The sequence below is a fragment of the Sitophilus oryzae genome, unplaced genomic scaffold, assembly GCF_002938485.1.
Source record: "Sitophilus oryzae breed Bouriz unplaced genomic scaffold, Soryzae_2.0 scaffold_1409_pilon_pilon, whole genome shotgun sequence".
Lineage (NCBI taxonomy): Eukaryota > Metazoa > Arthropoda > Insecta > Coleoptera > Curculionidae > Sitophilus > Sitophilus oryzae.
The window spans coordinates 270,058-342,146 of NW_022146070.1; the positions used below are offsets into that span (position 1 = coordinate 270,058).

Genomic DNA, 72,089 nt, shown 5'->3' on the forward strand with positions numbered 1-72,089 from the left:
TAACATAATCTTTTGGACGGAAGAATCAATGGACGCTTTATTAGAATCTGGGTACACCTACTACTAGAGACACTATAGGAGAAGATAAATATACTTACTATACTATACTGGAGAGCAAGGAAAATTTGTCTCAAGGTAAACTAATTTAAATATACACAAGAATACCTACATATATTTAGTTAATTAATTATTTGTAGTATTATTTATAAAATAATTATTTGTAGTATTTATTAAATCAGTATCTTTTTCTATGATATTTTTATGCTTGTTTAGTGCCTAGGTGGCGTTGGACAAGTTGTACAGTTCTGGAAAAGTCTAGACGTATTTCAGGTGATCCTAGCTAGTTGTTAAAGATGATTAATTAATAGATCCGAATAATAGTTGAATGAGATAGAAGATATAGAACAATATGTATTAACGATTAGTATAATGAGAATGTCAGTGGCTAGGGGGCGAAGTACCCCCGGGTGAATTCTATTGAGTGTAGTAAAATAATTGAAGAAATAATAGTACATTATACCGAGTGCGTCTCGAAAGTGGCTCACCCATATAACTTTTTTATATTTTCAGATAAAAAACGAGATTTGGTATGTTAGTATATGACATAAATTAGGATTCATTGACGTATTCAATAATTGTTTTTAAATGGCACCCTCGGTATATTTCTAATTTATTCGATAGAAAATGACACTCTGAATAGAATGACATACCATATGTCAACTTTTGACATTTTCGTTTGAAAAAAAATCATATTTCAAATTTCAATCTAGAGTGCCATGGCTGTGTAAAAAAATAATTTTTAATCATCCATGGATTTCAATTATCAGGGACCGTCAACTTTTCCAAGGAGCCTTGGAAAAATAGTTTTGATAGTCTAAGGTTTTTCGTGCCTTGTCCTGATCGGTTAAAAGATGCCCAAATCGTATTTTTAATCATATCTCAATTTTTTCAAATGGAACAATGGTGGCTCGTTAGCATATTGAGAAAAATCATTTTTTTACGAATAATTTGGTACCACACACTTGGTATTTTGAATCAAATTGTCGTTATGAACTGCATGTTACAATTTCAAATAAACCATATGCGAAAATGTCAAAAGTTGACATATATGCCATTCTAACCAGAGTGAATAACGTAGAAATATACACAGGGTGCCATAAAAAAATATATCGAATAACGTAGAAATATACACAGGGTGCCATTTAAAAATAAAAAGTTGCAGTCATTTAAGGTGAAACAGGAAGTGACTAAAAAGAATTGAATAAGTCAATCAATCCTAATTTATGTTATATACTAATTATATAGGTACCAAATCTTGTCTTTTTATATGAAAAAAAAAGTAAAGGAATTTTTCCAATTTTGGTCCGCGGTTTTTTCCCCTATCCGCCACCTGGGGTCGCGTCCGATGGGAATTTGAAGTTCTCCACACGGATTTTCTACGTATGGACTAACTCTACGTGTATTTCTTCAACGGACTACGGAAACACGGAATATCTCAAAAACTGCGACTTTGACTGATTTTGATGTTATTACAAATTTTGTTGCAAATATTATTCCTAATCTTGAATTGAAAACCGCGTTTCGCTAGCTACTGTAATTTTGGAGTTACGATTTTTTAAAAATTTTAACCCCCTCCCATACGCCCTAACCAACCTCCCACCCCCACCAAAAACTAATGGCTAGATTTTCGGGTGCCACAGTATTTTTGTGCCAAATTTGGTTAAAATCGGTTTAGCGGTTTTTGAGTTATCGTGTTACAAACGGACAGACAGACAGACAGAGACCATGAAAATATTTTGTATTTAGGTCATTTATGACACTAACCAACTAACCAACCTTCCACCCCCACCAAAAACTAATGGCCAGATTGTCGGGTGCCACAGTGTTTTTGTGCCAAATTTGGTTAAAATCGGTTTAGCGGTTTTTGAGTTATCGTGTTACAAACGGACAGACAGACAGAGACCATGAAAATATTTTGTATTTAGGTCATTTATGACCCAAATAACTCATTTTGAGTGAAATTAAAAAAAAAAAAATTTGCCGATCTTAATAGCCTACCATACCTGTTGGTATGGTCGGCTAATAATAAAAGTTATAGAGGTGAGCCACTTTTGAGACGCACCTGGTATATTATGTGGTTGTAGTCAATATTTTTCTTCAATATTTCTTTAAATTTCTACCAGCTTACATTTATTTCTGATAAAAATTAACTGAATCAAAAAATATGAAAACGAGGTCCGGTCGAGCTGAAGCAGCATCTTTGAAATATTAAAAAAGGGAAATTGAAGGAAAAAATAAGAAAAAAGTCGAGAGACGGTAATTACATTTTTTCTGTACTTAAAAATATCCTCCACTGAATAATAAATTTTCATAAGTACTTCTTTTGAAAGAAAACAAATTAAAACAGACTACTTCGACTAATTTACTTTTTTCGATGGAGGCGAAATTTTACTGAGAGTGGACGAGAAAAAAATCATGCCAAAAATATGCAAAAACGCCTCAAGATTACAATTAAGTATTATCTCGGATGAAAGTAACGTCGTTAAACAGATAAGAACTTCGATGGTGAGGAAAATATATATTTTTATGTTTCGTTTTTGTTTAATACTATTGCAAATAAATATCACTCACCTAAAGATACACAGGGTCCGTCAATAGTGCGTCTGGCATCTGTAGCTCCTATAGAATAAAAAAAAATTGGAAATTTTGTTTAAGTGCAAACCTAAAGTATATACTAGGATGTATTTCAGGAAAATATTTTCACTTATATAGGGTGGCTCATAAAAGTGTGAGTGAATCGGGATGATTTTTTTTTAAATTTAACACCCTATGTATTATTGCATTTTTGGCTTCCTTTCAAAATCAAAACTATATCGTATTTACTTTAGATGGTTGGTACATACTTTGCTATAAATATAGTAACAGTAAATCATACAGGATGTTCAAAATTCTTTGAACAGGCAAACAAAACGCCAAACATTCAAAAATATAAAATAATGTTTCTAATTTTTTTTAATCTAACACCCTCTATATTATTTTTTCAATAGATGGAGAATTAAAAAATTAACATTTTTTGTATTTAGAGTATTTCAAAATTTTTAAAATATATATTTTTCATTTATTTATTAATATCTCTGAAATTATCGAAATATTTTTACTAATATCTTAGGATTATGTAACGTGATCTGAAAGGTAGCCAAAAATGCAATAATATACAGGGTGTTCCATTAAAACAAATCATCCCGTTCCACTCACACTCACCCATTCTCTCCTCTCTCTCTCTATAGAAGTTTTTTCCCTTTTCCTCCACCAGAACCCTAAAACAAAATATTTTCCTGAAATACATCCTAGTACATACTTTAGGTAGGTATATACTTAAACAAAATTCTCAAGTTTTTTTTTATCTAAAGAGCTACAACAGATGATCGACGCACTATTGCCGGACCCTATAGTGTATTTTCACAAAATGAAGCAAAGTGATATAAACAAGCGAACCGCGGTTCAACATGTGATATACGACTGTGATGCTTAAGTAAATATTACTCGTATACAGGGTGAGTTTCCTACGATGTTCTCTATGGGTATCTCGGAAACTACTGGAGATAGAGAGTCGGTTAAATAGGGAAAGAATTGCAGTTTTGCGGGGTCATAAATAAGCGTCTTTCAGATTTTTGAAAAAGTTCATGGCTTACTAGATATTTGGAAAAAAACAAATTTTGGCTATTTTAAAAATTGTCCCAAATTCCATTATAAGCTATTTTAGTTTTCGGATAAAGCCAAAAAGTTTTCAGAAAAAAGTTGTAGATAATCACATCCTTAATGAGATTGTGTCCTCCGTTTTTTACTAAAGCCTGCCATTTTTGACATATGACACAAATAAAAAAAATATGTTTTTTTAAATGAAAACCATAGTTGGCCGTGACTTCATAAAAAACGCCATTTTTTGAGATTTTTAGCGATATAAGCTATAATATGTCTAATTTGAAAAATTACTGAGTTATAGCCTATTTTTAAACAATTTCACTTAATTAGTCATGGAAACAAATTTAATCATCTTTGCTCTCAGAAATGTCAAGCTGTCACATCCAAATTTTGTAAATTAAAATAAACAAAAATTGTAAATATGAATTTTTCAAATGAAGAAAAGCGTGTAGGATTATCGGTTCAACTTTTTTTGACCATACATTTTCGAGGATACGTTGCCCGGTGAATGTTACGTTTTTTAGAGAACGATTTTTAAGACATGTTAGAAAAGTTAAATTTAGTTATAGCAAAATTCTTATCTTTCTTGACTAATTTCACTCAGATTGCATGGTATTCTTATTCTGTTATGATTTATAACTTATAAAAAGCCAGAATATATTATTAAACAGTTCTTTATAATTTACATTACATAAACTAAAACTTAAAACTTCATCACTTCATACACTTTCCGCCATTGTTTTGAGAGTTGCATCTTTTTAAAACTAAATTACTACCTATTCTCACAGAAAGATCGGTCGACTTGATTAAACATCTCTCGTACCGCCACTTCGAGTGCCTCTCTTAATTCATATTTTTTTTTTCGGAAAAGGCCAATATTCACTCTGAAATTCAGCACAGGATTAGTAGCGCCTCAAGAGCATTCTGGAAATTAAAAGACAGGGTTTTCTACAATCATGACTTGAGTACAAAAACAAAACTTGCAGAATACCGAGCAATTATAATCCCCACCATGTTATATGGGAGCGAAACCTGGTTGCCCTACCGCCGACACATGAACGCATTAAACAAGTTGCAACAGAGACACCTTAGACAACTCTTAAGAGTCCGGTGGTTCCATCGTGTCTCAAACGTATCGGTCCTTGAAAAAGCTAACTGCGAGAGTATTGAAGTCATGGTCACAAAATCCCGCTTAAGATGGACTGGTCACGTATGCAGAATGCAAGAAAACCACATACCAAAATCTCTGCTTTACGGTGAGCTTGTAGACGGTAAGAGGAGGCCGGGTGGACAACTGAAAAGATACAAGGACATTTTCCACGAAAATTTAAAGGGAATTAACATGCAGAATGAGTGGGAAAAAGCAGCTCACAATAGAACTCAATTGAGAAGGGTTGTAAACTCAGTTAACAGCGGCAACCAAAAAGTAAAGAGGCAACAAAGCAATGAGATTTTTGAATGTCCGGAGTGCGGTAGGCAGATAACATCACGTATCGGGCTTTTCAGTCACAGAAAAGCTCATGAAAGAAACCACCTTGCGTGACCATCTTCTTTATGTGTGTCGAATACTCGTCAGCGAGTAACGGCTGTATGTATGTATGTATTTTTTTTTGTAAACCTTATTGTTGTTAACCATACCGCATAAAAAAATTTAAAATGGATAGATCAGGTGATCGAGGAGGCCCATGCAATTGGTCCACCTCTTCCTATCCCTGAGTTCGCTATTATGATATAAATAATTTTTAACATTTCTTTCATTACGGGGGGGGGGGTATCTTCTTCTTTCCCCACTTAACCGACTCTCTAACTATTACAGTTATTATGGTTTACTTCCCTCCATGGCATGGATCAAATTAGAATGTTTCATCAAAATTGTACAAAAAATTCTATGTTCATGTTAAACAGGGTGTCCCAATATTTCATCCAAGTAGACATAGAACTATGTACTGTGCATTTTTGGAATCAAAATATGTTCATTGAACATAATTTACATACAAAAATGCTTCGTTTGTCCGTTAAAGGGCACCAAACTTTAAAAAATAAACACATTTTTTAAGATATTTTAAGTACCGATATTCCAATTTGAATGAGAGCTGGGGTGCCTATGTTTTGCTAAGTGCTTTATCATTTGACTTTCACAAAAATTAAGATGAAGTACGGATAGTATGAAATCTACCCTCATCGCTACATAAATTTTCGTAGAAATATTTTCCTACTCTACCGACCACTGATTTTTTTTGTAAAATGGTCCCCAGAGTATTGACTACATTTTTTGACTTTTGTAAAAAACGCCACATATCTCATAGTTTTTGAGAAAAAGTAGGGTGTTTGTAGTGTTATAAATTTAAGTGTAAATATTTTCCAACTCCACCGATGATTGATTTTTTTTACATGAAATGGTCCTTCTAGTATTTACTACATTTTTGTCTCTTGTAAAAATACACCACCGCGCATAATTTTTCTGGAAAAAAAATATTTTTCCAAATGTTTCTTGTCACATCAAGCCTATGTAAGCGCATAAAATATATTATACGCTAATATAATCTATTGACGAATATATGGAATTTTATGTTAGTATAATCACAAATGATATTTGACAAAGCTTCAGAAATTTTAAATTAATTATCGTTCAGGTTTATTTTTGATTGATGCCCTCTAAAGGAGAAACGAAGCCCTCTTGTATAGAAGTGAATTGAGGACAATTAACTTATTTTGATTAAAAAAAATGTAGTTTAACGTTGTTACGGTACGTTAAAGATCGCGCACACTATACCTACACGGAGAACTTACGACCGAGAAAAATCAAAGGTTTTCCTTGATTTAAGTAAAAACAATCTTCGGATTGTCACGGGGTTTCTAACAGGACACTGTCTCCTCAACGAACACCTCAGTAGGCTGAAAATGAGAAACAACGGCGAATGCAGATTTTATGTGGAAAATGGGGAAACACCAGAACACCTTATCACTGAGTGCGCCGAGACGACGACCATTCGTGCCATGAACCTTGGTACGTCTCATGTCGAGGATGGAGAGCTGGCTGTGGAGCCGTCTCAGATACTGGCTTTTGTTAAAGATCTGGGACTGTATGATGAGTTGTAACTCGCTATAACTCAAGAAAGGGGAACCCACAATAGATCTATAAGGTCGCGGTGATTAACTCCCCTCCTAAACATTCTACATTCTACATACCTACACGGACCGGCGGTGAAGGTGACCGTGTTATTTATTCGTGTAGCGCACTATACTCTGTTTTTTTTTCTCAGGTAAGATTTCGACAGACGATGACAGAAAAAAAGCAGATAACGTCCATACCAATCCATTTATTTAACTAAAAAAAGTTTCTAATATTTTTTGAGTTAACTATGGATGGGTTTATATATAAATCTGTCGTGCGTCGTCCCTTGTTGTTTTTAACCAGTTTTATTGGTTTATTTCAATAATGACAGATCATATTTTGAATATTATTGGATTGACGCAACGATTAACATTATACGTACGCATATGCGTGTGAACCTGACTTAAGATTTTTGACGCTTGTCAAACTCTTGCCAAATTATAGGTTATAATTTTGTGTCAAATTATGTCAAATACCGATATGCGAATTGCTTTTGCATTTTGGTTCGTGTTATTAGTTGTGTGTTTTGTGTTTTTTGAAGTTCAGTGGAGGAAAAATCGAGGGAAACTTAACTGTAGACCCAGAGCACAGTTTATAGTTAATATTCGGTGCTCAGACAGAGAGTTTTATACACAAATAAAGTTACCATCAGTAAAGTTTGTATACCATCTTGTATATGGTACTAAAAACTGGAATACCCGTAAAATAACAACACACAATAGGTCAATAATAGATTTTAGTACTGCAGAAACAATGTCAAAGGGTACTGGTTTAAAAAATTAAGATTAAAATTAATTGATCAGCTTTTAAAGTATAAAATTCAGTAAGTGTTATTAGTAATAAAATATTTTGTTTTATTTATGTTGTGTTTTATTTATTACTGTGCAATATTAATGTTTTTTTTTTATTTGCACATAAGTTATATTGATAAATATAATAATAAATGCAGGAAGTTTCTTGAAGCTTGAAAATAAAAAATAGTTCTTTTTTGTATTTTTTGGTATGTGGTGTTTTGTTTAAAATACATGCTTGTTTGTTTTGTACACATATATTTTGCTTGTACACATACCGTATTTTTTAAATTAAATAACTCGATTAGATTTTTTCAGTTTTATACAGTTTTTTTCACAATATTTTGAAGTAATCGCTTGTCACTCAAATTTTAAATATAGGTATTCAATTGTACCAACTTATTTCTTTGTAAAATAAAATAAACTACTTTGAAATTAAAACGACAGACACATCTATCAATGTCAAGGATTTTGTCGTTGGACAGACTATAGACCAGCACCAGCACGTACCGCCACAAGCCACGACCGTCATAACAGGTCGTGTCGGTCGAGGACAAATATGACCAGCAATATTTATGCCTGGTCGTGCTGGTCCGACTTATTGTGCGCACCGGCGAATTCATAGACTATTTGATCTTTCGAGTACGCTAGCTGGCTCAAGTCGCATATTGTAGGATAGATATCGTTATTTTTTTGGGTTCGAACCTTTAAATCGTTTTAGATACGAATGAAGAAAAGCTTATTTTACTGGTACAAAAGTATCTAGAGCTGTGGGATACCAGCCACGCATTTTATAGAGACTAAGAAAGAAAACATGCAATATGGGAGGAGATAGCAAAAAAATAACTTCAAAAATAAAACAGGAAAACATGTTATAATAATTGTTTCTGGTGGGTATTGTTAGTTTATGTAGACAACTTTGTTGTTTGTTGGACCTCCCTTTGTAGGATTGCAGGTTGCAAATTAGTGATAATAATACTTATTATCTATAATTTAATTAAATAAAAAATTATAAAAAATAAACGTAAATTGTAAAATCTAAAACCATTTATTTAGAATAATGACCACTTTTCTGAGTTTATATATTTCCATATAACTTATAGTGTAATTTAATTGTATTTTAAAGGCGGCATCGGCATCCTCTTCTTACCATGTCTATTTGCCAAGGTACCGCTCCATTTTCGGACATAAAATACTGTGCAAAATTGCATAGCTCTAGTAGTAGAATTTCCTCCAGTTCTATTAATGTTTTGTACATTCGGCATTAGCGGCGTAGTGATTTCCTCCTCCTCTGAAGTCCAATGAATGATGTATCAGTCCGCAAAAAATTGTGAAGGCAACATGTCGCAGCAACAACGATGTCCGGGTATTCTGAGAAAATTTGTAATTTTCTTTGATACAATCGAAACCTTTTGGCCAAAATACCAAAACAATTCTCTACGATCCTTCTAGCTCTGCTATGGCGATAATTATACACTTGTTTTACTAAGCTGGATTATACTTGCTTCCTAGGAAAAGGTCGCATAAGGTGCTCTTGGAGAGGAAATCCTTCATCTCCTCACAACCTAAACGAATAATATCCAAGAGCTCATAAAATTTGTTTTGTGACATTCGAAAATATTGGAAAAACTTTTCTTCGAATCTTTTTAATTCATGAAACAAATGATGAAATTCGCCATATTGCTTTCTCATTTGATTTATAGAGTGAATCCAAAATCTTCTTTTTTTCTTAGCTTCCTCCTCTTCCTCCTCTTCTTCACACAACATGGCTAAAATATTAATTTCTTCCTCCGAACTACTCATTTTCAATACTTCTATGTTGCACGCTCAACTACTACTCGACAACTGTACTTTTTTTCGAAACTCTCGCTTATTTTGCTGGTCTGTGGCAGTAAAGTGTGCGACGTCATGCAGGATGCAGGTTGTGTTGTGCTGGTCTGTGTAGGTATAGTTTGCGCGATCTTATTTTAGTGAGAATCGGGCTTTAAACGGTCACTACACTACTCGCGAAGTAAGCCGAAGTAGGTCAAAGTCGAAGAATGAAGGGGGTTGGTTATTTCGTGCTTTCATGTCTAATAAAAATAAGCCAAGACGAAACAAACTTAGGCGAGCAAATATGCAATAATCCTCTACACTATTAAAGTCTAACCTACTTCATCGTATCTTGCTAGTAGTGTAGAGCAATATATTTTCTGGCATTTTCTCTATGTCGTTTGTCAAAATCTTTTGATAGACTTTATATAACATAAATGCAAATCCATAATTGCCTCCATTCTTTTATCTTTGAGGATCGTTTATAAAACCATCTAAAAAATTTTGGAAAAATTTAATCCTCCCTAAAGATTTCACTTATTTATTATTCTGCTTATGAATATATTTACATAGTATTATTTCGAACGGCTTTTAGTCTAATGAAAAGCCGTTTTTAAATAAAGATAATACTCTTGTAATAGTAATAATAATAGGATATAATATGTTGCCCGTAATTTATTTTCCACGCTTCATAACTTTGAATATTCGAGAGCCTGAGCTACGGCAGCAGCACTGTGATCTATTAATCTAAAATATTAACATCTCGGCATCACGTTGAGTGCTTCCATCAATTTAACCAGACATTATCCCACACTGGCGCACTGTAACTAACAAGATATTCTATTAGTTAGCTATCACTCAACCTTTATTAAAAATTGTTTACGGTAGCGATCTATGACAAAAATGAGTAAAATATAAGGATAATAATATGACAGAGTGAAGTATTATTTATTCGTTCAGACTGTGTTTTGAAGGACAATTTTAATAAGGGACTGGAGTAGAAGACTCCATACATCCATAGCACAGATTAGGTATACTGTATGTATACAGATAAAAATCGTATCCCTAATTCGTGGTACGAAAATTGTTTTTTATGACGATGAGCAAACGAGTAAAATTTCCTGTGCGCAAAAATAAACTCGCGCAAATTAATAATAAACAGCGTAATAGAGAGATATCGGTAAACCGAATAGCGTGCATGGACGTTAATAAAGCCAGGTGTTATTTCCTTTACGTGAGGTGGTATTAACTCTGTTCATTTATAGTTATCGGATCGGAAAGAATTCTGTTCGCGTCGCGTCCGCTATTTAAACTTAACCTAACTTTGAATTTAAAACTTTGAAATTGTTTTGTTTACTAGGTATTTTAAAACTAAAGGGCTAAAGTGCTTATTTCTATTGCTTTATTGTTCAACGTCTGCCAGTGGGTTTAGGGCAACAAATTCTCTTAGAAGGGCTAAGTCGTCATCTGCTGTAAACCTAAGCCTCTTTTTAGGTTCTTTTATATTGGAAAAGGTGGAATCCATATTTTGGACCATATTTATTTAATTAAAAAACGCTTGGTGTAATTGATCCGCAAATTACGTCAGGCGGTAACGTTATTAGCGGGCGTTAAAAATTGACTCGCGCATATCGAAACTGTCAAAATAAGGTATACGCGTAAATACTGCATGGCGCTATTCGGTTTACCGATATCTCTCTAATAACTGGGCCGGTCGGGCGCTGTGCACAATTTTAGAGGCCATAAGTGGGCGTGCTATGTGCGCAAACTAGTAACCTAACTAGTGCCCGATTCCGAAACTTTGAACCACGAAAAACAATAAAGAAAAAACACAGTATATAATCTGTATAATCTGTGTCCATAGTCTCTACGTTGGTAAGTTGACTGTTTTGATTAGATACTTTTTTCTTGCATGTTTTTTTTATTTTGTATGTAATGGCAATTTTGTTCCTATTTTGGTTAGGCGCAGAATTCCAGTAAGGTTCCTGTAGACAAGAAGAGATGCAATGAGTATATCTTACATACATTCAAGTTCTGTTTTGTGACTTTTTATATTAACTTTTATAACAAATATTATAATTATAATAACACGTGTGTTTTATTAAATTTTATAGTTACTAACGCTTTGTGAATTTACAAAAGTATTGTAAATTCATTATAATAAAAAATGTTTTAATTTGTTGTTACTCTATAGTAATATTACAAGGAGTTTACAAATACATTTACAATGAATAAGTAAATTTACTATGAGATACACATTTTTTAAATAAATTCACAAAGAATAGAGGTGAATAAAAAGAGATATTATAAAATATTTACATACATGCCACACAAATTAGCCATACTGCGATTTTACGTAGGAGTTGTAAAACTAAAGAACCGATGGTAAATATACTACAATAATCTGTGGCAATAAATAACCCTCAATATTGTTATTAAATTCACAAATCAATGTTTTCAGTGTGGATCAAAATTAAAATGTATTTTCAAAATTCTATTAAAAAGTTCATGTTATACAGGGTATCTCAATATTCCGTGGACTATGTACTGTGTATTTTTGGAATAAAAATAAGTTCATTGAACACAATTTATCTCTATACAAGAATGCTTCGTTTTTCGATATTTTAAGAATCGATATTCCGATTTGAATGAGATTTGCGTTGACTTGCTAAGCGCTACAACATTTGACTTTCGTAAAACGGTCCTTTTAGTATTGACTACATTTTTTGACTCTTGTAAAAAACGCCACACTGCATAGTTTTTGAGAAAAATTAGGGAGTTTCGCCGACGTCCTATTCGACCACAAACTTTAAAAGAGCTATGGCTAGCATTAACGGAGGAATATTCGTTAATGCTAGCCTTAGTTCTTGTAAAGGGTTTTTTGATCTACCGAGTGCGTCTCAAAAAGTGGCTCACCCATATAACTTTTTTATTTTTTCAGATAAAAAAAAACGAGATTTGATGTTAGTATATGACATAAATTGGGATTGATTGACACATTCAATTGTTTTTGGTCACCTGTTTCACCGGAAATTACGACAACGTTTGATTTTTAAATGGTACCCTTGGTATATTTTTAATTTATTCGATAGAAAATGATATTCTGAATAGAATGACGTATCATATGTCAACTTTTGACATTCTCGCTAATAAAAAATTGTACTTTAAATTTAAATCTAGAGTGCCATGGCTGTGTTAAAAACACTAATTCTTAATCAAGGAGCGTTGGAAAAATATATTTGATCGTCTAATGTTTTTAGTGTCTTGTCCTGGCCGGTTAAAAAATGCCCTAATCGTATTTTTCATATCTCAATTTTTTCAAATGGAACGAGTGTGGCTCATTAGCATATTTGGAAAAAGCATTTTTTACGAATAATTTGATACCACATACTTGGTATTTCGAGTCAAATTTTCGTTACGAACCGCAAATTATAATTTCAAATAAACCATATGCGAAAATGTAAAAAGTTGACATAATATGACATGTCTGAATGTCCGTAACGTCACTGTTTCTGAAGCTAAAATTTGTAATAGGATTGCTAAAAAATTGCTAAAATTTGTTAGGATAGTTTTATAGTGACGAAGAAAAAGATATAGGTAAAGATATTTGAGTTACATGCTACAGTGTGTTCAACATATATTTATGAATTCCGACTATTTAAAATTAAATAATCTCAAATGTTTTAAATGAAACACCCTATGTATTATCATTTTTTTTAATAGAATTTACAATTTTTGCCTCACTGATACTTTTTATCGTACCGAAATCTAAACATTTCTTTAAACAAATTGAATTATTACAAAATCTATTGTTTTAGATATACAGGGTGGTCCGAACTGTATTTCGGAAACTTCGACAGCATATTCTGCAGATAAAAATAAGTAAAAAAGCTCGTATAAATATAAATGTCCTAAAATACTTAGTTTTGGAGAGACAGGGTGTAGAAGTTTCATTTTTATTTCGATTTTTTTCAAATTCTTTCGGTAGTAACGTCAATATTTGGATGAAAATTGTATCTGGGAGTTTTTTGATATGAGAAATTTAATTTTGATGTCAATATGACTCCTACTAGTAGAGGGCGCCACCTACATATTTTTTAACTGGTTTGAAGAGTAATAACTTTTCGTCCGTACCTGTATAAAACTACTGAGTAAAAAAATATACATTTACGATGTTTTTTTAAGTGAAAAAGGTCTCTTGGTAAAAATCACTACGAGTAATGGTTTTCGAGATATTTGGAATCGAAATTATCAATACCTGCCATCATTGACATAAATTATTAAGCATGTTACTAAATATTTAGTTATTAGACTGAAATCATAAATTTGAAATGTTTTTGTGCCAAAAGTTCAACAGAAACTGTTTTATCATCATTTTTTGCAGAAAAATTTATGATTAATTTAAAAAATTAAAAATTTCCCAAATTTAATATTTCAGTGAAATAACTATCTATGTATTCAACATGTTTATTTTTCTTCAATAATGACATGTATTGTCTATTTCCATTCTAAATATCTTAAGAACGGTTGCTCGTAGCGATTTTTACAAATAGAAATTTTTTACGTCAAAAGTCACAGAGATATATATTTTTTCTCTCGGTAGTTTTATACAGGTACGGACAAAAAGTTATTAGGCTTCAATTCAGTTAACACTACACGTGTTTTGGTGGCGCCCTCTACTAGTAGGAGTCATATTGTCACCAAAATCAAATTTCTAATGTCAAAAAACTCCCAGGCGCCAACTTTCATCCAAATATTGACCTTACTTCAGAAATTATTTAGAAAAAATCGAAATAAAAATGAAACTTCTAGACCCTGTATCTCTAAAAGTAAACATTTTAGGACATATATTTATACGATCTTTTTTACTTACTTTTATCTGCAGAATATGCTGCCAAAGTTTCCGGAATACAGTTCGGACCACCCTGTATAATAGATGCAAAAAAATTTACCGAATTGTACGTAGAATCTAATAATAAAATAAAAAAATAGGGTAAACCATTAAAACACACCTATATCCGTAACACTTTTTGAAGTACCCTAGTATACTGTACAGTAATTTGTAGTGTGTTTCAAATGTGTTTCTTAACCTTTCCTATAACTTTTCTATTTAACATTTTGTTCTAAAAAACGAATTTTGTAAAAGATGTCGTGTCTCGAAACAAATGAAGGCTAAAAGGGAAAAAAATCGACGATGAATAAAATACGACGACGACGAACCAAATATCATGTTAAGATACAAAAAATTATTACTTATGCGTTATTATTTGCTGCATCAGGTTTTTCATCGGACATGTTTACACAAACCGATCACCTTTCACTATGATCCAACTCGCTAGTCTAGTGGCAGGCTTGCGTCAAAAAACGGATAAAAAATGTCTTGTTCTCGTCTCGCTCTTGTCTTGCTCTTGTCTCGCGCTCAGCTCCTCAGGTCTGGACGCACCATAATAGGGAATCCAAGCATAGTGGTAGAGCAAATTTAACAGTTGTAATTTGACATACTTAAGAACTAATTGGAATATATAATCAAGCTGAATTTAATTCTCGAAATCCGATAATAATAGATCGAGAAGTTATGTTGGAGTTGTTTTTGGCAAGCTCACCGATGTCCGCGACACAGTGCCGTTTCTTTCTGTGATTTACAGCGCTAGTTTAGCGCCATCTCTCGGTCTAATTCGTTAATTTACGAGCTAAGCGGCGTCGGTTCACTCTTCTCGTTTTTTTTTCGTTCTGGTGTTGCTGCAAAATTAATATTGATGCTAGGGCCGTTAGGGCTGACCCAGTTCCGAATATCCGACGATGATAAAGTTTGAATTTATCGGAAAAATCGAAGTAACTGCGTTTGGAGGCGAAATTTGCATGCACGGAATGATTCCGCTGATGATTTATCGAATTTTTGCAAACGGCAGCCCTTTAAAGTTTACGGGGCAAGTGTAAAGTATAGTATTCTTATGGTTATCACAACACCTTTAAATTTTAAATATAAACTAGCTGATCCGGCAAACCTTGTTTTGCCATATAAATATTTTTATGGGACAACAGACATTTTTATTGACGGGGTTGAAAATTATTGAATTACTTTTAATGTCGCTATTAAAAAATAGGGGTTGATGGTAGAAGGGTAAAACTTTAGGGTTGTATGTATTTTTTAATGCCACATCACTGATAAAAATATAGTAAGTAATTTTACAAAGAAAGATATTGATACATCATAGTATTTTTAGTAAAAAACTTGTAAAAATAAGATATTTTTACATAGTTTCACAAAAAAATCTAATTTTGCAAAACAGTTTATTAATATTAAATGATTATTACAAAACGAAAGAAGTAGCAATTAAGAAGGGCGTCAGGCAGGGGTATGTATCATTCCCAGTCCTTTTCAACATCTACTCCGGGGCGGTATTCCGAGAGGCACTAGAGAGCATCGAGGATGTTATCAAAATCAATGGTACCCTGATCAACAATATTCGCTTCGCAGATGATACGGTCGTACTGGCTGGCAACATTCTACACCTTCAGAACATAATGGAATGCATCGTTGAACATAGCATGCAGTACGGATTACACATCAATGTTAACAAAACTAAACTTGTTATATTTTTCAAAACACCGGGAAAGAGTGTCCTCAGAATTAACAACAAGGTGGTAGAATAAGTATCGTCCATAAAGTATCTGAGAGCCTAGTTAACGACGCTTGAGACCCCAAAACTGAAATTTTAGCGAAGATCGAACAGGCCAGACGTATAGTGTGACCAACGGATCTGCAGCTACGGGGTATCGGCAGGGGAACGCAGTTGTAAACAAACCACGCCCAATTTCATTCATAAAATAAGCATGGGCGTACGGTATGTTTTATGAAAATAATGTGTATCATAAATATAATATTTAGATTAATAATTTTTTTCAAAAAACTTTATGCTGTTTGTATCGTTATTGTTGAGTTAGCAGATAAACACTAAAAGCTTTTATTAAAGCTCCCTTAAATATTTTGAATCACATTTTATTATTATGTGTTGTTAATAGATATAATCTATTAACAACACATAATCTATTAACAACACACATTATATATAGAAATAATTTCAGCTTGGGGTTGAAACCTTTGGTCTTACACAGCAAAATAAAACACTAAACCAGCACAATACACCAAAACACTTTTACTTTTACACTGGACGCACGTTTCGCTAACCGTGTTAGCATCATGGAGATAATCAAGACTGAGTCTTGAGGTATATTTATTTATATACTTGGAAAATTTATTATTCTTGAACCTTGTAATTAAATATTCTGTTTTTTTTTTAATTTTCTTGGGATTTAGGTTCGGGAAAACTCTGATTAAGCTTTCATTTGGGTTTTCATACTTTTATTTCATTTTTAAAGGAAATAACCAAACGTTTCGGCCAACATTACAGCCTTCATCAGTGTAGCTAGTGTCTATAACAAAATGCCAATTTCAAATTAACTTATCACAAAAATCTGTTAAATTTTTTAGAGAAACACATTATTTATACAAATCACGAATACATAGTTAAAATTAAGAGTCAAGTAGTTTATGTATAAAAAACCTTAAGTAGCTTAAAGGTTAGGTCATTGTCTACCCATGTTTCATCCAAATAGATATTTTCGAATTTCGCGTATATATTTATATCTCTCTCTGCAATATAATGGGCCGCTCCATTAATATTTATCTGTTATTTTGACATTTACGCCAAAAAATCCATTTGATTTTAATAACCCTCTAAGCGTTTCCCTGCCAAAGAAAAATTCGATTCTTCCTGCAATTTTTGCAAAAGCTTTTTAATTGTGCGGACGACTTTGAATTCGAGATAAAACCTATTTATCAAATACCTGACCACTTGGAAATCAAAGTTGTCGAGCTTTTCAACAGCAGTCTCACGTGGTCGTTTCTTTCCAGGGCTGGATATCATTTTATCGGGGTTAGTTTCCAGCCTTTTTTTTATCTTCTGTGTGATTTTTTTTATAGCCGATGCGTTAACTCCGGTATAAAGAGATATCCGCTCAAGTTTACGTTTAAGCGGCAACTTAAGCGAACTCTCTGTAGCTTCTTCGTCGCAAACCCTAGATGAACACAAGGAAATAAACCAAATGAGATTTTATCCACGTTTATTTATATTTATTTTAGTTTAGCTAAAATATTTAGGTAAAATGCGTGCTTTTCATTTTAGCCAATATTTAATTTTAATATTCTAATAATTACATATATTATTATTATTCTACTTAACTATATAAATTAGCTAATATTTCTCTTGTCTGGCTATGTAGCGTCTTACCCTTAACAAATTTATTCATTTTAAAACACAAATATACGATGAAACTTAATATTAATAATTAAAAAATACGAACGAAAAACAGTATAACAAGATAACAAAACAATAAAACACAACTTAACTATTAAATGTACGAAAAATATAGGAATAAAATTTAGGATAACCGGTATAAAATAATGAAAGAAAGTAATAATGATCAAAAGAATGACACCGCCACTGGATATTTCAATAGTATTCAATATTTCTACTCTTTTCAGAAGAGACCGTGAAGTTGGGGATAAAGATAGCGAATAGGAAAGGCGTAAAAGCCATGGCAACCGCGTGGTAACAAATCCTGTGACGTACTCTCGCCAATCATGTTCGATAAATAGGCGGCCATGCGCGGCGATGCCGGTTTGCTAATGATATCGTTGAAAAATTTTCACCTTCCATAATAAGCAGATTATACAGAATGAAAGAAAAAAGTTAATAAATAAAACATATCGAACAATATGAACTACGTTCAAATTCCTTAGTAATATACGTCAGGATATATGCTAAACACATTATATATAATAAAAATATATGAAATTTATAGTTCATGCCTGGCAATTTTGCAATTTTATAGATAAACGTGGCAATATCGATTTTTTTTCTCGCATTTCTTCCGTAGCTTCAGATCCGCTGGTCAAACAGTACTTTTGCTTCCATGAAAACCCTCTTCTCCAGCCGAGATCTAAGCCTCGAACAGCGCATACGTATGCTGCGTTGCTACAATATATCTTTCCAGTATTTCCCTACGGCTCTGAGAGTTGGACACTCAATCAGGCATTGGAAAACCGCATTAACGCTTTTGAGATGTACTTGTATCGTCGTATGCTGCGTATATCCTGAATAGATAGAGTGACAAATGAGGAGGTACTCAGGCGGATGGGCAAAAATAAAGAGCTCCTATCAACAGTGAAGGAAAGGAAGTTACAGTACGTCGGTCACATCATGAGGGGTGATCGATACAAGGTGCTCAGACTGGTCATCGAAGTCAAAATTGATGGCAGGAGATCAGTGGGAAGAAGGCAAAACTCCTGGCTTAAGGATCTGCGTTGTCGTTGGTTCGGAAGAACATCGATCGAAATTTTCAGAGGTGCTGTTTCACGCACCATCATAGCCAGTTGAATCGCCAAACTCCGAAGGGAGACGGCGGCCTAAGAAGAGAAGAAGAATAACAAAACGATATTGTGAGTTAACAAAAAAAATTAAGTCAGAAATACAATCTTGTAGTAAAATTGCATGTGTCAAGACATATTCACAAAACTTGTGTAAATTTACTTTTTTAGTAAAAAATAACGCCACATCAAGTGATTTCTTGTAAAGCTCATGCGCATTAAATAATCGGTTGAAAACGTAGTTAGGAAGAAAGAAAAAGGATATTTCAGGAGAAAGTCTCAGAGCGTGGGTTATTAGTGTTTTATAATTTAAGAGTAAGTATATTATATTAATTATGTTTCTATGTAGTTTCTGTAAATATAAAGCCAGCCCTCTTAGAAAACACAATCTCCATTTATTATAATTATTTGCATTTTATTTTTAGCGATTTTTTTATGTAAACATAATTGTTCCATGGTTTATATATATCAACATATCTCAAGTATTATTTATTCTTTCAGACTTTGTGTTTCAGAGGACAAATTTAGGAGGACCAGAGTAGAGGACTATATAACATCCATAGTCTTTTTTAGTTGCTAAGTTAACTGTTATGATTAGATACTTTTTTCTTGTATGTTTTTTATTTTGTATATAATTGCAATTTTGTTCCTATTTTGGTTAGGCTCAGAACTCCAATAAGGTTCTTCTAGACAAGAAGAGATGGCAATGGGTATCTTACATACATAAGTTCTATTTTGCGACTTTTTATTAATCTTTATAATAAATATTATAATTATAAACACGTGTTTTATTAAATTTATTAATATTTACTAACACTTCGTAAATTTACAAAAGTAATTATTGTAAATTCAGTGTAATAAAGTTTTTAATTTATTGTTACTCTGTAGTAACAGTAAAAGAAGATAGCGATTTTAAAAGATAAATTTACAATGAATAAGTAAATTTACTATGAGATACACATTTTTTATATAAATTCACAAAGAATATTGGTGAATATAAAGATATATTATAACATATTTACATGCATGCCACGAATTAGCCATACAGCGATTTTACAAACGAGTTGTAAAACTAAAGAAACGGATGGTAAATTTACTACAATAATCTGTGGCAAGAAATAGCCATCAATATTGTTATTAAATTCCCAAATTATTTTTTTCAGTTCATAATAAAAACAATAAAAATAAAAAATTTTGTCCAAAAAATATAAAAAAATTGGGCTGGACTAGAGCTATAAAAAATAGAGCATAACCTATTCTCAGGCCTACTGAATATACATATAAAATTTGAACCTAACCTAACTAAAACTGTGACACGAGAATTTTATATATTAGACCAAATTAGACAGATTTAAATATAAAATATTTTAAAAAACTATAAGAAAATATCCTATTGTACATTGAGTAGTAATACATTGCGGATTACAAAGCAACCCGTTTGAAGCATGCAGTAAAAACAATTTCGGGATAATGCATACAAGTGCTGCAGTTATCGAGAGGGCCGATGCCAAATCACCCACAGCAACGCTAAATCTATTTACCCTCGCCAATTTTCAAATATTGCCCTGAAAAAACCATTCGGGTGCAGTTGTAATTAAACAATCGAGGGTCTGGTTTGCAGCATGGTGTTGACATGTAAAGATTTGTACGGAAATTAGTCCGAACATAAATAATAAAATTTCAAAAAAGGTATCTATATACAAAGTAATGTAAAAATAAATGTAAATAAATTTGAGAACTAATATATGAACCTATTTTTACAATTTCAGTAAATCAGAAAAATTTACAGCCGTGCTCTTGTGTGAAGTGAAGCCTACAGAATGGAAGGCATCAGTTAAAGAGTAGCTAAAATCAACAACTTGCAATTTACAGACGTTTTACAACATTATTTGCGATCAGTGAATAAGAAATTACTAGTTTACTGTTGAGAGTACAATATGAGATTGCTGCGATGTCTAACAATCATCGGTCAAAAAATAAAATTAATGTTCGCCGACACAGGAAAAACACCACAAAGATTTTTTAGCTTCATAATATCGAAGTAGTTCATGAGTTTGTTTATCTCGAGTCATACATAAACGGCAAAGACAGATATAAACTGGATATTAGACCCAGAAGACAGTTAGCAAAAACTGCCATTTTTTAAGTTTTAAGTTTTTTTAAATTGCACCCTTAATTTTTCGGTACATAATTGGATTCAGGATAAAATTCTGTATAGTAGTACACTATTTTTATTTGACGCACTATGCAGTGTTGCCATTCTATTTCTTAATTACTAAAACTTTGGTTAAAAACACTATAGATATCCGAAAAAGTGGTTAAAAAGTGGAGCGAATTTAACTTTATTTATACTTATAGCCATATTTTCCTAAATACCCAAGGATAACAGAATAAACCCAGGAAGGTACTTTACATTATCTTATACAGGGTAAATTTTATGGTATCGCCAACAACACAATATTTAAAATGCTATATCTCATTTTTTTATTATATTAAATTTTTATCCATCTAATATAGCACACTTTAAATACAAAAAAACGGTTTAATACTTAAGTCTGCATCTAAAAGAGAAATAATATACAGGGTCTTGCATTTAAGAAAATAAAGATATAGCATTTTAAATATTCCGATTTTGGTGACGCTATAAAAAATACCCTGTATTCTAGGTGTTTATGAAAATATAGGAAATTATTAATAACGTTAAATTTACTCCAGTTTTTAACCATTTTTCGGACATAGTGTTTTTAACCCAAGTGTTAGTAAATATGAAATATATTGGCAACGCCGCACAGTGCTTCAAATACAAATAGTGTACTATATGAATAATTTTATGCCGAATCTAATTATCTACAGAAAAATGGAGGGTGCAATTTAAAATAAAACTTGAAAGTTTAAAATTATTTTAATTATTAAAAAATTATTAAAATTATTTGATTATTTTAAAAGCCATGAGTTAATTTGTTAGACAACACAAATTTAGGAAATCCATAGCGTTAGGGAGTAGAATGGGATATGAAAGTTTGCTGTACGAAAAATTTTTACTATAACCATCTCGAAGTATAAAACTTATACCAGGGTTTATTTAGTGTCATCAATAATATACACGAAATATTTCGTATTCAAATCATCTCTCTAGGGATAAAAAATAACCTATAAAGAGAGTATTAATATTCTTATAATTCTTATATTGACGTCTTTTATTGCATTTCAGATGAAAAATTAAAACAAAAATACATTTTTAAAGGGGTATATCAAGAAAATTGACAATTGAGAACTTTCATCTTAAATATGTTTGGTTTGGAAGAATTAGAAATTGTTATGTTTGGTTTGAAAGATTTTATAGAAATTGTTATATTAACGATTTTTATACATTTTAAGATAAAAATGTGTAAAAAATTTAAAAATAAAACAATTTTTTAAAGGTTATACCAAGGGATGTCTCACTTGGGCAAAAATGTACATGTACTAAATATAATTTTACTGTAAAGCGACTGCCAATGACTGTGAAAAAGACTGCCTATGACTGCCATGTAATTATAGGCAATTGCCATAAGACTGCCAATAGCTGCCAACGACTGCCAATAAAATGTACATGTAATTCCAATAGTGAGACATCCCTCGGATTATACAATATCCAGAAAATTGACAATTGAAAACTTTCATCTGATATAGCTATAAAACTACTAATTTTCGAAACATAATTTAAATAGTGCAATTATTAAGCTCACTAGCTGTATCCTTAAGAGGGTAAACTATTTAAAATATGTAGGTACATGAAAAAAAACAAGTGTACGCGAACGAAGTTGCGGGAAAAAGCTAGTATTTTTAGGATATACACCATTATAAACCCTGTAACATCTGTATAAAAATTTTTTTGGTATCTTCGACAACAACGACGATATTGAATTTCCTCGCACTAACGGGCCACCCTGTATATCCCTTTTTACTAGCACAATGCACTTGTTTCCTGAACTCCCACGATCTATTCCGAGTTTTGCCGTAGGCCTAACACACTATCAGCATAACTGACGAAAACACTGATCGAGAGATAATTATTTGCAGCCAACAAAGGGTCCACGCATACAATCGAACCGCTAATGTTGATTTGCCGTTATCGGTATCAAACGAGACCACAACCGTACTAACTATGATACGCCAATATCTAAAATAATCGGTTGCATAAATTGACGGGCAGTGTATGACAGGAAAAAATAAATTTGACTCGAAATACCAAGTGTGTGGTACCAAATTATTTGTAAAAAAATGCTTTTTCAAATATGCTAACGAGCCACCCTTGTTCCATTTGAAAAAAATTGAGATATGATTAAAAATTCGATTTGGGCCACTTTTAACCGGTCAGGAGAAAAAAACACGAAAAATATTAGACTATCAAATATATTTTTGTAAAACTCCTTCATTAAAAATTAGTGTTTTTAATATAGCCATTGTACTCTAGATTACAATGCATAAAGCAATGTCCCAATATATACTCTGTTTTTTTTGTTTCTCAGGTAAGATTTCGACAAACGATGACTGATAAAAAGCAGATGACGTCCATACGAATCAATTTATTCAACTAAAAAAAGTTTCTAATATTTTTTAAGTTAACTATGGATGCGTTTATATCTAAATCCGTCATGGTGTCATTTCTCGGTGTTTTAACCAGTTTTATTGGTTTATTTAAAAAATGACAGATCGTATTTCAATATTATTGGAGTGACGGAGCAATGAACGACGCACGGACGCAGATGCTTAAAGGTGCGTATTCATTATCCGAACGAACGAACGAACGAAGGAATGAAAGTGCGGTATATTTAGACAGGGACCGAACGCATGCGGTCGTTCGTTCGTTCGTTCGCTCGACCATCCGTTTCGAGTCGATACATCAAAGGCGTTCGCCAACAAATGCCTCCGGTCTTCTCGTGCGGTTCTATCGTACGGTCCCCGTCCATACCACTAGCGAACATTCGTTCGTTCGTTCGTGCGGATAATGAATACGCACCTTAAGGCAATTCATTATCCGCACGAACGAACGAACGAACTTAAGGTGCGTATTCATTATCCGCACGAACGAACGAACGAATGAAAGTGCGGTATATTTAGACGGGGACCGAACGCATGCGGCCGTTCGTTCATTCGCTCGCTCGACCATCCGTTTCGAGTCGGTACATCAAAGGCGTTTGCCTGCGTGCGCATTCAGATTTAGACGTGTTTAAAGTGAAGAAGCGTACGGTGACGCTTTTGTGGTCGATACAATGGAGTGGAAAAACGAAGACGCGATTTTGGGTTTGAACTCTTCTACCAGTTGAAATAAACTACTCAAAACAATTATCTATTTTCTAAAAAAATATTAATTTGAAAAACAAGACACTTTGAATTCCCTGACTTACAATTTTAAATAGTTTGGATACTGTGAAGGCTAATTCGAAACAATAAGTCTACGCGTTGTAATTTTTAGTCGGCCAACTATTTAATTGCAAAAGTGAAAAAAATACATACTTATGGAGCCGATCGGCCGACTATTTGATTGCATGTGAACGCGGCTCAATAGGAATATATTGGTTACAATTATGAAACTAAATAGTCGGCCGATTAAAAATCGCCTGTCAGCGTATAGCCTAATGCAATCAAAAATTGGGCCGATCGGCTCCATAAAAATGTATTGTTTTCACTTTTGCAACTACATAATCGGCCGAGTAAAAATTACATGTCAGTACCTACAAGAGAAAGAAGCAGAAAAATGCATGCTTCATTTAGAAATATGTAATAATTACTTTTATTCAAATATGCGATAATTGTTTTGAGTAGTGTATTTTCACTTATTTAAAAAGCACACTGTATAAACGCAACAACAAATTGACTTTCTCTTCTACCTTATTAAAAAAAGAATAGCTTGTTGACTAAAGGGCTATCGAACCAAACAAATCGAAATAAGACCAATTAGGATTTATGATATTCCCGCTCTTGAAGCCAATTTCTTTTTTTCCAAATTCGCTTTTTCTGGCCAACAAGTCGATTCCTTATCGCATCATAAAAAAATGAGGCTTCCAGTTAAACGGCTCTGGAATTGAATTGCAAAGCAGGTAAGATATTTATCTGGCTGAAGTCTCGGGTTCATCTGGACGAGTTGCAAATCAGCTGCGGATCTAAGTGGAATACGGGAAAGGAGTTCGGCGATGTTTAAATATTTATAAACATGAGAATTACTTCATATTCCATAAAAAAAATAAAACATAGCATATAAGTGTGACAAACTTTTGACATGGTGTTTATACCATACGATCGAAAAAAAGCAACATCAAAGACGGCTGGGAACGACAACTGATGACTATTTTGGCGAGGTCAAGCACTAAACATCATTTGCTTGGCCATTGTTCTCCGTTATTTTCTAATGGCGCTTGCTTCCAGTTGGCCTTAATAAGGTTGCACCGAGGGTTGCACTTTATTTTTATATTAAGTAAAATATTATTTTAATTGCTGTAGTTCTTCTTTTTAAGAATTTTTTTTCAAAACTTTTTTTGAAACTTTTTTTCGAACTGCCATCAAGGCCAAGCAGCAAGAGACGTGGCAACACTGGTAGATAGCAAAAAGACGAAACTACTACTAGAGCACAAAAAGAACCTAGTACGCATAATTATAGGTGTCATCACTGGAAACTGCCTCACGAGGGTAAACCTCGTGAGATGGAAGATTTCCAAAGCTGACACCTGCAGAGAATTCGGGGAGGAAGAAGAAACCATAGAGCATCTGCTGTGCCACTGTCCGGCAATGGAATACCGACGCTTTAAAACTTTAGTGCAAGGTTTTTTGGAGGGACTAGAGTAAGCAGCAAAAGCCAACATCAGCGACATTGGGAACTTTGCAAAGAGCTGGAAGTTCTTTAAGACAAGGAAAGAATTAGAAGAAGGTACATAAAACAGAGGTAATGCAATGGGCCCAAGGCCTCCGAGTGAGGGATCAAACAGGATCCCAAATTCCAGCAACCTAACCCAAGGAAACTACAGAACCAGACCAGAGTTGGATAAGGTAGAAAACATTTGTAGATACTCATATATTTTATGTTGGAAATTGAAAAATAATATAGGGTTGGTGCATTCTCCGCCGGTGCTGCCACCATCGGAGAATATCGTAAATATCAACTAGTATATACAATACATGGGTTTAAATAGCCAGTATAGGAAAAATTTGTTATATATTATTCTAAAAGTGTTGGTTGTAGGAAGTATAATTTGTGAAAATTACAAAAATAAAAAATTAAATATTTTGATATCTTCAGAAGATCTAACTTGTATTATAATTTATTATTAGACTATTGTTTACTATTCCTAAAGTTTTTAAATGAGTTCAACTACGGTAGCGAGCACAGTTTTACGTATCGATTTTGCTAGTGGGGTCATAATTGGGGCTATTTCAGTTATAAAGAAATTTTTAGGTACATAATTATAATTTTGGAAAATGTTCATTAAACATTTAGTTTATAGTTGATTAAAAAAACTATACCATTAATATTTCGAATTATATTTTCTCATAGTATAAGCCTATTTATTTTTTTGGTTATGTAATGAGCACTTTATTTACTCACATGTTTCGTCCAACTGCTTGAATCCATTTTTGCTTTTGATCAGATCAGTGTGAGAAATTGTGAAGCTATCAAATATTGTTTCGGAAGAATTGAATATCCGGGAAAGTTGAGTCATTCAATGATATTGCACCAAAAAACGCCCTAATTACGCCCTGCTCTACGCGATTACATTTTTTCGCCAATTTTATTAACATTTGCAATTGTATGAAATGGCGTTCGCAGGTTTAGGATCAGGAAATAAACAACCTTTTATTTAAAAAATTGCCGACGTTTGTACGTGTATTCTCGTCTTTATCAAGGCTATTTTTAGCAAGGTTCTTTTGTCAGTAATTAAGTAGCTTATCCTAATTAGTGATGGGAAAACCCGATTAATTTCAATAATCGAGTACTCAAGTTTCAAGCGACTTCAATAATCGAGCAATTGCTCGAGCGAAATATCGTTCGTATTTAAAAATACGGTTTTTCGCCCATCGCGTCGCTTGTTGTACTCGTAAAGCCAAGCAGTAAGTTGCGTGCGCAGAGCACAAATATTTTTTCGGTGATGAATGGCAAGTAGCAAGCAACGAGCGACGAATAATTCGCTTGATTTACTTTAATTCAATCCATTGTCAATGTAAGTCGTAAAATGTTGTCACTCGAATACGCAACGGATAACGTCGTATAAATTTGCTATCTGCAATGTATGTATAGAAAATTCGCTCGGCTTTTTATCGAGTATGTCACATTAAAATCGGCTTTCAATTTATTTCATTTTAGGATCGCTTGCGTTCGTCGCTCGTAACTCGTCCCTTGAATCGCTCGTTCATAATCGAGCAATGTCGGTTATTTAAATAATCGAGTACTCGAGCGAATTTTCGCTCAAGTTATCCCATCACTAATCCTAATTACTGACAAAAGAACTTTTTAGCTGAAAATAATCTTGATAAAGACGAAACATCGGCAATTTTTTAAATAAAAGGTTGTTTATTTCCTGGTCCTAAACATGAGAACGCCATTCCATACTTAACATAGGACGCAAATCTATCACATTTGCAATAATTGCCTCAACACAACACGACGCGACGCCTAGTTCGGGTTATTTTTCACTTATTTTTTACTATCCAAAACAGCGTTACATAACACTAACCCCGTACCTGAGTGTTTTATAGTTTCAATAACTGCACTAGTACAAAATCAAATCTATACGGGCAATAACTATATCAACTATATTGGGCAATTTCTTAACCACGATTCTGCTTAAACTGCTTAGTTGACGTAAAAAGCTTAATTTTGGCAAATGGATTTTTCGAAGGTCAAATTCCAACGAGATGAAATTACCCCTCAAATATTACCAAGTTATATAATAATATCGCCATATTGTTTTAACATTGAAAATGTTTCTGTTATCCTATATAAGGGAGCCCAAATCGAATTAAAATGCTACATTTGCCACACCATGACGTCATATATACAAGGGTATAGGAAATCTCGGCGCAGCGGCGGCAGTCGGCCAGCGCGCGCAAAAACCATTACATCGCTAATTGTTTATTGATATATCTTTATTAGTTTAAAAGCAAAAAAAATATGGGGTTTGCTTTGATACCTTGTCAAGACATAAGCGAAACTTTTAAATTGTTTCTTTTTTTCATTTAGGCCTTCGTTTTTCGTTAAATGAAAGTTATGTTAAAAAAATCTATTTTTAAACCAAATTTTCGCATGATTGAAATGATTATTCATGTTTAAAGTTTTTTTTGGTCATAAGCGCTAATGGAAATGTTTTTTCGTAAGTAATTATAAAGAATTACTCCCTACGAAGACTTTATTGTGTACTGGATCAAAAAATAAGTATTTGTTTTGTCTATACGGTGGTATTAATATATCGATTTTTGATGATAGTGCCCTTTTACCCGGTCTAATTTTGTACTACTTTCGGAATAAGGGTCCCCATATCATGTACTGTACTTCCATCCCTGAAAAATTCAGCTTGTGACACCGAAGTGAGAGGTAACGTCAAAATAAGCTTTAATCTACCTACATCATAGGTAGGTGTAGGTACTCTAGGTATATTCTACCTAGACAGTAGCTGAATTAGCTGACAGTAGCAGAGACAACTACGAGACGATCAAGCGCATATGGGAATTAGGCCTGCCGGATCTCTGGCCAGATCAAACTTCTTTGGAAAATTAGCATCTGTAGTGAGAGGGCGCTGTTTCGCAAATTTAAATGACGCGGTACATATTTTACTGCTTTTATTTCCGCATCCGTTTTAGTCCCCGCCTCCCGCTAGTCCCGCTCTACGCGACGCCGCGGCAGCCATTGCTCATATTCTCATATCAAATATCGATTGTCGATTTGATTTTTCGCTTGCGAATTTCCAAATTATTTGAGTTGTATTAGCAATATTATGTGTGTTTAAGTGATCACTAATATCCTATATATTGCGCGAATTACCCAGAGGTATCTATTAACCACAATAATTAGTGAATTTCAACGCAATTAGTTAATTTTTATTTGAAGACCAACATGGGAACAAGGCCTATATTTCGCTCAAGAAAAATGTTGTATTGATAGATCTATGGAGGAAATAACAAAGATGAGTCCAGAATTTAGCCAAAATGCATAATTTTCCAAAAATACTGAAAAGTAAGTACATATAAACATATGTTTAGTATTGCAATAAAACTGATAAAATTTTCTTCTCCCGGTGATGGGAGAAGCCATGACAAAAAAGTCAAAGATAATTCTACTACGAAAATACAATATTCTTTGCCTGAGGCTAGCCAGCTTAGCTTGTTTAAAAATGCTATATTAAAAACACATTTGTGAATTTTATTTGTAGATGGACATTTGCTGTTTATAAACTTTCGAGTCAGATATTAACTTTCTTTGAGGATCAGCTATATTTTAATAATTGAGGAGTAAGAAAATTAATAATGTTTTGTATTTGTAGACCAAAAATATGACAAGAATCTTTGAAAATATAACACAATGCCTTTTGTAATTATGTTGTTTTGTGATGATAGTAAAATTTGGTTGATATAAAACTGAAACATAACTATTCCTGCTCTATGAATGACTCTGTGATAACGTTACCCAGGATTTAACTAATTCAGGTGAGCAGTTAAGCCCTAGGCTCTAGTATATATTTTTTCAAGTTATTTAAAATACAGGGTTGTAAATTAGCTTCATATCTTTCTTCATATCTTCTTCTTTTTCAAGTGTTATATAGTTTCACTTCCATGTTTTTATAAAATATGCAGGGAATATTACACTAAATTTTAAAATAATATTTTATATGTCAAATAATACCAATGTTTTTTAAAATATGGCCATTTTTAAAGATTAACTTTTCTATACATTTAAAAATCACAAAATTGTAAATTCACATTTTCTTTTTAATTCAACGTATGTATAAAACTGTCCTCACATTTGATTTATACAAAGGTACTTTAATTTCAAAATATTTATTGATATTTTGCAGCTCCATCAGCACAATAAATCATGTTATGTAATTTTGTAGAGAAAAAATACAGTATTTTATTTTCTAATGGGACTAATAACAAAATTGAACATTGCAGCATAATCAGGTTTCGCTAGACAAGAGAAATATATGACCATGAAAGTGTATAGAAGATAGGCCTGAAAATAATAATATTCACTGTTAAAATAAAATAAAAGTGATTCAAGTTATAAAAGAACTAACCAGTGTAGAAAATTCACTTTCAAAAAGAAAACATAAAAATGGTTGTAAGTAAAGAAGCTTATATTCTATTATTTCTTTATATAAACTATTTTGTTTTATTTATAACATCCTAGTTTAAATAAAATATTTCCTATTACTACTTTGGTAAATAATTTTAAGTAATCGGGTCTAATCAATTTTAAAATAGTTAGAAAATAAATTTGTTATATTCGAACATATATTTTTTTATATTTTATATTTAATTTAATAGGTAATTGTTTATATTAACTTTTACACATGTATTTATAATCTCTTAGTTATAAGTATTTATAAAAAGATCGTGTTGCAGATAGAGGTGATAAGCAATATGTAAAATTTGTAGGTACAGTTAAAGTGGAATGAACTGATATTTTTATAGAAACAGAACAAAACTACTAAAGGGAAACGAGGTGAAGAGCTGTATGACAGATGAATCCGTCACTTGTCTTGTGGAAAACATGCTTTTCTTATGGTTAAGAAGTGGTATATCATCTTCATGTTCTTTCATAATTGAAGCACCATCATTGTGTATCATGTAGAAAAACTGCCGACATTCATAGGTAATCCCAAAGCGTAATATAAAATAATTTACATCCTATATTCCCTATATTTGTAGGAAATGTCAGTCACAAAATCTGAAATATAGGGTAAAGGAGCCTCACTGCAACTTCTGATAAGACTATCAGAGAGGATAATATACAATCAGAGAGGGTAAAACATAAAGAACGGACTATCTGGTAAACTATTTTTTTTTGTCTTCCAATATTGGTTTTCACATATTGGAAAAAATTCATTTATTAATTTACCTTTGTTTTAGTGATTTCAAGATAGTGAAAATTCACACAAGAATATCTATATACTTATTTACCTTATGAGTCTATACCCAACAGAAAAATAAAAGTGCTAGTAGATAGTGGGATAAATTTAAAGGATAATATAATATTAACTCAAAAATTAGGTAAGGAACTAACAGCGCTTTCAGATTAATACCATCGAAGGTGTAATCTTGCTATACAGGGTTATTCACCTCATTCGACACGGAGTATTGTAGCCAAAGATTTTGAATTTTTCCAAATTATAAAAGATTTGGGTTTGTTTAAGGACTATTAGAGCTACAATTTAAACGTACTTTTGTAAGATACAGATTGTTCCGAATAAATAAAAAATACCAATGTTGTATTTTTTTAAATGGAACACTCTCTATATTATGAAATTTTTAGTTTCTCCAATTAAAATAAAGATAACTTTGATTAAGGTTTATCTCACCTAAAAATGCAGTAACAATTTTAATGCTTTATTTCTCTAGGGGTATTTAAGTTTTTAAAACCAAATATTGTACTGAAGTTTTTCTGTTTTCTAAATTTTGTGTTGCAATAATAAAAATAATACTATCTTATACAGAGTGTCTAAAAATTTTATTTTATATTAAAATTTATTTTAAATAATTACTAGCTTTAAACGGCAATAACTTGTTTAATTTAAATGGAACACCCTGTATATTTTACGTGAATCAGATGCACAATTTAATTGTATTATATAACGTTTTACCTATATCTTCAAATTCTCATAGAAAATGCATTTTCTTATAATATTGACATTTTAGACTGTACCGATGCTAAAAACGATAATATTGCTAGCCCATTTGTTTACAAAGAGATAACTATTTAAATCTTTGCAAAAGAGTGTACCATTAATTAAATATACCACCATTATTTCCGCCCAAATATTAATTAATCACATTTAATTGTGTTAGTTAATAAATTATTATAAATAAATGTAGATTTGAATCAGAAATCAATATATTAAAAAGTTATGAATATGAACGTCTCTGTTATTATAAATAAGCATTTATCAAAAAATGACATAAAATTTAGGTGTTACTTTTACCACATTGTCTAATACACATACAAAATTCAGTTTTTTTTAGTACTGGAGCAATTATTAATCAACGCAAATAGTCAATTAATGTATGTAGTTCGAATACTGAGATCATATTAATTAGTCCTCTTTTACATCTACTTAACTAGTGTTTGATATTTTTATTTATTTGGGACACTGTAGTACTTGTTGCAAATAATTATAAATAGTCCTACAACAAATCCAAAACTTACAATTTGTAAAAATCTAATCGTTTGGCTACAGTACATTACTCCGTGTCTAATGAGCTGAATAACCGTGAATTAATTAAACCAACATTTATAAGAACGAACAATAAATTTTATAGAATTAATCTCAAATACTAAAATACCAAATAAATCTATTATATTTAGTATTGTAGAAAATGCTGATGTTCATACAACCATCTGTTCCAACGCACTATGATTCTCTGAAATAATGCTACAATCCAAAATTCGATATTTTTCATTGGACTTAGATTGGATGTAGGACGTAGATTATAATATTTTTTCAAGAAGTACTAATAGAAGTATTTAAGTATAAAAATATCCTTGGTGTAGCATATAAAATATCGGTATTCTTAATAGATGGTTATTTTCTTTTAATATGATATTTAGTCAACATTAACAACTATCAAACTAAAAATTTCAAATTTTCAATGTTTATGTTTGTTTATATATTAAACCAACAGGAATAAATTTTTAATTTGTCATGAAAACAGCTCACATTACAGAACACATTACAGATCAAAACATATCACAATTACATAAAAAAATGACATAACCAGTATTATATTTTCTAGGTGAACTATGTTCTAAAACAAATTGCAGCACCATCAGGGTTAACATAAACATATGTCATCAAACAAATATACACTCTTCAGTTTTTAGAGCAACATGACCAAGAAGCAATTGTAGGATAGTATTGAAAAGGAATATGCACTCCTAAGGAAAATGACATGGGGTAATATATCCCAGTAATTTCAATAAACAACAAATTAATATGCTGAAATAAAACATCTATTAGTTTCAAGTTTCATTGTCTTTATTTAATGTTGATTTTTTGTACAAAATTTCAACATTAAATATAATATTAATTAAAGAAGATATTTTATTTCATAATATGTCTTTGTCTTCCACTTTCAAATAAAAAAATGTATTCCTCATATGGTCTTATACGAGAATTCATATATGGCATACTGCAATTAATTATGTGTAATTTTTATTAGTACAGTCTGACATTCTTCTAGCTCTTCTAGCATATACATACATAAAGAAGAAATACATATTTTGTAACCCTTTTAATTTTCAATTTTTTTAAGACTTTAAGGAATATATTTTATTTTACTATAATTAGGTATGCACCTAATAAACACCTTAAAAACCTAAACATGGAAACCTTAGAAAGAATGTTCTTTTTAATTTTTAAGGTGTCCGATCGATTTTAAGGGTAATCCAATCGGAAATTGAAAGAAAGTACGGTAAATCTGATCATAAAAACTAAATAATTTTGTGAAACAGTTTAATCGCATAATACCCCAGACACCATAAAAACTAAAACATGCCAAATCCGGATGTATGGAAACCCTAATTCATTCACATCTAATAATACTTTTTTTTTCAAGGATGGACACAGGATAAAAATTTGTCAATGTATTGAAAAGTTTTCTTTGGAAGGAGTTTCGGATGCGGCCACGTTGTTTCGCCGTGCTGAATGTTTGTGTTTCCACGTGGACCCTAACGTGCGTTAAGCATATGGCACGTAAAGCTTTTTCCCTGATGTCATGGTTTTTTCATATGAAAAAAGGCGGATATTCCATTTTTTACTGTTTTTTTACTGCAACATTTGTATCTCAAATGTTTGTTTTATTTCCTTGTACCATTTATTTATTATTATGTTTATTTAAAATTATCATTTTATTGTAACATATTTGAAAATATTATTTTTTTATCTCTTAATAAATAATTTAATTCTTATATTAGTCTTTTATTTGGTAATTATAATATATATATAAAAATATTTAAATTCAAATAAAGGCGCGCTTTTTGAATCGCTTAGCGCCGATCGCAGCGCCAACTATCTCCAGATTCAACGGATCCGTCATTGGATTTTTATATATAGCTATTAGAGAACCAGTTATACACATTGACTTGGGCATCTCGAAGTTATCTCTGACAGTAGTAATTAATTTGATATTCGATAAGTAGTTGTCATTATATAAGTTTAATCATCTTATACCTCCTATAACGGTAGGTTTTGGATTTTTCCTGATTGGTTTTTTATCTATCACATTTATCTATTCTCTACATCTACATTTATCGAGATTAAAATAATAAACTTGCGTAACATGTTATACACGAGATAGAAAGTTTCAGAATCGATTAATACGCAATACGCTACGCAGTCAACTTATTCCTATGCGCGGATGAACGTCTTCAAGACTCTTCCTTCGGCCAGGGTCACGACGCCGCCGAAGAGGACTCGGCCTACGTTTGGCTAAACAGGCTGGACAAGGTGGAGTAGTCGATATTAGGGATATTAGCGAGTCTGAATATTTATAAAAATTTGCAAGTAAGTAAAATATGTTGGAAAAATAATTAATCCATACATATATAAAACCTCAAAGGGTTTTTTTGTTGCATCCATCCCGCCGAAACCGCTTTATCAATATTGATTCTTTTTTTAAATGAAAGATATATATGTGTAGATTTGTTATGAAGTATTTTTATAGTGCTTAATGACTATTTCTTTGTGTAAAACGACTAAATACTAAAACATACCTGAAAAACACCTACACACAATACCTCCAGAAATAAATTATTTGTCATTGTCAGTGGTGTGTCAGTTAGATTATATATTACGTTTTTAGATATTTTAGAGTGAGTTCATGCCGCCAGCTTTAGATACATAAATATTAGCACAAAGGTTCGTTTAAACGACATTAGTGAATTAGCTACACAAAGCGATTTTAGGTAATTCATCCTCTTAGAGAGCAAAATTATCTCGGAACAGTTTGTTGTATGAAAATTCCTTACTATTTGGTCTAGAAGAATGAAATCCTACAAAAAGAATTAGAAGAAATTTTTGAAATTCATCAACCAAATGGGTAAGTTAGTAAAAATTTATATAAAACTTGGTGACCTCTGGATTATACACATAAAAATTGGCACAAAGGTAAAGCGAATTTATGAAATTTATACCCTTAGGGAGTAGAATAGGGAATGAAAGTTTGCTGTACGAAAATGCAATATTATAATATTATAAACCAGACAGTACAAAATTTTATACAAGGGTTTATTTAGTGACATCATAACGAAATATATCTTTCTCAATTATCCCTCAAAGAATAAAAAATAACCTATAAAGAGAGTATTAGTGCTCTTAATAAATAAAAAAAAGATGAAAAATAAAAAACATCTATGCTCACTAGCTCTCTATAAAGAAGTAAAAAATCATTTAAATCAATGCATGAACGATTCGAGGTGTAACGCGAACGTAGTCGCGAGAAAAAGCTAGTAATTTATTAAATTATTTTATTTAACTCATTAATTTTCATTGAAAAGGAATTTTTGTAATTCGCCACTATATTAGTTAAAAACTAAGAAACTCATATCAAATTTAAGTTTTGCGATTTTGACTTATACTTTTTACAAAATCTGAACACATTTTAAAGAAAAAAAGTTTTTGATAATATTTGTGTAGATTGACTACAAGTTGTATAACATAAATTTCTACGACCGGTCTACCTAGTGGTCTGCAGCATCGCCTTGTGGTGCAAACGTGGGCCTGTTAATCTGTGACGTGACGCACAACAGCCAAGAAAAAACAGAAGCGTGGCTAAGAATTTAGTAATTTAAAAAAAAGTCTTTTTAGATACAGTAGTAGGTATTAAAAAGTTTTGTGTTTAAATGGGGTTTGCCTTTAACAGTTAAAAATTATATCGTAAAATGTAACTTTCCGTAAAAATTCTTTTTTTTTGCTTGCTTGTTTTGGATAGGTGCGATCGCATAATTATTATTGATAATGTTTTATTTAATTTTAACATTACTACTTTTTCAGTGAATCTTTAAATCTGTTGTTTTTTGTTAAGTTCGTTATTTAAACATATGTATGTAATACACTCATATTAACACTAATCATATTTTTACGTTTGTATTCATCATTTTCAATGCCCCCCCGGTTGCATCTTTGTAAAGGACTGTGAATTTTTTTCTCATGCCGACATAAATGTGGGAAAATTTTATCCAGTTTATATGTTAATGGAAATTCTTGCTTTGCTTTATCATCACCATTACAAATGATTAATTCGACGCGAACGAAGTCACGTTAGTATTTAAATATTATGACAAAGCCACGATTTTAATATTATTTCAATGCGATGGAGACATAAACGGTAACGGAACTGCGTAAAATACCTACTTTATAGGCTTGGTTAGGTTAGGTTAGATTGATTCAGCTCATTTCAACAAATTCCGACCGCAGCGCACTCTACGGTACAAATCAGCAATGATCAACACAGTTCACGCCGCCGTCATGTCAATCGCATTAAAATAATATTGAAATCGGGGTTTTGTCATAATATTTAAGTATTTTAGTTTTTTGCTAGTGCAGTTATTGAGGCTATAAAACACTCAGGTACGTACTCAGGGTTTGTGTGATGTAACGCTGTTTCGGGTAGTAAAAAGTAAATGAAAAAAAATTCGAACTAGGCGTCTTGTTGTGTTGTGACAATTTCAAATATTAATAAAATTGCCCAAAAAAACGTATGAAGGAGAGCGTAATTAGAGCGTTTTTAGATGCAATAACATTCAATAACTCAACTTTCCCGGATATTCAACGCTCCCGAAACAACATTTCATAGCTTCATAATTTCTTATACCGGTACCGATTTGGTCAATAGCAAAAATGGATTCAAGCAGTTCGACGAAACAAGTGAGTAAACAAAGTGCTCGTTGCATAATCAAAAAGTTAAATAGACGACATATACTATGAGTGGATGAAATATAATTTGTAATATTAATGGTATACTTTCTTAACCAACTAGTGATTAAATGTTTTATGAACATCTTCTAAAATTATAATTAGGTATGTACCTTTAAAAAATTTCGTTATAGGCGAAATAGCTCCAATAGCAAAACCGGTGATGACTATGCTCGCTACCGTAGTTGATCTCATCTAATTTTTTTTTAACTGGAATAATAAATTATAATGCAAGTTAGACCTTCTGAAGATATTAAAATATTGTTTCTGTTATCCTATATAAGGGAGCCCAAATCGAATTAAAATGCTACATTTGCCACACCATGACGTCATATATACAAGGGTATAGGAAATCTCGGCGCAGCGGCGGCAGTCGGCCAGCGCGCGCAAAAACCATTACATCGCTAATTGTTTATTGATATATCTTTATTAGTTTAAAAGCAAAAAATATGGGGTTTGCTTTGATACCTTGTCAAGACATAAGCGAAACTTTTAAATTGTTTCTTTTTTTTCATTTAGGCCTTCGTTTTTCGTTAAATGAAAGTTATATTAAAAAAAATCTATTTTTAAACCAAATTTTCGCATGATTGAAATGATTATTCATGTTTAAAGTTTTTTTGGTCATAAGCGCTAATGGAAATGTTTTTTCGTAAATAATTATAAAAAATTACTCCCTACGAAGACTTTATTGTGTACTGGATCAAAAAATAAGTATTTGTTTTCTCTATACGGTGGTATTAATATATCGATTTTTGATGATAGTGCCCCTTTACCCGGTCTAATTTTTGTACTACTTTCGGAATAAGGGTCCCCCATATGTGTACTGTATTTTCATCCCTGAAAAATTCAGCTTGTGACATCGAAGTGAGAGGTAACGTCAAAATAAGCTTTAATCTACCTACATCATAGGTAGGTGTAGGTTACTCTAGGTATATTCTACCTAGACAGTAGCTGAACTAGCTGTCAGTAGTAATTAATTTGTTATCCGATAAGTAGTTGTCATTATATAAGTTTAATCATCTTATACCTCCTATAACGGTAGGTTTTGGATTTTTCCTGATTGGTTTGTTAAACAAAAATATACTGGGCATATAAATGTCTGTTACAGGTTAATTAGTTAAAGAAATATGTTACACACATATTATTTTAATAATAATAGTATAATAGTAATGGCTATATTATGTTATAACACATACATATGTACTGAATGTACTTATTTTAACCAATGCATTGTTTTTGTTTTTTAATCTCACAAATAAGAAATGTTTTATAGTTTTTATTATAAAAAACAGTGATTATACAATTTATTTACACCCCTTACACTGTTTTCTGTATGGGGTGTAACCAGGAGTATATTTCGTAACCTCTTACGATATAAGAGGGCCCACAAAGTGTTTTATTACTTAATGCTTAAAATTTAATAATATATTTGTACATAAAATAAAATAGACTAGAAAGTCAATTAATTAATATTGACGTAATTACTAAATAAGTACAAGATTTTTTTTTTCTAATTATTTTAGTGTATTTTTAGTCACCTAATTATAAAGGAGAGATATTCAACCATTGCATTATTTTACTCACAAATAAATGTTTTATGGTTTTTTATTATAAAACAACGATTAATTTATTATACACCCCTTAACCCAAACACTCCAAGGAGGATATTTCGTGACCCTTATTTAAAGTGGACAAGCTTTATTAGTCAATGTTTTAATTACCCAGCGTCTTTAATAAAAATCTAATGTAATTTTTCATAGAAATGATCTGACATAAAAAGCAAATTTTATAAAAAACTTTTTGATTATCTACAAGGAGTAAACCGCTGACAAATGTCTGTATACTAATGCCAAAAATTCAAATTAAATACCAAAATTTCTCATATAATGCCCCACTAATGCCAAGCTGATTCCAATATAATACCACTAATACTACGAATAATATGTAACACATTTGTTTCACACATTAACCTGTAACAATACTGGTAGGTACGTGCACAGATTTTTTCCTAGGTAACTTAAAAGTCGTTAAAAAGTCTAATTATATTTAAAGAAGATATAATTCCAACAAATTACATTATAAGGCCAATAATGCACAAGTAATACCATTGAAATTTTAGCATTTTTAACTTGTGTAACATATTTCTTTAACACAGATTTTTTCGCTAGGTAACTTATTAAGTCGTTAAACAGGCATATAAAAGCTATAACAACATAGGTAACTAATATTTATAATTTAATTCGAGTTTTAATCTCAAATAATAAATGTTTTTACTGGTGTATTTCTGAAGTGTTCATTATTAAAAGTAGATATTCTTCAAGTTATGCGAAGTTAATAAGTAATGTTTCAGGTGAGGCCGCGTATATGTCGCCGGATTCTGGTTAGTATAAAGACTTTTTCTATAGAAAGAGTTTTTTCTATATTTTCCTTTCAAAATAAGACTAATTTCTCCTTATTCTTTTAAATATTACAGTGTTTCTTTTTCCTAAAATGTTATACTTAATTTTCGCTTAAAATTAAAAAATCACCAAATGGAGGAAAATATACGTTATTGAATAAAGTTTATACAAATCACTTTACCATAACAAAAATAATGGCGGAAGATATTCAGGTGGCATTTCACACATTTATCTATTAAAATCGAGATTAAATAATAAACTTGCGTAACATGTTATACACGAGATAGAAAGTTTCAGAATCGATTAATGCGCAATACGCTACGCAGTCAACTTATTCCGATGCGCGGATGAGCGTCTTCAAGACTCTTCCTTCGGCCAGGGTCACGACGCCGCCGAAGAGGAATCGGCCTACGTTTGGCTAAACAGGTTGGACACGGTGGAGTACGATATTGGCGAGTCTGAATATTTATAAAAATTTGCAAAGTAAAATATGTTGGAAAAATAATTAATCCATACATATATAAAAGCTCAAAGGGTTTTTTTGTTGCGTCCATCCCGCCGAAACCGCTCTACCAATCTTGATGATTTTTTTTTAAATGAAAGGTATATATGTGTAGATTTATTATGAAGTATTTTTATAGTGCTTAATGGCTATTTCTTTGTGTAAAACGACTAAATACTAAAACATACCTGAAAAACACCTACACACAATACCTCCAGAAATAAATTATTTGTCATTGTCAGTGGTGTGTCAGTTAGATTATATATTACGTTTTTAGATATTTTAGAGTGAGTTCATGCCGCCAGCTTTAAATACATAAATATTAGCACAAAGGTTCGTTTAAACGACATTAGTGAATTAGCTACACAAAGCGATTTTAGGAAATTCATCCTCTTAGAGAGTAAAATTATCTCGGAACAGTTTGTTGTATGAAAATTCCTTACTATTTGGTCTAGAAGAATGAAATCCTACAAAAAAAGAATTAGAAGAAATTTTTTGAAATTCATCAACCAAATGGGTAAAGTCAGTAAAAATTTATATAAAACTTGGTGACCTCTGGATTATACACATAAAAAATGGCACAAAGGTAAAGCGAATTTATGAAATTTATACCCTTAGGGAGTAGAATAGGAAATGAAAGTTTGCTGTACGAAAATGCAATATTATAACATTATAAACCAGACAGTATAAAATTTTATACAAGGGTTTATTTAGTGACATCATAACGAAATATATCTTCCTCAATTATCCTTCAAAGAATAAAAAATAACCTATAAAGAGAGTATTAGTGCTCTTAATAAATAAAAAAAAGATGAAAAATAAAAAACATCTATGCTCACTAGCTCTCTATAAAGAAGTAAAAATCATTTAAATCAATGCATGAACGATTCGAGGTGTAACGCGAACGTAGTCGCGAGAAAAAGCTAGTAATTTATTAAATTATTTTATTTAACTCATTAATTTTCATTGAAAAGGAATTTTTGTAATTCGCCACTATATTAGTTAAAAACTAAGACTAAGAAACTCATATCAAATTTAAATTTTGGGATTTTGACTTATACTTTTTACAAAATCTGAACACATTTTAAAAGAAAAAAAGGTTTTGATAATATTTGTGTAGATTGATTACAAGTTGTATAACATAAATTTCTACGACCGGTCTACCTAGTGGTCTGCAGCATCGCCTTGTGGTGCAAACGTGAGCCTGTTAATCTGTGACGTGACGCACAACAGCCAAGAAAAACAGAAGCGTGGCTAAGAATTTAGTAATTTAAAAAAAGTCTTTTTAGATACAGTAGTAGGTATTAAAAAAGTTTTGTGTTTAAATGGGGTTTGCCTTTAACAGTTAAAAAATTATATCGTAAAGTGTAACTTTCCGTAAGGATTCTTTTTTTTGCTTGCTGGTTTTACGGATAGGTGCGATCGCATAATTATTATTGATAATGTTTTATTTAATTTTAACATTACTACTTTTTCAGTGAATCTTTAAATCTGTTGTTTTTTGTTAAGTTCGTTATTTAAACATATGTATGTAATACACTCATATTAACACTAATCATATTTTTACGTTTTTATTCATCATTTTCAATGCCCCCCCGGTTGCATCTTTGTAAAGGACTGTGAATTTTTTTGTTTAGAATTTCCACAAATTATACTTTCTAACACTTTTAGAATATTTATATACTAATATTTTCGTTTACTCGCCATTTAAACCCGTGTATTTGTATTTGTTCGTTATTTACGATATTCCCGGGCGGTGGCAGCACCGGCGGAGAATGCACCAAGCCTATACACAGCACTTCTAATTTCTTCCGTTGGAGCTCTGCGCTCGGATAATTTAAAATAAACTGAAATGCACCAAGCCTATAACGTATATTTAAAACGTCACAGCAGGTAAGAAAAATACTAAAAGATATATATAAACAGTTACAACAAAATCGCCCTCACATTGCAAATCATGTGATGAAAGAGCAAAAATGAATAATCCAACACCAAATTATAATTTTTATCTCAAATCACGTCTTCCAAACTGGTGACGCCACTGGCCAAGATCAGATGGAAACTCGTCCAACCTGGGAAAGTGTGATAAATATTTAGAAAATAAAATAGGTGTATTTTATACGGAACGCATTGCCGGGTGTTATGGATATCAGGCTATTTCGATGCAAACTGAGGGAGGAGTCGCGGCTTTTAGAGATTTCTCTAGGTTTATTTTAAGGCGCTTGCCTCCGGAGAGCACCGGGGTTTAAAGTTGAAGTGTTTTCTTTATTATTTTTTCAAGAAGATTTCGTTTTTTTTTTCAGTTTAGGGTATTTTCTTGGTTAAAACGACCTATATCACCTCTATATATTTTTTTACTATTTTTTACTTTCACTACTTTTTTTCTAAAATTTAAACTTTCTTTGTAAACTAAAACACTTAAATTTTATTTCATTACAACAACTTTTGAAGTGTACACAAGAAATTATCTAGGTCTTTAGACGTGAATGACTAGCTCAACTCTAATATTTTTTTTTAATTTTTTCAGACAAAAAAACGAGATCATTAGTGTATGACATAAATCAGGGTTGATTAACGTATTCAATTATTTTCGGCCACTTCCTCTTTCACCGAAAATTACTACAATCTCTGATTTTTAAATGGCACACTCGGTATTTTTTTATTTTCTCTCAATACTCAATATGCTATGTCAAAATTTCACATAGTATGTCAACTTTTGACAGTTTTGCTTAAAAATAGTATATTAAATTTAAATAGTCACAATAAGTGACAATAATTTTACTGGAAATAGCAACTCTTTGCTTTTCCCAAATATGGTAATGAGCCACCTTCGTTTCATTTGAGAAAATTGAGGAAACATTATTTAGACAGCCATGGACACAGCCACTCTAGATTGAAATTTAATACTATTTTTTAAACGAAGATTCCAAATTTGGTTTATACCGTGCTGGCAACTGTTACTTTTGGGTCGGCATTTACATGTGTGGAAGTAAATCGCATAGGGATCTTATTAAGTCGGAGTGAGAGAAATGCGACCGACCGACGCGACGCGCGACGGTGTGTTGTTGCGGCGTTGCCGATACGCCTTTCCCTATCAAGTAAATCAAAATCACGATCGCAAACCGCTTATTTTTAAAAGACTTTTTTTTCAAGAGATAACTAGATAAAATCATTAGACATGTTTCTGAGCATCTGAAATGGAATTATAAGGATATCGTTGAGGTGTCATTTTTTTATAATGAGAAAACGTCAGTAATCGCGATAATTTAAAAACTCAACTTTTTAACACATAACAGGCCATAACTCAAGAACCACTTTAGATATTGAAATATTTTTTTATTTTCAAGATCGGATATTTTACAATATGTTTACATAAGAAAAATTCGATAAGGTTGTTTTTTCCATTCAAAAATTGTAAACAATCCATCCATGTACTTTTAGAGCATAGCAATTTTCAGCAATCGTGTAATTTTTTTATTGATAAAGATTTTCACATACTGTCTACAAAGAAAATACGGCCAGAAGTATTAACAAAGTTCTTGAAAAAACTGCAATCTATTATTTCTAGATTTCGAGATATCGATTTTTGAATTCAGAGTTCTAATAGCGCGACCACTATCGAACACCCACTCAATTCCGCTTATTTTTACCAAAAATACAAGTGTTTCTAGCTTGCACTTAAAAAATTCAAGCTATAGGGAAAATTACAACGACTCGTAAATAAATAAACAAATTAAGTATAACGAAACGTAATTAAATCGTGAAGCTGAACGCATGACGTACACCTTTCCCTAGAACTTTAAGTACTGACCGAGGTATTGATTGGGTCGACCGGTCAACTGAATTAACTTATTGAATGTCAAAGTCACCTTTTCTTTAAAAACTACTTTTATTTTTGAATGAATTACATTTAAGTTTTATTTAATTATATAAAAAACTAAAAAATTGACATCTGTTTTAAGAACTAACTAGCTTGAAGAGCTCGTGCGACAGAATGTAAAAATAGAATCTGTACTTGGAAAAATGCTAGTCTATTGTTGTCTATTCAGCACTTATACACACACACACACACAATATAACTACTGCGACAAATCTGCTATATCCCCTTCCACGTCTCTCAGCGATGTGCACAGTTTCTCGGTTTATTTCATACGTTTGGCAACGTGTTTACTGTCCTCTCTTTGTTCAGTACATTATAAACGCATTGTACTCTTCTTACATACGGAAATCTCGACCCAAGACTAACCTTTGCCAGCCCTTAGTATAATATATCATTCTATTCAGCTATCATTTTCTATCAAATAAGATAAAAAATACTGAGGGTGCCATTTAAAAATCAAAAATTATAGTAATTTCTGATGAAACAGGAAGTGACTGAATTTAGTTAAATACGCCAATCAATTCTGATGTATGTCATCCTTCTGTATGCCTTATACTAACATACCAAATCTGTTTTTTTATGTGAAAAAAATATGGGGTGTTTTGGTTATTGTGGTGATTTGGTGTTTTATATTGCAATAGACACTATACAATTTCCTACTTGTGTTGCAAAAACTCTCCATGTCTTCAGAGGCAGAATTGTATTCAGAATCCTTCATGACTGCCTGCTAATATAAAATAGATGCATACAACATTGTATATTGGTACACCACAATAGACTACTGTATTTTAATAATTAATTATTACGGTCCGTTAGTTTTCTCTACCTTGGCTGTCACGCATAGTCAATACTAACCGTGTTCCTATATAAACGCTCAAATAATAAATACTCAATTGTAATAGTTGTTTAGTATTAATCATAATGCTGATAATGCTAACATGGTTGGCGAAACGCGCATCTAGGGCTGAAAAGTAAAGTGTTTTGGTGTATTGTGGTGATTTAGTGTTTTATATTGCGACACTATACAATTTTCTACTTGTGTTACAAAAAACTCTCCAAGCAGAATTGTATTCGGAATCCCTCGTGATCCTCTACTAACATAAAATACAGGGTTGTTCACCCCATACGACACGGAGTATTGTAGCTAAAGGATTAGATTTTTACAAATTGTAAGTTTTGGGTTCGTTGAAGGACTATTAGGGCTACAATTTAAAAATATTTTTACTAGATACAGAGTGTCCCAAATAAGTAAGAAATATTATAGTTGTGTTTTTTTAAATGGAACACCCTATATATTATTCTATTTTTGGATTCTACGATTGAAATAAAGGTAGATTTGATTAAGGTTTATTACACTTAAACCTTACCGTTTTTGAAATATTTTCAATTTTATGAAACTGCAGTAAAAATTTTAAGGCTTCATTTGTCCAAGGGTATCAAAGTTTTTAATACTAAATATTTACTGAATATTATTTATTGATCAGATATTGTGTTGCAATAAGAAAAATTTTACTACCTTATACAGAGTGTCCAAAAATTTATATGAAATAATTACTAGCTTTAAACGGCAATAACTTCTTTAATTTAAATGGAACACCCTATATATTTTACGTCAATTAGATGCACAATGTAATTGTCTATAAAATTGTATTATACCATTTTTCACCCATCTCTCCAAGTTTTCGTAGAAAATACATTTTCTTATAATTTAGACCTGATTTATCACTATACCCATGGAATATTGACATTTGTACATGTACAAAATGTACAGGTGGTAAATATTGCACGCCCACTGGCATACAAAAAAAATAAATCTTTGTAAAAGAGTATACCAATTAAATATACCACCATTATTTCCGACCAAAAACACGAAAAACTTTTTAATACACTGTCTAATACACACACAAAATTCAGTTTTTTAGTATTTGGAGCAATTATTATTACTCAACGTAAACAGTCAATTAATGTAGTTTGAATACTGGGATCATATTAATTGGTCCTCTTTAACAAAAAAATATTTAAACAGTTTTTTTTATTTTTTCATTAAATAAACGAACTATATTGACAATATTAGTATCGGCAACCTTTGAAAATTTGTTACATCTTTAAAAATTTGTTACGTCTTTAAAAATTTGTTACATATTTAAAAATAAGCTAAAATGTCAATATTCCATGGGTATAGTGATAAATGATGTCTAAATGATAAGAAAATGCATTTTCTACGAAAACTTAAAGAGATGGGTAAAAAATGGTATAATACAATTTAATAGACAATTACATTGTGCAACCGATTCACGAAAAATATATAGGGTGTTTAATTTAAATTAAACAAGTTATTGCCGTTTAATTATTTAATATAAATTTTTGGACACTCTGTATAAGGTAGTAAAATTTTTATTATTGCAACACAACATCTGCTCAATAAATAATCTCCAGTAAATATTTAGTATTAAAAACTTTGATACCCTTGGAGAAATTAAGCCTTAAAATTTTTACTGCAATTTCATAAAATTGAAAATATTTCAAAAACGGTAAGATATAAGTGTGATAAACCTTAATCAAATTAACCTTTATTTCAATCGTAGAATCCAAAAATTGAATAATATACAGGGTGTTCTATTTAAAAAAATACAACTATAATATATTTTACTTATTTGGGACACTCTGTATCTTGTAAAAATATTTTTAAATTGTAGCTCTAATAGTCCTTCAACGAACCCAAAACTTACAATTTGTAAAAATCTAATCGTTTAGCTACAATACTCCGTGTCGTATGTGGTGAACAACCCTGTAGATGCATACAATATTGTATATTGATACACCACAACAGACTAGTGATGGGTTGTTATTTAACTATCTGTTATTTTATAACAATTATTTAGAAATAACATAACGCAACCGTTACTGCTTTTAAAAAATAACAGATATAAAATAACGACACGCAGAGATCGAGTGTTCGTGAAACGAAGTCGGCGCTCTGCACCGCCACGAAATTCGATGCTGCTCGAAGCAATTCCAAAAAACAACTAGTATGGATGGAAAACCTATTATTTCGACAACCATCGATACAGGCGGCGAGATACAACGGACAACGGAGTGGGGTATGCGCTACGGCGCGGCGCGTCGTGTTGGGCTGACAACAGCTTAAAAATAATAGGATATAAAAGAAGCAGCTTTTTTGAAACAGTTGCGGGCATAACGCCTGGCTGTCGAGATAACAGGAGTGGGAAAGGAGCGCTGCTGCATCGGTCGATTGTCGATGGAGGCTCGCAACGGGTTGGAGAATAACGCATCAGTTGTTTTAGCTATGTTGTTTTTTTACCTGTTACGAGCATAACAGAACGGCGTTCGAGATAATCGGAGGTTTGAAACAGGTTGGAGAATAACGCATCAGTTGTTTTAGATACATATTGTTTTTCAACCTGTTACGAGCATAACGGGCGGAGGTCGAGATATTATGGCGCTGTATGTTTCAATACTTTGTTATTAAGTTTCAATATTTAAGTATTTATTTATTCTGAAAAATTTTCAGAATAATATTTTAAGATTTTTTAAAAATGTATACAGGGTGTTTTGAAAAATCTGGTCATTGATTAATCACGATCCTGCTTAAAGCCCTTGACGTAAAAAGCTGATTTTTGGAAAACGGATTGACTTTAGGGTGTAGAGGTGCGATAAGAAGGGATTTTTCGAAACTCAAATTCTAAGGGGGTGAAACCACCCTCAAATATTAGAATATTTTTTATTTAAAAACTGGTGAGTTTTTCGAAAAAACTCTTAAACACGTATATTTTATTTTGTTGTTTTACATATTTTGAGATTTTTACAAAATATATACAGGGTGTTTCATAAAATATGACCACTGAGTAATCACTATTCTGCTTAAACTGCTTGACGTTTAAAGCTGATTTTTGGTAAACGGATTGACTGTGGGGTGTAGAGGTGCGATAAGGAGGGGTTTCTCGAATCTCAAATTCCAAGAGGGTGAAAACGCCCCTCAAATATTACAATATTTATTATTTAAAAAACGGTTAGTCTTTCGGGAAAACGATTGGACACGCATAATTTATTTTGTTTTTTTACATATTTTGAAATTTTTTAAAAAATAATACAGGGTGTTCCAAAAAGTTGAGTAATTGATTAACCACGATTCTGCTTAAACTGCTCGACGTTTAAAGCATATTTTTGGCAAATGTGAGAAAATTTTATCCAGTTTGTATGTTAATGGAAATTCTTGCTTTGCTTTATCATCACCATTACAAATTAATAATTCGATGCGAACGAAGTCGCGGGTACAACTTAACAAGTATAGCTAGAGACGTGAGAAATATAAAATAAGAGACGCCCCCCGATGCGCAGTGGACATCCCACAAATTTGCTTCAATCAGATTTTTCGTAGCGTAACTGCATCTCTCTTCCGCCGAATGCGTTCTCTCTCTATCGTGTGCGCGACCGGTGCTATCCCCAAGTCTCTTCCTATATTTGTCAAACTGTACATGCTAGTTTAAGTGTAAAATTAATTCGAACTCTAGTGTGTAGTTGGTTTACTTATGAAGAATATACTACACATTTTCTTATATTGCTATTTTTTGACCGCAAATGGTAAAATCATAACGAAGAGCTTCTCGCCCGTCGAGTGAGATGCACCCTGTACACTGCTACGCAATTCAGAATCTACGCGGATCGAGGGGTAGGGCGTAGGTAGATCGGAATTTATAGATATAGACGAGTGGCGGCATTTTGGCTTTTTTATATCGCAATTTGTAAACAGCGCTTATTTGTAAACAACCCCCGTTTTTAGAGAGGTATTTTAGATAACAATCGATATTTAGAAATGTTATGACACCCTGGAAATACTACCACCGAGCACGTCATTGTTGCAACTGCGTTAATACGCCTGGCGGTGACCGACTCATATTCTTTCAGATATTTAGCAATAAAATAAAGAAACCTGTTATTTTTAAGCTGTTATTTTAAGCTGTTTTTTATAAATAACTATAACAGTTTCAACTGTTATCTAAAAATAACAGTTTTGCCCATCACTACAACAGACTACTGTTTTTTTATCTTTTGATGTGTGGATATGTAATAAACTTCGCATTTTTCTCTCTCTGACTTACGTTCTTTCTTCGCATTTTTCTCTCTCCGACTCTCTCTACGGTAGCCATAGCGATTCACTTCCAGACAATGTAAAAGACGACCCAAGCCTCTTCTCTTGTCAACTACGTGTAACATAAGTATCTATATTACTATCTTAGCCTTAAATAAGTTAAAAATAAGTTTATAAAAAAAATAAAATATTTTAAAAACTTTCATGTATATACAGGGTGATCGAAATTGGTCTGTTTTAACAGAGAAAACCTATTTCTTGACTAGATAGAGCAAAACCGACGAAGATGTCATGGGCTCGATTTCTGAGACACGTTTAATGGCATAAACCGCCTCGCCTGTTGATATTTTCACTGCCAACTGAGATACGGGATCTTTTTGAATTTTTGTTCATTTTGAAAATTGCCCATAACTTTTTTATTTCGAGGAGTAATAAAATTCTGTAAAGACGTTCTAAAGGCACTTTTTTAAGAACAATCCAGTGACGTAATCTGTTTTTTTCTATACTTCCTCTTTTTGTCAGAAATAATAAAACATATAAATATTTAAATGGAAATCATAGCTGGCTAGGAACATAAAAAAATGCTGATGTTTAACCCTTTCCAACGATATAAAGTTATGGGTATTTATTGCTAAGACTGAGAGAAATATTTGGAGGGTTTTTTATCTTTGTATCGAAGCGGGACTTGATTTTGTGTTGAGCTAGTTACCTAATAATTTTTTATCGCAATTTAATATTCTATATTATTATCTAATTTGCAGAATTAATGACTTTTGAAAAGATAAATCAACATTCTATATTAGTTTTACCAATTACAATTAAAACGCCATTAAATGGAAAATTTAGAGAGAATCGCATTGGAACAAGGGGCCTCATATCTTGGCCTGCTAGGTCCTGTGATTTAACTTCTTTCGACTTTTTATGGGGGAAATTAAAATACCTTATATATAAGGGAAGAACTATTGTGACGAGAGAAGAATTGCAGAAGGCTACTAGGCCAGCTTTTGGACTTATTACACCAGTTCGCCTAATAAATCATTTTAATTCTGTGCGCAAAAGATGTTTATTATGTATTCAACAAGGAGGTGCTCAGTTTGAACATCTTAGATGATTTTTTTTAGAAAACTATATTCGTCACTTTTAAAATACGTTTTTTAGCTTTGTTCTTTGTTTATTATATCGATTTCAATTGTAATTACTAAAACTAATATAGAATGTTAATTTACCTTCTCAAAGGTCTTTAATTATGCAGATAAATAATAATATAGAATACTAAATTGCAACAAAAATTAATTAGACAACTAGGTCAGCACAAAATCAAGGCACACTTCGATACAAAGATGAAAAACTTAATATTTCTCTCATTCTTAGAAATAGATACCCATAACTTTATATCGTTCGAAATGGTTAAACGCCAGCATTTTTTTAAGTTTATAGCCAAATATGATTTCCATTTAAAAAATTATATTTTTTATTATTTCTGAAAAAAAGAGCAAGCTTAGAAAAAAACTCATTACGCCCACTGGATTGTGCTTAAAAATGTGCCTTAAAAACGTCTTTACAGAATTTTATTATTCCGCGAAATAAAAAAGTTATGGGCAATTTTCAAAATGGTAAAAAATTCAAAAAGATCCTATCTCATTTGGCAGTGACAATATCAACAAGAGGTTTATGCCATTAACGTGTCTCAGAAATCGAGCCCATGACATCTATGTCGGTTTTGCTCTATCTAGTCAGGAAATAGGTTTTCTCTGTTAAAACATATCAATTCTGACCACTCTGTACACTACTGAAATTATTAGAAAGATAATATACCTAAGCTAAATATAACCGATTACAGCTATAGTAAACTGAGTAACTAATTGTGAAAAAAGTTCCAACCCTAGATGCAACATTTCTCGTAATTTACCTACTTGTGCTGTTTGAAATTTTAATACAAAATCCGGCAATAGCGCATGGTAAAACAATATCAACTCAACTTTTATCTCTTTATAATATATTTGATTTTTTATTAAGCTGTCTACATCACTGTCATACACGTTAAAATCCAGAACACGCTTTTACGGTGACCCGATATGGGTATAGTTTACTAAACTCCTATAAGTAATTATTTTTTTAAATTAATTCAAATACTAATCGAACACCCTTAGATTTTTCGATAATAATAATCCAATTATTATAACAACCTCATTATAACTAGTAATTTTCGATATTGCGGCTCTTTAATAATGTAATGTTGATTAAATATGTAACAGAATATTGAACATATAGGTACATTAACGTATTATAATTTTGTTGCACTATTAAAAGTCCATTAATCACTGCTCATATAATGTACAAATTCATAATTACATATTGAAATTTTAATAAGGCATAGAATTTTAAAATAGTTTTTATTAAAAAGAGAGTTCATTTACAAAATTATAATTATGAAATTAACTTTGTTTATACTTTTATTATATCCTTGTTATTAATAGTATATTGTTTTATTAGGAGTAAAAATGATACTTTTTGCGGCGAGGCAGTACGTTTAACATTACGGGGAGGCGCAAAAATAATTTTTACTACGAAAAGACCCTGCTATTTTTTTCAAACTTTCCAAACCACAAATAATTTTTTAACCAATTTTAAACGTTCCAAATTATATAAAAAAAGAAAGAGAAGTAATACCACAGAATATCTAGCTACGCTGCTATCTAGCTTGCGTAGCTAGATATTCTGTGGTAATACCTTCTAAGTAATTATACAGGGTGGTCCGAACTGTATTCCGAAAACTTCGGCAGCATATTCTGCAGATAAAAATAAGTACAAATGTTCGTATAGATGTATGTCCAAAAATGCTTAGTTTCGGAGATACAGGGTGTAGAAGTTCATTTTTATTTCGATTTTTTCTAAATTCTTTCGGAAGTAACGTCAATATTTGAATGAAAATTGTGTCTGGGAGTTTTTTGACATGAGAAATTTAATTTTGATGTCAATATGACTCCTACTAGTAGAGGGCGCCACCTACATATTTTTTAACTGGTTTCAAGAGTAATAACTTTTCGTCCGTACCTGTATACAACTAATCAGTAAAAAAATATACATTTACGATGCTTTTTACGTAAAAAAGGTCTCTTGGTAAAAATCGCTACGAGTAATGGTTCTCGAGATATTTGGAATCGAAATTATCAATACCTGTCATCACTGACATAAATTAAACATGTTGACTAAATAGTTATTAGACTGAGATCATAAATTTCTAATGTTTTTGTACCAAAAGTTCAACAAAAACATCACTTCATTTTTTTACAGAAAAGATCTGATTAGTTTAAAAAATAAAAATTTCCCAAATTTATTATTTCAGTGAAATAACTATCTACTCAACGTGTTTATTTCTCGTCAATAATGGTATGTATTTACCAATTCCATTCTAAATATCTTGAGAACGGTTGCTCGTAGCGATTTTTGCAAAGAGATATTTTTTACGTAAAAAATCACAGAGATGTATATTTCTCCCCTCGGTAGTTTTATACAGGTACGGACAAAAAGTAATTACGCTTCAAAACAGTTAAAACACATGTAGGTGACGCCCTCTACCAGTAGGAGTCATATTATTGACATCAAAATCCAAATTTCTCATGTCAAAAAACTCCCAGACACAAATTTTCATCTAAATATTGACGTTACTTCAAAAATTATTTAGAAAAATCGAAATAACAATGAAATTTCTACACCCTGTATCTCCGAAACTAAGCATTTTGGGACATACATGTATACGAACTTTTTTACCTATATTTATCTGCAGAGTATGCTGCTGAAATTTCCGGAATACAATTCGAACCACCCTATATATCGAAAAACTATGGCTACGCTCGTTGAATTTGACCAAATTTGACACTTTATGTTAGTTTAAGAATATATTATCTCTTACGTTTATGCTTAGGCGTAAAAGTGATTTACTTGTATGCCTAGACATGAAAATTACTGTTCTATATTGTCAATCACGTCGCAAAAATCAATAGTTTTGTGACGTTTGAAAAAAACATAATAACAATTATTATTCTTAACTTATAAACCTAATAACCTATAACCTAATAACGTATAAAAAATAATATAAAATAAATTTTCAGGGTTAGTAGATCTCGATAAAATAAACAATTTTCTCTTAGCCGTCCAAAAATAACAGTTATTTTATTTCGAAAATTAAAAAAATATTTTTTGTCTAAATTTTGAAAACCAGTAGGTCTTTTCTAGGTTTCCTTTCTTGTAAATTTAATCTACTACCTATATTGTCATATTATCAAGACATTATATTTTTTAACAAAAAATTTTAAAAAATTCCAAATTTTTATCGAAAAATTACAAATTTGCAATTTTTTTCGAAAAAAAAACATCAAAAACGTGTTTCTGGGGTCGAAATGTACTACCTCTAAAAATATTTGCACTTATTTAAGACTCACCTCAGTATTAGTGTGCTTATTGGTTCATCATACTGTTTGTTGAATCGCCAACCTGAAAATAGAAATTTCATATAAACCTTAAAAATTATGAAAAATTAACTTTTCTATTATATTTCAATTATAATATACCGTCCCCCTATTGTTGTCTTTACAAGCAGAAAAACTTTTTTATTATTGACATTTTTCATCTATCAAAGAATCAAATCGAATTGATATTATCATAGAAACGCCTTTTGATTTTTAGGACTTTTTCACGAAGAAATTTTTAGAAAGAAATTCAACCATATTTTCATGTTTTACTAAATTTTCTCTGAAACGGTATGGAAATATCGAAAAGTATAAACTAATTTAGAACAAGCAAACATTTTTATGAAGAATGCATTTTTCTCAAAATTTCAATAATAATAAAGTTTTTCCTCTTATAACAAATAATAGAAAATCCGGTGACATACTGCATGTAACAATTATTTCATTTGAAATAATTTTTAAGAAAAAAAAATGAAAATAAATAGGAAAAATATAAAGTATTTAGATAAAAAGCTAACAGATTTTAAACGAGATTTTTAATATAACAATGTGTGTAAAGATGAAATGCATGTGGACGTCATGACATCCTATTTGTTAACGCTAACCGATATATAAAGTCACGCTCGGCCACCGTTCTCCTTAGACCACGACGTTTCTGTGTTATTTACGACTCCGTCATAACTCTATTTCATTGCACTTCCTTCCCAGGTTCTTACCATTTCTACTTTGCCGGCATCCGAGAGTGAAGAATGTCGCGGAAGTCGATAGAAAACTTTAAACGTTTTTGGAAGAAGCGAATGTCACTCCGTTCGCCTTTGTAGCAATGCTTAGATCATATAATGTCAAAAAATTTGAGAGAATTCAGTACCTATATGCATTTTAAAATAAGTATACAGGGTTTTTAAAAAAATATATGCTATCTCTCGCGGGAGAGATTCCTTACGTAAAAATAAGACTTATTTTTGATATCAACATAGGTCCGATTCTGCTTTGTTTCGTAGCTACAGGGTATTAAAGTCTTAACATTTTTTCGATTTATTATATTTTTTTACCAAGTACTTTTAGCGTTTCGAATGAAATTTTGAGGACAAAATTTACTATAAATGCGACAAATTTTAAAGCTGAAAAAGTATCAACGTATATTCGCCAAGGATGTGCATATGAGTGATGTCTGTGAAACGAATAACTTTGAATTTGACAGTTCCCGCGGGCTTTTCTAGTGTTAATTTTATTAAGTTAGCAACTTGCGGCCATGCTGACGCAATGCCGTCTCTAATAGAACAGCCTCGGAGCGAGATTTACGACGTCACGCTAGTTAGATACTCCGGATTAATAAATATGTTGTAGAAAACATGGAAAACACAATTCTTCCTCGTATTTTTGGTTTGTATTTTAAAAATGATATAGTCTACATGAAATATACATAATATACAATTAATAAATATAATATATATATACCTTTTTATAGTAAGAGTAATAGTAATAAGTAGTAAGTAGTAATAAGTAAGTAGTAATAAATACTTTGGCAAATTAACTATGAACCATACAAATGCAGCAAATGTTTTACAATATACAAATCATGAATAGGTATATAAGATAATGGGTAAAATGTAAAATATATTTTAAATTTTGGGGTTTGAAAATCGATCAAATTTAACAAAAAACATTCAATATCTACTAATAGTGATGTATTATTATTTGCATTCACAAAATTTATATGTATATTTTGCAAGTATCAACGTTCGAAAAATTATATTTGCAGATGATACAATATCACAGAAAAAAGGCGTCATCGATGGCTATGAAATAAAGATCGCTGTAATTTTATATGTAAATTATTACATATAAATATTATTACTATTATTTTTAAAATACAAATCAAAAATACGAGGAATAATTATGTTTTCCATGTATTCTACAACATATTTATTAATCGGTAGTATCTAACTAGCGTAACATCATAAATATTGCTCCGAGGCTTGTTTTAGAGGATTGTTCTATTAGAGACGGCATTGGTCTGATATTTAGAAATGTCAAAAGCTGATGACATTTTACTTTTGACAATTATGACATTTTGTATTGATTTTTGCAAGAAGAGGAAGAACTGTCACTTGTTTTATTATTTTCCTTTTCTATTTCACGAAAGTAAAAAGAGTTACCTATCTGATTCGTTCAGGCACTCAATTAAAAGAATATCAGTAACTTTCTTGATAGAGGGATTTTATATTTGCCATGTTGGTAAAAAATAACGGTCAAAATTCAAAGTTATTCATTTTATAGACTATATCACTGGAATATTTTTCTAAAAAAGTATGTACGCCACTGACTTTTCCTTTTATTTGCAAAATAATGTAAGCAGTTTAATGCCGATTAAAAGTTGTCTCTTGAAGTTTTAAAAGTAGTTTCTTTGAAAGTTTTAAATAAGTACTCATTGATTCCTCATCAAAAAATATCACAAAAAAGTTTCTATAAATATGGGTGGAAATGCATAGTTTTAGAGTTACAGGATGTTAAAACTTTTTAAAATTAGGTTTTTTGTAATTATTTTAAATACCATTATTTTTTTATTTGCAATTGCTGTCGGTTGGACTTAATAGTAATAATATTTGATAATAAATTAGGTAAAATATATAATTTATTAATTTTATTTTTATTAATTATGAATAATAAAATTGCGTTTATCTCATCAGTTAGGCCGAATTCGACAAAATATCAAGAGATAACTTTTAATTGGCATTAAACGGCCTACACAATATTAACATTAAAAGAAAAGTCAGTGGCGCACATGTTTTTTTTTGAAAAATATTCCAGTGATAACTCATAAGCACGTCCCTTCATAATTTATCGACACTTTTTTAGCATTAAAATTTGTAGCGCTTATAGTAACTTTACCCTCAAAATTTCATTTGAATCACTATCTGATTCTGCTTTGTTTCGTAACACTTCTTCACAGGAACTTTTAAAAGAAAATTTCTAATAAATTCGAAATATTATTAAAACTTTAGCACCCTGTAGCTACAAAACAAAGTAGAATCGGACTTATGTTCTATGAAAATTAAATCTTATTTTTACAAGAGGAATCACCTCACGAGAGATGGCACATGTTTTTTGAAACAACCTGTATACCGACCTGGTCGTCGAAACTGCATGGTCTGGATTTTAACGTGTAAGATAGTGATACAGACAAAGTGAGTAAGAAAAGTTAAAACTTGGGTTGATACATTTCTCCTATGCGGTATATAACTAGTGAAATAAGTATATCAATTATTGTAGTTAAAAATAAAGCAATTTGAACGCTGTATTTAATAATAAAAGCTAGGCCTGTTCCAAACAACGGAACACCGTTTTAACACCGGTGTTGAGCTGACACCGGTAGCCAGATATAGGCTATCCTGTGTTCCAGTGTCGACACCGACACCGATGTTGGCACCGACACCGGTTTTGACACAGACACTGGTACTGGCACCGACAACGGTGTTGACACAGACGCCGCGCGCCGGTGTTGATACCGACCCCGGTGTTGGCACCGATACCGGTGTTCATCTACAACGCCGGTGTTCATCTCGACACCGGTGTTGGTCTGGACACCGGCGTTCATCTCGATGCCGGTTTTGACTACGACACCGGTTTTGATATCGACACCGGTGTTTGGTAAACGGGTTAAAGAAGAAATAATGGTAATTAATAAGTTCAAAATAAACCTGATAATAATAATGCCGTATCGATGCTTATTTTTATCGTTTATTAAAGCGCACCGACTTTAACTTTAAGCTTTCAAATTTATAAATACAATTTTTTCGCCAGACTAATTACTAAAATAAAGTGGAAGCGTCAGATTAACAACTATAAAGTATTACAGTTGAGGGTGGAACCTTTGGTGTTACACAGCAAAATAAAAACACTAAATCACCACAATACACCAAAACACTTTTACTTATACACTTGACACCGACACCGGTGTTGATCTCAACACCGGTGTTCATTGCGATACCGGTGTTGAGATAAACATCGGTATTAAAATAAACACCGGTGTTGTAGATGAACACCGGTGTCGAGATAAACACTCGTGCTGAAATGAACACCGGTGTTGAGATAAACACCGGTGTCGGTGTTGACACCGGTACACCGACTGAAACACCGGTGGTCATCAACACCTAACGCCGGTGTTCAAATCTCAACACCGAAGAGGTCTAAATAAAAACCATAACAATTAATAGTTACCTAATCGAGGGCGCAAATTTTAAGTTCATTGTTGCCAACCATGAACACAGTGATGCCAACTCGTGGGAAATTTCCCGATTCGTGGGAAATTTCGAGATCCAGAAGGAAAAGGAAAATCTTAACACCAAATTCGTGGGAAATTCACAAATTTATGTATTGTTGGTATAAGAAAAGTATAAACGCATTCAGCAATCTGAGTAAATTGAACCATTTATAATGATAAACGATACCTTACTTTGAAAACATTTTAAGTTCAATTTTTGGCAAAAGTTATATTTATAACCTATTTAGATAAATACCTCATAATCTTACAATACAGTGTAAGACAAAATTGAATTATTTTGATTATTGCGTTGAGGACAATATATCTGGGCGCAATAGAGCTCATTTGAAATTGATTTTTTTCCTGTGAAAACAGGTTTACTTTGGGTAGCCATTCAGAGTGTCATTTTCTATCGAATAAAGTAAAAAAATACCTAGAGTGTCATATAAAAATCAAAAGTTGTCGTCATTTCCGGTGAAACAGGAAGTGACCAAAAACAATTGAATACGTCAATCCATCCTAATTTGTGTTATAGACTAAAATATCAAATCTCGTTTTTTATCTGAAAAAATAAAAATGTTGTAGGGGTGAGCCACTTTTGAGACGCAACTGGTATAAGATCCTAATAAAAAATATTAAAATACAATATAATCCTGATGTATTTTACATAATTTGTATGTATATTTGTATAATTGTATGTACAATTTATATTGTATGTTGTATTACATTTCCTGATTTAATAATGAGTTCTTTATGAAATCGAGGCATTTCCTTAAATATAATTTACTGTTTATCCCATATCTAATATCTTAACTTGCCAGGCTAGTAAGCCCCTAAAGGTTTAAGAAATGTGAAAAAAATAAATAAGCGAAACAAACATGGAGTGATTGAGAACAACGAAATTCAAAGCAAGAGTAAAATGTAAAAAGTTTGATTCAAAAATTCAACATTTCATACGACTTGTTCTTTTCTCTCTGGAGATCGATAAGAATTTTGTAGTTTTCAACTAAATTACGTCAATCGTAGGTACAAACGAGGTCCTCGAGCCGGAGGAAGAAAAGAGTTGCATTTGACGTCGCGTCGTGACATTTCTAATCGCGAACAGACCAAATAAAATGTAAAGTTCGACGACTAGCGCCATTGTTAGCGTTAAGTGGCGTGCGGAAGACATACGGCTTGACAGCGCGTACGTTCTTAAAAGTTCGCTGTTTTATGTCGACGATTTTCACAAAAGTGTCTTTTATTTTGAAAATGTTAAATGAAATATTTTATTCTAAAGAGAGATAAAATAAACTAAATACAATTACCAAAGTACAATATTGAAAAATTAAACTAAAAAAATAATTTTTAAAATGTTATTCAAATTTTAGATAGAAAGTTATAAACTTATAAAAATGGGGGGTAAAAATGTATCTGCGAAAATGCATCCTTTTTGAGTTTTTCAACTTTAGAATAGCTAAAATCAGGGTTACTTTTGTTTAGCAGAAATCACTTATGTGAGAAATATTTATTTATTTAGTATTTGGAAGCCTTTTTGAATGTCGTATGTCACAAGATTTTTTTTGAGGTAAAGCATCATTTTTAGTTTTTTTAACTGTAGAATTACTGAAATCAGGGATACTTCTGTTTAGCTGAAATCAGTTATCTAAGAAACATTTCTTTGATTTTAGTATTTGGAAGCCCTTCCAATTAGAAAGTAACAAAAAAATTTCTGCAGAAATGCATAATTTTCAGTTTTTCAACTTTAGGCTGAAACCATTACATAAAAACACGTTTCTGGTTTTCATTCTAGAAATTTTTCTAAACATAGACAGCAAAAAACTACTTACGGAAGGAAGTGTACCACTTTAATTTATTGATGTAAGATGTAAGAGCAAGATTTAAAAAGCACTCCCCAGGTAACAATTTGATGTTCTATAAAAATCGTAAGAACGTTTCCAGAGCAAATTTTATAGAATAGTGTTAATTTTTAAAACGTTGTTAGAACACTTATACGATAGAAATAGGCACCGTTTTATAGAACTGTTTAGCCAGAATTGTTTTCTTATTTCTGCAGAAAACATTTATAAAATTGTATAAACATTCTAAGAGGTCTTACAGAACTTTTAAAACAATGGTTACAAAACAATCCTATAAAATTTCGGTGAGCCACAATAGGCCCTCGCGGCCTCAGTGGAGGGTCCCCTATGGGACCCACTCTTAGTCAAATACAATACAATACCATACTGGTATAGCAAAAAAACTATAAAAGAACTTTTAGTTTAATATTCTTAAAGTGTGCATAAATTTTACATTATGCAATTATTTTCTTGCATGGTACTATATTTAAAAACGTTTAAATTGTTTTAGTATTTCTGTTTGGTATAACTTGTGGTATAACTATAACCAAAACTATAACGCTGCACTACTACCTGGTCGGAAATTAAAATGGACTCCCTAAATTAAGTATAATCTGAAAAGTCATTACACATTTTTATAAGGTGGTTTGTGGAGTCAAGAAAGACAATTTTAATGCGAAACAAGTTTTATGGTGAAATATGTGGGACATAATAACATATTTTTGGCGCGCTCTCAATTTATCTTACTATTTTCATAGTTCTCGAAATTTTATATGGTAAAAAAAACTAAAAATCAAAAATAAAAAGTAATATTTTTATCCTAATATCTTTCTCAGTAATAATAAAATGCTCTCCACCTTTATCGTTGATCCTTTATTAGAAATATGCTAGTAAACACAATTTTTCCTTTTTCTTCACAAAATGGCCGCCAGAAAAAGGCCTCGTTTGTACTTCCAACATGGATTCTTGATAATATGACATTTTTGTGTCAATTGCAATGGTTAAAGAGCAAATATGCTTCATAAGTAGCTACTATACAATATAATATCTTAATAATTAATATCCGTCATGTTGTCATATTTCATGGTCACGGTAAGTTTTTTATTAACAATAAGGTTGACTATTAAATTACCTAATTTAGTGCCCTAAATACCTACATTCTTATAGGTATATTGATTTGAATGTCACATGGTTAATTAATTCATATTTAAGTCAAATATCACGTGAAAACGTGTCAAATCTTATTTTTTATTATAGTAATTTTTTTTGTCTGCTTATTAAGTGTTGTAGTTTGTAGTTTAACTTTGCGAACGCAAATGGGCACACCAGATAACATTTTTTCCAACGCTAGCAATTAGCATGTAAAAAAACATTTGCACAAAATGTACCTAATAATTTTCTTTACTCTTTCTAAGACTAGTTCATGTGCTTGCGAATCACGAATTGTGGATAATAATCTGATTGGATAGTTTGTAACATTGTAACATAATCAGATCATTATTCGCGTTCCGCAATTCGCGATACGCAAACAAGCGAACTAGTCTTTAATCTACCTATAAAGCTGAAATTTGTTCTCGTACAGTCAAATCCAAGTAACGAAATACTTGTATTACTTGTTACTAAGTGTTACTAAGTTATTACCTAAGTATGTTATGAAATTTAGACTTAGGATTCCACCTGTAAATCTCTTCACCATCAGCCCGCAGACCAAAACCGTTGATCTTGCACACATATAATTTTTGTTATTATAATATCAAAGTGGCAACGCTGTAGTTACTTTTAGATTTACATTGATTCACACTATTGACAGCATATGAGCACGATGATGTTGATGCAATAACAGAACAACTTAATTCTGTAACTGTAAGTTACAGGAACCTTTATAGAACTTTAGGCTATTTAAACGTTTCATTTCGTGCAAATATACAGACAACATATTTGTAAACATAACCTCAAAACTTATTTGTTACCTGTTGACTTTGTGTTGATAGTTTTTGTGATATTTTTTAACGGTGATTTTTTGACGTTCTCTCGGACGGTGCCCAAAACCTGTACACTTAAAACAAAATGAAGTCAATAATAATTGAGATATTGTACCTAATTCTGTAGCGTTTTTATAAGGAACAAAAAAGATGGAAGAAACACAAATTTGCTTTATAATTATTGTATAAGAACTACATTATTATTCTATAAAATAACCTTATAGAGCTGCTCCCTTTAAGTTCGATAACAGCTTCCATATTTGCTATTTGGTGTTCGTAGCATAATCGTCACATACCAAACTCTTATACAATAGTTCTATTAAGACGGTACAGGCGACATTATGGGATAATTGTATAAGAGTTGTACAGGGTATGGTTTTGTTCTTTTGAGCTCTATTTTGCATCGGCTTTACAATAATTTGATTCTATAAGCACGTTGCTGTAAAATTATGTCACAGAGCATCCTTATACAGCAAATTTTACACTGGTCTTATAACTGTTGTATAATATATACCCTAAAAACGTTCTTGCAATGAGTTTAAAAAACAATTCAGTTCTTGAAAACAAAATAGTCTCATATGCTCCATTAATACAGTTATTATACAATTTAGTGTCCTAGATACAACTATAAAACTTTAATAGGATATAAATGTTCTATTAGCTTAAATTTATAGAACAACTTTGTTAGCTGGGTCGGCAATTATAATTATTCGTAAACAGGCGCATTTTAGCTTACAGCGTATTTTGATTCCTTTAATTTGTTTTGATTTGTTTTTGTTGGCGCCTTTAACTGTTACTGATAGGTCATTTGCATATGCAATGGTTCTAGTGTTATCTGGAATTTGCTGGTCATTTGTGTATATGTTAAAAAGAATTGGCGCCAGCATGCTCCCTTGCGCCAACCCATTCTTCTGGTTTCGCCATTGGCTCTTTTTGCCCTCGACCGTCACGAAAAACGTCTGTTGTGGAGCAAGGGTTCAAGTATCTTGAATAGGTGGTAATATTTCAAGGTCTCGTTGGCTTTATGCAGTAATATCTTGTGGTTTAGGAACTTAGGTCGACTAGGGCCAGCCCTGTGATGCGTCTTAAAAGTTCGCTGCTTATTCTCAAACCCCTCCTCGAAATGTTCTGTCAATGCGAGGATTTGACTGGTGCAGGACTTTCCATGTCTGAAACCTGCTTGGTGTGGAATCAGCTTTCAATCGACGCGCGACGGTGTTCTTTATTCTGTGGAGGATTAGTCTTTCGTAAAGCTTAAACAGATGGCAAAGGAGGGATATGGGTCGGTAGCTTTTCGGAGATTCTAGATCTTTTTTGAGTTAAAGGAGAGCTACTACTTTTGACTTCCGCCAGATTTTTGAAATTTGAAAGGTATCGCGACATATGTATGTTGACAAGTATAAGTATCCATTCTTTTGTTCCAGGACCAAAATTTTTAAAAGAATTAGTAATAAATAAATTAGAATGTAACGCAGGAACATGTTTTCATATAACTGATTTCAGTTATTCTAAAATCGAGAAAAGAAAAATGATGAATTTAGTAGAGAATTTTTTATGATTTTGTGTTTGGGGAGGCTTCTATATACTGGAGGTCTTGTTTTTTTTATAAGTGATTTCAGCAAATAGAAAGTTCATCCAAAAATTCTATAGGAAACTATAAATAAACGAAAAATTCAACAATTTCAAAATAGCCCTGTATTTCAGGAACTAAAAAGGAGAGAAAAAATCTGTCTGAAGCCATTTCAACTTTCATAGAAAAGTATATAGTAATGTGAAAATCTGCATCTTTGTACCTCTACTCATAAACGAGAAAGCCTGTAAAAAAAGAAAATTAGACATTGTACTTTCTATAGTACTCATATAATATTGTTACATTATTATGCCTTTATTCCTGTTCTATGCAAGGCAGAGTTTCTTTCCGCAATGTATTTCTCCAAATCAAAACAAACTTTTGCAAATAAAGAAATGTACACAGCAAAGAATAGCATAATAAACACTGATTGAAATTCAGACCTGGATCTCCCGATACTCTCCTTTTTCGTATCCCAAATCCGTTCGTTCTTTAACTTAATTTTGAAATTTTACATTAAATCCCACATTTTCTAATTGAATAAAGCGTTAGACTCAAAGAGACGCTTTCCTTCTCAGTCTCTTTTACTCATTTCACTGTCAAATTTGTCCTTTGTTTTATTTGGATATTCTGTAGGTTTTGACGACGGTAAAATTATATTAACGGGATATCTGTAGGTACCTTTCCTGTCAATATTTTCCGTTGAATGAGGTCGGTAGCCTTTTTTAAATAAAATTGTAGAATAACATAACTAGGGTTGTTCTTCAACAAAATTGAAGTGGTAAAATGCTGACCAACTGTATAACAAAGAGTTCAAACAAGATATAGGACTAAAAGTTGTGTTAGAAATATGTTATGTTATCTATTGGCTCACATCGGATGCGCCCAACAATAGCAAAAGTACGGATTTTTGAAAATAGATCATAAAAACCAAACATTGAAGTTGTAAATAACCCTACTTATTATATTCAATAAAATAAAAATACCGCAAAACCTCTAACGAGAAGTACCTACACTGAAAAAAATAATTTGTTAATTTAATGACAATATTGAGAGTTATCTCTAGCCACAGATTATTATAGTAAATTTACCAGGAACAAAATTGCCATTAGATGCAAAATAAAAAAAATATGCAAGAAAAAGGTATCTAATCAAAACAGTCAACTTATCAGCTTAGAGGCTATGGATATAGGTATAGAGTAATCTATTAAATTTGTCCTCGGAAACACAGTCTGAAAATGCAAATAATTATAATAAATGGAAATTGTTTTTTCTAAGAGAGATGGTTTTATATTTACAGAAACTAAATATAAACATAATTAATATAATATACTTACCCATAAATTTTAAAAACACATATCACACACGCACTGAAACTCCCACCTGTTCAAAAAACTGCCTAGATTAAAATGTTCTTCGTCTTTCCTCCTAACTACGTTTTCAATCGATTACTTAATTCGCATCAGCTTCACAAGGGTTCACGTGAGGTGGCGTCATTTTTACTAGATATATGGTAAATTCACATAAGTTTGTGAATATGTGTAGAGACATGTAATTTACTAGAAGATTGTATTTCTGATTTAAATTTAATTTTTATACTCACAAAACACATTGTGAAAATAATATTGTTTAGTAATAATCATTTAATATTAATAAACTGTTTTGCAGAATCCCATTTTTTTGTGAAACTATTCAAAAATATCTTATTTTTATAAGTTTCTTATTAAAAATGCTCTAATGTATCAATATTTCTTTGTAAAATTACTTATATTTTTTTTCAGTGTAAGGGACTCAGAACTTCACAATCGTTTCAAAATTTTTATTTCAAAAAATAATGTTTAAAAATGGGGTCCCATTTTTCGTTAGAGGTTTCGCGATTGAGATGTGGTAGTTTTAGAAATTGGGTTTAGAAAACGTTTGGAAAATAAAAATAATGTCGTACTTAACCTAAAATTTACAAAGGGATATAAGTTGGAAGTTCTCAATTACAAAAAAAAACTCAGGCCGATATAACTTTTAAAAACATTCAAATTTTTATTACTTTATTTCTCAAAAGATTTTACATAAATGATATTAAAATTAGATAACATGTCACATAACTCATTATACTATGATTCACTGATCTTTTTTATGCCCTGTGTTTCTCAAAGTGCACCCCTATAACTTCTTTTATTTTTCAGATTTTCAGATAAAAAAACGACATTTGGTATGTTAGTATATGACATAAATTAGGATTGATTGACGTACTCAATTGTTTTCGGTCGCTTCCTGTTTCATTACAACTTTTGATTTTTAAATGACACCCTCCGTATTATTTACTTCATTTGATAGAAAATGACATTCTGGACAGAATGACGAAATGGCAACTTTTGACACTTTCAATTAAAAAAATAGCATTTTAAATTTTAATTTAGACTGCCATGGTCATAAATGTAACGACAATGTAACTCGATGTACCAAGTGTTTGATACCAAATTATTCTTAAAAATGCTTTCTTCCAAATAATCCAATCATTGAGCCACACTGGTTCCATTTGAAAAAATTGAGTTATGATTAAAAATACGATTTGGGTATCTTTTAACCGGCCAGGACAAGATACGAAAAACATTAGACGAACAAATATATTATATGTTTCCAAGGCTCCTAGATTAAAAGTTAGTATTTTTAATACAGCTATGACTCTGAACTGAAATAATTAAATTCATTTAAAAATAATTAAAACTCATTTAAAAATCAGAAGTAATCGTTTCAGGTGAAACAAGAAATGACCAAAATCAATAATTGAGGACGTCATCAATCCTGATTTATGTCATCTTCTGACATACCAAATCTCGTTTATTTATTCGAGAAAAATAAGTTAAAAGATTGATAATTTCAGTTCCCAATATCTCGAGAACCATTACACGTAGCAATTTTTACGAAGAGACTTTTTTACGTAAAAACATCGTAAATGTATACTTTTTTACATAGTTGTTGTATACAGGTACAAAAGAAAAGTTATGACTCTTCAAACTAGAAAAAAATGTGTCGATGGCGTCCTCCACAAGTAAGAATCATATTAACATCAAAATCAAATTTCTCATGTTAAAAAACTCCCAGACAACAATTTTAATCTATATATTGACGTTACTTCTGAAATTATTGGGAAAATCGAAATAAAAAGGAAATTTCTACACCGTGTAGCTTCGAAACTAAGCATTTTAGGACATACATTTACACGAACTTTTTATTTATTTGTATCTGCAGAATACGCTGGCAAAATTTCCCGAATACAGTTCTGACCACCCTGTATATAAAGGTATGTTTTACAGAGTGTGTGTGTTTTCTCTTAAAACAATAAGAGAACATTGCTTTTTAAAAATGTCCGTGGACCATACTTTTATTGAATCAATTAATAATTTGGTCAATTAATAATTTTCCCAATCAGTTCGATATATTAATGATGTTGCCAGTATTATTCATTAACCAATACTACTATTATATTAGTAAATTAAGGTCGCGTAAACAAATATAACATACACAATTTTATATACCAACTCATTATAATAAAATTAAATAATAAAAATGTTGTAATTATATTCATGCAGATTAAGTGAAAAGTTTTCTTCTTAAATATCTACTCTACATAGTATAAACGCGTGTTCAATATAAATCTTGTGGAACACATATCAACATAAAACGAGATGTAATTAACGATATATCATCGTAACAACAGATATATTAGACACGTCTAGGTTTACTTATTTCACTAAGATTTATGAAAAAATAGTCCTTTGCCTCGGGTATAGATACCGCGACGTTTTGAAAACAGTTCGAAACGAAACAAAATTTAACGAGACAACAGGAAACGCCAAAAAAAGTTTTGCGGTGCTTTTAAGAAAGTAAAAAAAATGTTATCTCAAATTTGAAGCTTGCTGTTATATTACAACATCCAGCATCACTCTGTATAAAGACCATCCAGGCCGTAAACTTTATAGGTTAATTCCGTGGAATGGATGATTGTATTTAATAACAAACTGGTGAATAGCAAGATCTTAAAGGTAAAGGCAGGTGCTAATATAACGCCTTTATTGGGACAAAGTTTTGGCCCCTTTTGTATTAAGCCATCAGGTATAAAAGTGGGCGAAGTGCTATAACGGACGTTTATGCTTTCCCTTATCAAGAAAATTAATTATTGTCGATACAGACTTAAACAAAGCTTTATTATAACCATTTTTTATGATAACTAATGATATTTAAATTGATAAAATAGAAAAATCTTAAAAGAACTTTATTTAAAATACGTCTTTCTATCTGTAATCTATCTATTAATAATTTTAAATTTCTACCTCGGCTTCTGCACAAAAAACTAATACTAATCTAGAGAAATGCGCCATGTTTTAAATATTTTTACAGTTATGTAAACTGAAAAAATAAATCTTAACAAATTATTATAGTTTTTCCCCATATGAGAAAATATTTTCAAGCGTTTCAATCAACAGTTATAACCTTTAAATACTTACGTTAGTTCTTACCCTTTGGATAAAAATTTAACAGCAATTTAATCCAGCATATACGCAAACACACACACACACACACACACACGTATCTATTGAATTGAACACTACTGAACACACAACCATCACTTGCAAAATATCATTTTAAATTTTTCACATCATTATAATTTCTAAAAATTCAACAAAAAGTGTTAAAAACTTGTTTTAATAAACTACCTAGACATATTAACGACCTGATGGTATACAAACATTTCGGTGCATTCGACATTCCACCAAGACCGATATAGCCTTCCACCACAATTCCAACAACACTGACTTCTGAATAAATCATTTAATAAAATGTAAATCTGATGTAAATACAAAAATATTTAAATCGGCGCCCTCTACTAAATTAATGTATTACTATTACGTGTCAAGGTTTGGCCTGTAGTTTGGCCTATATTAAAAAATAAGCATAGAAAAGATATTTATAACATGACCATTCCACTAGTTAAAAAAGTAATAAATTTATTAATATATCTTCTAACTAAATTATTCAATAGATGTATAAGAGACGGTACGTATCCCAGTTGTTTAAAAATTTCCAAAATCGTACCAGTATTTAAAAAAGGTGACCCTGAAAGTGTGAATAATTATAGACCTATAGGCTTTAATACCCACACTTTCAAAAATTTTTGAATGTTTATTGAAACACCAGTTAACACATTACTTTGAATCTAATAACTTGTTCATAGAGATTCAGTTTTGGTTTCGTAAAGGAAAATCTACAACAATGGCTTGCATTCGTTTGATGGAAGATATAATTGAGGGTTTTGAGAGCGGTAACTATGTTGGTTCGGTCTTCTGTGACCTTACCAAGGCCTTTGATTGTGTGGATCACAACATACTTTTACAGAAAATTTCATATTATGGTGTAAATAATTTGAGTTCGAAATTATTGGCTGATTATCTTGTAAACCGATCTCAACAAACATTAGCCAACGGTACGCTGATGTGAGTGTTGTAAAATATGGGGTTCCGCAAGGCTCAGTATTAGGACCTTTATTGTTTTTAATTTACATTAATGATTTACCCGTGGCTACACTTCAGAATAATTTGATTTTGTTTGCCGATGACACTACTATCTTATGTGCCCGGAAATCCCCTGAAGAAATTCAAACTAATTTTGAATCGATTTTGCTAAATGTTGGTGACTGGTTGTGACAACCGATTATGCCTGAATAACACTAAAACAGAAAGAGTTATTTTTTCTCTTAAAACAAAATATAAAGTAGATTTCTGCAGTGTCCGATTTCTGGGAATAAAATTTGACACAAAACTGAGTTTTGAAAGTCATGTAGACTATGTGGCAAGGAAGGTTTCCATAAGCATGTATGCATTTCGGCGATTGGCTAAGTGTGTGGAGAGTGATGTGTTAGTAGCTGCCTATCATGCTCTCATTCACTCGGTGCTTACTTATGGAATACTTGTTTGGAGTCACTCAGCTCATGCTGACAGACTGTTTGGACTGCAAAGAAAAGCATTGAGAATTTTGTCAAATTTAAGTTATCAAGCAGATACAAAAAACGCCTACAAAAGACTGGGAATACTGACACTTCCATGTTGCTATATCCTCCAGTATCTTTTATTTGTGAAGGATAACCTAGAACTACATACTACGCATGATGAACAACACAATTATGCAACCAGAAACAGAGTGAATATAAAGCCTGTTCATTTGCGCCTCGGAAGATCTTAGAACTCCAGCCTTCATTATGCTTCTGCATGCTTTAATAAATTATCTCAAAATGTCAGAAATTTACCAAGACAGCAATTTAAAACGACAATTAAAAGCTACCTTCTTGATATGGCTTATTTTAGTGTTACTCATTTTTTAGAAAGCAGTGAAGGGTTATAGCGTGGTTATAGGTCAAAACACTTACATTGTGTATTTATTGTTTTTTTGTGTACTTTAAATTACTGTTTGATAATTATTGTGCTTATTTTATAATTTTGCATTTTACAAAATATGACTTTGTGTAAGGATACTTGTATCTATTAACATGCAATAAATGATTTGATTTGATATATTGGAACAGACCAGCTGATTTTGGTGGTTGTCTGGTTGTATAAGTACATAAGTTGCATATGTATGTATAATAATGTATAAGTACAGTGTCGCCCAATGAAACACTGATTGACAGGCCTTATATAGAAACTCTCGCCAATATTTACAAAGAAGCCAAAGTAAGAGTAATGATATATAAAACAACCTCAGAGTTCCCAACTGGCAAAGGAGTACGACAGGGAGACGCGATATCCCCAAAGCTGTTTACAGCAACATTAGAAGAAATCTGCCGTCAGCTAGACTGGACCAACAGAGGATTAAAAATAGATGAAGAATATATTAACCACCTAAAATGCACTGATGACATAGTCCTAATTGCCAACAGTCCTGAAGAACTTCAAGCTCAAATTAATGAACTAAATACAGCCAGCAATAAAGTGCGTCTCAAAATGAATTTAGCAAGTTCTACTAAATTAATGTATTACTATTACGTGTCAAGGTTTGGTCTGTAGTTTGGCCTATATTGGAACAGACCAGCTGATTTTGGTGGTTGTCTGGTTGTATAAGTACATAAGTTGCATATGTATATATAATAATGTATAAGTACAGTGTCGCCCAATGAAACACTGATTGACAGGCCTTATATAGAAACTCTCGCCAATATTTACAAATACGCCAAAGTAAGAGTAATCATATATAAAACAACCCCAGAGTTCCAACTGGCAAAGGAGTACGACAGGGAGACGCGATATCCCCAAAGCTGTTTACAGCAACATTAGAAGAAATCTTCCGTCAACTAGACTGGACCAACAGAGGATTAAAAATAGATGAAAAATATATTAACCACCTAAGATGCACTGATGACATAGTCCTAATTGCCAACAGTCCTGAAGAACTTCCAGCTCAAATTAATGAACTAAATACAGCCAGCAATAAAGTGCGTCTCAAAACGAATTTAGCAAAAAGTAAAGTAATATACAACGAACTAGTGGAAAGTAAAGACATTCTGATAAATAACAGAACACTGGAAATAGTAGAAGACAACTAATACACAGCTCGGGATTTCTACTACCAGAACTCAACAAAAAAAATAAGTTAGCATGGAGTACTTATGCCACTCTATCTAAAGAAGAAAACATTGGACTAATGTATACTACCAGTCATGACCTATGCATGCGAAACCTGGACACTTAAAACGAAAATCATAAGGAAACTGCAGGTCGCACAACGCTCAATGGAACGAAATATGCTGGGAACAAGGAATAACCAAGAGATACCGTAAAAGAATAGAGTAGGATACGACAAAAGACCCAGGTAATAGATGTCATCTACAGAGTCAAATCCCTCAAATGGCAATGGGCAGGACACCTGGCAAGAAGGATGGACAACAGATGGACTGTAAAAATTACAGCATAGTACCCACGGGGAATTAAGAGACCTAGAAGAATACCGAACCTGAGATTTGACCATGACATTAAGAAATTAGCTGGGATAACGCACGGGCCCGCAGAACCAGCAATAGACAACAATGGGCCCTACTATAACGAGAGTATCTAAATATGTGAGGGAGGCTACACCATAATTGGAAATGGTTGAATAAGCTAATGAATGAAAACGATGGTGAAGAAGAATTTATAAAAGCTATTGAAGAAGAATTTATAATAGCTATTATACTAATACTGAAATTATATTTAAAAATAATGCTATAAATTTATTTCTACAATGAATTAACGCAAAATATTCAAAAAGATTTTGCAATATACTATTCATATAGTCAGTCCGTTTTTTTACAGCATCCGCCAATAAACGAAATTAACCATAAAAAGCACAACATAACACTTCAACAAAATTTCGTTATTCATATTGTCATAATAAAAAGAAGTAGATGTACTCTTTTTATTACAGGTAATTAAAAATTCTTCAAGCTATAAAACTGAGCACTTTATTATAGCTAAACTGATTAATATTTTAATATCACTTTTATTATTCTTGAGAGTTTAAGATGCACATTCGACACTTTTTAATAGATCATTCATCCGCTTTATGATTATTTACTTCAATATTATATTAAAAGTCGTTAGCCTTAAGATGACGTTTTGAATATACAATAGTGCGTCGGGCATCTGTCGGGCTTCTAGAATAAAAAACTTGGGAATTTTGTTTAAGTGCAAACCTAAAGTATGTAGATACTAGGATGTATTTCAGGAATCTTCTACAGTTCTACAGTGTGGCTCAAAAAAGTGTGAGTAGAGTATGATGGATTTTTAATTTTAAAATTATTTTATACTAGTTTAAGGCTGGCGCATCCGCCACGACATGACATCAGGAAAAAAATACTTTTTTTTTTAATTAAATGAAAAACAAAAAATCCGGCGATGACAGTTTTTAGAAGAGCCAATCTTTTAGTATAACAAGCAACTTTTTAGAGCAAGTAACGACTTGTAGTAGTGACGACACAGATAAACATTATTAGCATTTGATAATATGTAGATTTTAGAAAGTTTGACGTAAATTTTGAACACCC

General features: G+C 31.7%; 1 long non-coding RNA gene across 3 annotated transcripts; it reads left to right on the forward strand.

Annotated features, from left to right (window-relative positions):
- Positions 1 to 28,633: 28,633 nt before the first annotated feature.
- Positions 28,634 to 34,004, forward strand: LOC115876142. Of its 3 annotated transcripts, none has more exons than XR_004049106.1 (9): positions 28,634 to 28,868; positions 28,929 to 29,054; positions 29,362 to 29,524; positions 29,893 to 30,158; positions 30,476 to 30,692; positions 30,749 to 30,869; positions 30,950 to 31,090; positions 32,831 to 32,991; positions 33,653 to 34,004. It is a non-coding gene; the product is annotated as an uncharacterized LOC115876142 (long non-coding RNA). The 3 variants fall into 3 exon arrangements; XR_004049107.1 differs by having other exon boundaries at positions 28,635 to 28,868; positions 29,932 to 30,158; XR_004049105.1 differs by having other exon boundaries at positions 28,641 to 28,868; positions 29,990 to 30,158.
- The last annotated feature ends 38,085 nt before the right edge of the window (positions 34,005 to 72,089 follow it).